Source organism: Mauremys mutica, chromosome 4, assembly GCF_020497125.1.
Source record: "Mauremys mutica isolate MM-2020 ecotype Southern chromosome 4, ASM2049712v1, whole genome shotgun sequence".
Lineage (NCBI taxonomy): Eukaryota > Metazoa > Chordata > Testudines > Geoemydidae > Mauremys > Mauremys mutica.
The window spans coordinates 116,525,173-116,596,303 of NC_059075.1; the positions used below are offsets into that span (position 1 = coordinate 116,525,173).

The 71,131-nt window shown below is 48.1% G+C and overlaps 2 protein-coding genes and 1 long non-coding RNA gene across 4 annotated transcripts; 2 read left to right on the forward strand and 1 right to left on the reverse strand.

Moving 5' to 3' along the window:
• Nucleotides 1-1,346: 1,346 nt before the first annotated feature.
• On the forward strand, nt 1,347-59,720 carry LOC123368725 (olfactory receptor-like protein COR4). Of its 2 annotated transcripts, none has more exons than XM_045013783.1 (4): nt 1,347-1,380; nt 54,572-54,676; nt 57,633-57,669; nt 58,230-59,720. In XM_045013783.1, exon 4 carries the CDS (start codon nt 58,251-58,253, stop codon nt 59,247-59,249), a length of 999 nt encoding a protein of 332 aa, XP_044869718.1. In that variant the 5' UTR covers nt 1,347-1,380; nt 54,572-54,676; nt 57,633-57,669; nt 58,230-58,250; the 3' UTR covers nt 59,250-59,720. The 2 variants fall into 2 exon arrangements, with proteins under 2 accessions (XP_044869718.1, XP_044869717.1); XM_045013782.1 differs by lacking the exon at nt 1,347-1,380 and adding an exon at nt 53,047-53,212.
• On the forward strand, nt 7,314-8,617 carry LOC123368726 (olfactory receptor-like protein COR4). The gene has a single exon (XM_045013784.1). The coding sequence runs from the start codon at nt 7,314-7,316 to the stop codon at nt 8,310-8,312; it is 999 nt and encodes a 332-aa protein (XP_044869719.1). The 3' UTR covers nt 8,313-8,617.
• On the reverse strand, nt 40,065-45,162 carry LOC123368735. Its single transcript, XR_006578869.1, has 3 exons — nt 45,014-45,162; nt 40,582-40,727; nt 40,065-40,339 (listed from the first exon to the last, which is right to left on the reverse strand). It is a non-coding gene; the product is annotated as an uncharacterized LOC123368735 (long non-coding RNA).
• Nucleotides 59,721-71,131: the final 11,411 nt, after the last annotated feature.

Sequence of the window (71,131 nt, forward strand, 5' to 3'; positions counted from 1 at the left end):
CTCCTCCCCACACAGCTCCAGCAGCTGCGCTGGGGCCGGGATTTAATGGGCTCAGCGCTCCCCGTGGCTGCATAGATCCCAGAGCCCTTTCATTCCCCTCCACGCAGCTCCAGCACCCAGGCTGGGGCAGGGAATTAAAGGGCTGAGAGCTCTTTGCAGCGGCAGGAGCTCCGGGCCCTTTAAATCCTGGCTCCAGCCGGGTAAGGCTCAGGCTCCCCACAGCCATGGGAGCCCCGGGCCCTTTAAATCCACGCTCGAACCCAGCTGCCAGAGCTGCGGGGGGAATTTAAAGGCCCTGGGGCTCCCAGCCCCAGCCGATGCTCCAGGATCTTTAAATCTTGAGAGGCCCCGCCCCTTCTGGTTGAGGCCACGCCCCCTCAGGACTCCGGCAGTACCGGGAAGTCTTGGAAGTTACTTTCACCCCTGACTTAATCATTCCTTTACCTGTGTTCACCTTGTGCGCCGGTGACTCCCCCGAGCCGCAATCGCATTCCACCTCTAAGGGGGTGAACAAAGAGAGGCCACCATGCTCATCGGGGTGTCTCACAAGCAGTTGGGTTTCGGGTTCGGGTTCCAGCGTATCCATCAACGGCTGGGCCAAAGGGCTCCCCTCGGTCACACCCTCCTCCTCCTCGGCACTGTCGCTGATGTAGCGTTTTCTCCGCGGATGGTCAAAGACCCTCGGGGCGAAGACAGAGTCTGAAGTTCTCATGGGGGTGGTGAAGGACTCCAGGTTTCCTCTCCGCAGCCTTCCCACAATTTCTAAACCATGGGTGCTTGGTGACAGATGGCCTCCTCCGTCCAGCGCTGGGATTTATGAGGTGATGGTGCTGCACTCTGATTGGCAGAGGGCCCTGGGAGGAGTTCTTAGTGGGTCATACGGCCCACTCCTGGACGGGTCACCCTGCCCCAGAACTCGCCCTGATTGGTCAGGATCCCCTCTTGGGGTGGTCCTGTCAGGACAAAACCGATCCTAATTGGTTGAGGGCAGTGAGAGAAGTTCTTAGAGGGGTCACAAGACACACGTCGGGATGGGTCACCCTCCCACCCCAGAGCTTGCCCTGATTGGTCAAATCTCCTCTTGGGGTGGTCCTTCCGGGAGGAAACCCATCCTGATTGGTAGAGGGTGGTGGGAGGAGTTCTTAGAGGGGTCACATGACACACCTGGCTTCCAGTCATGTGGCCGCCTTGACCACAAAGTAATACCCCCATGGGGCAGGACTTCTGGTGACAGGTGGGAGGGACTAAGGGGTCATGGGGCGGGGTTAGGGTTTGATTAATGGTGGGGTCTGTCTACTGCTGCCAGGTGTTGAGTATGTGCAGGCAGAACCGGAGCCAGTGTCCATGTCCAGGCCGGAGGTCGAAGCCGGGTGGTCAGAAGTACGAGGCAAAGTACATATCCACGCAAAGGTCGATATCGGAGGGCTTGGGGAAGATCAGGAGGAGGAGGAGGCAGGGCTGGAGCGGGTGGGTGGAGGGCCTGGAGCGAGGCTAGAGAAAGGCAAGGAGAATACTGAGCCGGGGTTCATAGCCCAAATCTGGAGCCAAGAAGGGTCACGCCAAAGTCATAGCCAGAGTCTGGAGTCAAGAGTCCAGCCAGAGTCAACAGCGAGAAACCGGAGGGCAGGGCAGGGCAGGGCAGGGGGTACATGCGGGCGGGAATGAGGATGACTTACTGGAGGCCTGGAGACCCCTCATCAGGGGACTCCCTTCCTAGCAATAACAGAAGGACAGCGGGATGACAAAGATGTCTCTGAGCCTGGGCTCCAAGCCAAGGGGAGCTCCCATCCAGGCTGTGTGCCAGGACCCCGTCACCCTCCCTGTTCATTTCACACTCACAGACCCCCTAGCCGGAGGGGAGAAAAAAGGGCAGAAGCGAAGGTGCCCCTGGGGGAAAGGCTCTAGGCCAAGACCCAGTCCACTTCCCACATCTACACCCAGGATTGTGTGACCAGGCCCACAGCCCTTCCTCTGCGTCTCAGTTCCCACCTGCCAGACGGGGAGGATCCTCCCTTGCCCCAGGGTGTTCGGGGGGAGTTTCCTTCCTGGCTGGGAAGGGTTCAGATACCAGGTGGTTGGATTGGGCCCCGGGTGGGGGATGGTCGGATATTCGCTGCATCAGGGATGACAGGGGTCATGGGAAGTTCTGAGCAGTGACGACAGGGGACGGGCCCCATGTCAGACCACCCCTCCCAGACTGCAATGGCTATTGAGCATAACCCCTGGCTCTGCGGATGCTCTTACTTCTGGGCCAGCCCCACAGCCTGATTCTTCCCAACCAGTATCTGGCCTGGCCCCAGCCCCAGGAGTCGGGGTGGGGCAGGGTGTCCAGAGCGAGGTGCTCAGCCTTGGTTTCTCTCAGTACTGCGGGGGGCTCTATGGCCGCTCCCCCCAGCCCTTCTCCCCAGGCACAGTGAGACAGAGCAGTACCTGCGGCAGGGGGTCTGAGTTGGTCATGCGAGTGGGGGCCTTCAATGCTGCCCCACAGAGCACAGCCCCTGCAGGGCGTCGGGCACCTGGCCCAAGACCTTGATATTAAATAGCTGGACCATTATGTAGGCTGTGATGTCCTCCTGTTGCAAGGGAACAAGGATCAATCAGAGACTCCAACACCCATGAGAACGAAGGGTATTAACGGCACCGGGAGCCAGCAAAATTTCCTCCCCATGTCTGAAGGACGGATTCCCCCGCCCAACCCCCGAGACGAAATCTTGTCTCTTCTCTAGTGACTTCCATCCCCTCTCCCACCATTGTGGAATGAACTCCTTCCCCCACTCCTCTCAGATTCCCCCCCGAGAGCTGTTCTACCTCCCAACCCATCTGGGGATTCAGCTCCGCTCCCCAGAGTCCCCTCAGCCACCCTCACCCCCTCCAGCTGAGGGGCCTGGAGGCTTTGGGCAGTAGTGCCGGGGGGTGAGAGGAAGTGGACACCTTTCCCCAAGGGATCCCCATGTCCTTAACGTGATGCCATGGGCAGTGGCTCTGGTGAATGGGGCACTTATGCAGCCTCTGCTGACTGACTCCTCCAGTTCTCCCAGAGCAGGTGGGGGCTGGGATAACACGATACCAGAGCTCTAGGAACCGGCCTGAGGCCCGGAGGGGGATGAAAGGCTCACAGAGGTGGCTAGGGGAGTTGGCAGCCCCTAGCATGAGCAATGGCAGCGTGTCGTGCTGTTGTGACGCCTGTTAGGAAATAGCCTTGCTGGGGAGCTGGGTCTGCCCTGCTTTGAGCTGCTCAGGGAGTGGGTGCCTGTTCATGGGGGTGTCTAATACTGAGAACCTCCCACACTCACTGAAGTCAGAATCTGGCCCTGGCTACCCGACTAGTGACACCCTACAAGCTTTGTGTCCGTTCCCTGTGGTGCCTGCTCCTGCCCCTGCCCTCAGGATGGGCTCTTTCCCTCCATGTGTCTCAACAGCTCCATTCCTGTCCACTCACGATCTGGCTGCCCCGTACGGGGGTGGGCTGATTTCCCTGGGCTGGGGGACAGAGCCGGGCTATGAGATAAAGCAGCCAATTTCCCTGGCACTTTCACACTCATCTCCCTAATTCAGAGAGAGGGGGAGAGAAAGAGTCACCATCTAAGCTGGAGTCGGTCTCAGAGGAGGGGGCTTCTTTCTGTAGGGTCCCATTGCCCAGCAGAGGGAGTCTCAAAGGAGGGGCCTTGTTTCTATTGGGGTTCCTCTTTCCCGCTACAGCGGGTCTAAGCAGAGAGGCCTTAGTTCTAGAGGCGTCCCAATGGCCAGCTGGAGCTAGTCTCCCAGAGGCTCGTTTCCTTGGGGTCCCATTGCCCAGCTGGGTTTCTTACCCCTCTTCTGGAGCAGGAGCTTGTGCAGCCAGTATATCCCACCCTTGGCATGCCGACTGATGTCACTGGCTGGGTGGGATATCCAGAGACCCAGCTGCAGCACGAATTCACCTGCCTTGGAGAAGGTGGAGGAGGTCTGGTGGAAGGAGGAGGAGAGGGGAATCCATCACCATTCTCCCTTCAGCTCCCCAGCACCCCTGGACCTGAGCTCTGCTCCCTCCCCTCTGTAGGAGGCGCTGGGGGAGAGGAGCGACAGCCCTCTTCCTCTCTGCCCCCAAGGGAGCTCGGAGCAAAGGGAGCAGGGCAAGGGCCCTCGCTGAGCACTCGCTGCCTCGCGGCTCCAGAATAACAAGGGCCCTGAGGCCAGGCACGACCCTGCCACCGAGCGGCCTATGGAACGCAGTCCCTTACGGACCCGGGGGGACCAATTAGCCAGGGGATGAGGAACTTGACTCTGCAGGACGCTGGGGTCAGAGGTCACTTATGTCAAATCCAGGCAGGGAGGTGGCAAACTGGAGCAGGGCCGCGCTGGTCTGGACGGCCCTGGCTCTCTCCTGGGTGTTATTTGAAAGGAGAGAGCGATGGATGTGCTGCGGGAGAAGGAGGCAGGGGAGGGTCAGCGGGCAGGCGTACATCCTCTACAAACCAGCCTCTCCCCCTCCCCAAGGGGATGAGACTTTGTGCTCAGGGTGGAGTAGCCGAGCCCTGGTCGCAGAGCTTGAAAAGGGGGTTCAATCTCTCAGGATCTGGATCTAGGATCTGAGATCTGTGAACAGGCAGGAGAGCTCTTTTAGCATTAAAAATGTGTTTATGGTCATCAATCCTGCACTTCCTTTAAAAGTGGGGGTAGGAAATAGCAGAAATTTGCTATAATGTAACTAGCTGAGCTCTGGTTCAGATTCTTTCTTTAGAAGGAATTTGATCTGCAGAAGTATTTGGATTCACCGGTCTTTTTATGAAACACTGAATAAACACACAGAAATTGCCAGATTCGATCAGACCTGAGCTCCATCTAGTGTCTTGTCTCTCATAGTGGCTAGTAGCAGATGGTGCAAAAGAAGGTTTAATAACCTTCAATAGGCAGGTGTGGAATAATCAGCCCTTCCCCCATCTCACCCTGATTTCTAATAGTTAGAGATTTGTTGAAGTCCCTCCAGTTTCTTCTTAACAGCACTCCTAGGATCTACAGACATTTCCCAACTTCTCAGCTCATCCAGAAGAAGAGCTCAGACCACTAAGGTACTGAGCACGTTAGCCCCAATCCAAAGAAACATATAAGCACATGCTTAACTTTAAGCAACCTGAAGAACGTAAGCAGCCCCATTGAAATCAACATGCTTAAAATTCTGGGTGCTCCACTTCAGGAAAGATGGAGCTAGATTGGAGACAGCCCAGAGGAGAGCAATAAAAATGATGAAAGGTTTAGAAGCGCTGGGGGATGGACTAGATGACCTCTTCAGGTCCTACATTTCTATGATTCTATGAAAAGTTATGCACCTGCTTAAATGTTCTGCTGGACTGAGGGAAGAATGCTCAGCTCCACGCAGGATCAAGCCCTGAATGACCTATTGTTCTTTGCTTGGATGCGTTTGATGAAATAAGTCAAGTCCTTCTTCCTTTCTATCTTCTGTAGAACTGCATGTTAAGCAAGCTGCCTTTGAAGTTGAATAATCATTTTATTTGTTTCAGATTAGCAGCTGTGTTAGTCTCTATCCGCAAAAAGAACAGGAGTACTAGTGGCATAAGGTTTTGTGGACTACAGCCCACTTATTTGTAATATTTGTCTGAATACCGACTGACTGACATGCTATTTGGCCAACACCAAAGAGTGGGTAAAGAAATAAATGACATGTGTGTGTACGTACGGCATGTGTATGAATATCTACACACACACACACACACACACACACACACACACACACACACACACACTTTTTCTTGATCTTTGGCCACAAAAAAACATACCGCACATAAATACCTGAGGATCAAGCCTTAAATGACCTATTTTTGTTTGCTTGGATGCATTTGATGAAAGAAGTCAGATCTTTCTTCCTTGGTACCTTGTGTAGAACTGCACATTAAGGAAGCTGCCTTTGAAATTGCCTAATCATTTTATTTGTAATATTTGTCTGAATGCCGACTGACTGACATGCTAAGTGGCCAAAATCAAAGAGTGGATAAAGAAATAAATGACACATCTCTGTATGTATGTCATGTGTATGAATATGTACACACAGACACACACACACATACATACTTTTTCTTGAGCTTTGGCCACAAAAAACATACTACACATACATACCTCATGATCGCACTGGACGTTCACTACCTTTCATATTGCCAGGGTGTTAGGAATGAGAACCAAGCCATCCCCATAATTTCACAAACTGGAATGTGCGACATGAGCTAAGTACAATTAACAATTGTATGATTTGGCAATCGCTATTGTGACATGGGGTGAGGAAAGAGGTCCATTGAGGATATTGACATACGATGAAACAGGTTTACAGGCAGTTTCTTATCCCTATAAAGACAGGTTAAAAGATCAATCTATACATAGAATATTTTTTCTTATTATGAATATGTTTCTAAAAATATGTTCACTGTTGTTAATTTTCTCAGAAATATTCACTCCTGGCTACACGCTTTTAGTCTGATCATTAGACGTGTACGTGTGGTAATTTTTCAGCAGCCGAAGAACAAGAAGCTACAGGATTTAGTCAGCATGGCTGCAGTGTCCAGAAGGGATAAATTTGGAAGCTCCATTTTTGAAATATTTTCTCAATGAAAGTATGTCAACCAATAACCAGAGAGTGCGATGCAAACTATGTGTTCCTCCTAACCATGTTATTGTTCCCAGGTGTAATGGAGATCCATGGATTCTACTATTGTCTAAGGTACCAGTCCCACACAATTAAATATATTCCTTAATGTTATTCATGCGAGGCATTCCACTGAGTCTGTGGGGCTACACTAATAAATGAAATTAAAATATCAGCAGAATCAGGGTCAAAATGTGTAAATCAGACTAAATGGCAGGGTAATGCACTTTCCTAGAGATAAAGGATTTTTTTCTCCCTTAGAAGAAGTGAAAGAGTTCTGGGTTTTCCCATCAGTTGTTCCAGGTTCCATTCAGGAGTGGCTCTAGGCATTCTGCCGCCCCAAGCACGGCAGGCAGGCTACCTTCGGTGGCTTGCCTGCGGAGGGTCCGCTGGTCCCGTGGCTTCAGTGGACCTCCCGCAGGCAGCGGACCCTCCACAGGCACGCCTGTGGGAGGTCCACCGAAGCCGTGGGACCAGCAGACCCTCTGCGGCGGCCGGCAGAGCGCCCCCTGTGGCTTGCCGCCCCAAGCACGCGCTTAGCGTGTTGGGGCCTGGAGCCACCCCTGGTTCCATTCCACAACTCAAAGGGTCTTTACGTATATGACCACAGTTCTTTATATTAACATACACCGTTTGCCTTCCTTTATGGTTGTTCCCGCAGCTAGCGCCCCAGGCTGAATGAATGGCTGGAGGAAATTGTACGGCAGTGACCGAGTTCATTCTCACAGGTGTGACAGATCTTCCAGAGCTGCAGGTCCCCCTCTTTGTGGTGTTCCTAGTGATCTATGTTATCACCCTGGTGTGGAATCTGGGGATGATGGTTTTAATCAGGATCGACCCCCGTCTTCACACCCCCATGTACTTCTTTCTCAAGAATTTGTCTCTCGTGGATGCCTGTTACTCCACAGTCATCACTCCCAAGATGCTGATGAGCTTCTTAGCAGAGAGGAAAGCTATTTCCTATACAGCGTGCATCATCCAATATTTTAGCTTCATATTGTTTGTCATCTCTCAGTGCCTTCTGCTGGCAGTAATGGCATATGACCATTATGTAGCCATCTGTAACCCACTGCTGTATATGGTCATCATGTCGCCAAAGCACTGCCTGCAGCTGGTGGCTGGTTCATATCTATGGGCCTTCCTGAACTCCGTGATACACACGAGCAGTTTGTTAAGATTATCCTATTGCGACTCCAATATCCTGAATCATTTTTTCTGTGATATCAACCCACTTCTAAAGCTCTCCTCTTCTGGCACCTCTATCAATCAGCTGCTTGTTTTCCTCTTTGGCAGTCTGATTGAGGTAAGCAGCACTGTGACCATTCTCATCTCATACATCTTAATTATTGTGACTGTGCTGCGGATCCGCTCCACCGAGGGCAGGCGCAAAGCCTTCTACACCTGCACCTCCCACCTGATGGCCGTATCCATGTTCCACGGGACAATTCTTTTCATGTATTTCCGACCCAGCACCAGCTACTCATTGGACACAGACAAAATGGCCTCCGTGTTCTACACTATGGTGATCCCCATGCTGAACCCCCTCATCTACAGCTTGAGGAACAAGGATGTGAAGGATGCCCTGAGGAGAGCAATAGAAACAAAATTGAGGGCCCATTTTTCCCCAAAGGGTGTCAGAATAGGACAACCAAATCCTTCAATGGCTTCTCTGCACACATAGGACTTGTCTCCACTATGGGGTGGATCAATGCTGCGGTGATAAATCCACCGGGGGACAATTTAGCAGGTCTAGTGAAGACCCATTGGATCAACAGACTATCACTCTGGCATTGACTCCACCAGAACGAGATAAGTAAGGGGAGTCTACAGGAGAGTTTCTTCTGTCGACCCAGTGCAATGTGAACCCCGTGGTAAGTATATCAAAGCTATATCAACTTGAGTTATGCAACTAACGTAACTCAAACTGTGTAGCTTAGATCGACCTGTCCCCGTAGCGTAGACCTGCCCATTGGCTCTGATTCAGAAAGTCCTTAAGCACATGTTTAAGTATCTCTCCCTTTGACTTCAGTGGGGCTTAAGCACATGTTAAACATGTATTTAAGTGCTGCTTTGAAGAGAGATGTGTTCCTGAATAGAGGCCTTATGTGCATAAAAAGGCCATGTCAGTTATTAAATGATGGCTTGCTCCCCTGTGCCTATAATAAAATACTTTAAAATTGTTTTTTTCAGTGTAAGATATAAGAGGTTGATTTAAATATTGTTTAGAATTACTGAATAAAAGGGAAAAGTTCACACTGCAACAATGGATTCATGAGCAATAACCAGGTCTGGTTTTAATGTCCAAAAACATTGACAGATATTTGTTCAATTAAATTTTGTGATTTTGCTTCAATCAGATCCACAGCCCAACTCATCTGTTTTTTGAGAGACATTTGTGTGTGTGATACTATATTCAAAGCTGTGTTTGTTGAAAGGGAGAATGTCATGAATGCTCAGTCAGATGTAATATTTCTTCAGTACTCACACCAAAAGTCCCCCACACAACTCTTTATGAGTTTAGGAGTCACACAATTAAAGAGCAGGTAGTTTAGGTGACCAAACATATACAGACACATTTTCAAAGATAGTCGTTGGTTGTGAATGCCACTGTTATTGGGATCTCAATGTAAAAGACCTTGGGCCTTATTTTCTCAAGTGCTGAGTACTTACAGCTCCCGTTGACTTCAGCTGGAGTGGTGGAGTTTCTGGAAATTAGGACCGAGGGGACCTAGGTTGGGCATGCATAAACAGAGGCTACCAAAATCACTGGCCATTGCTGAATCTTTTGGGTATGGCAAATTACAAGAGTGAATTTTCGAAGCACCAGTCACCTCACAGTACATCTACCATGCAATGTAAGCCCAGGGTTCGAACTCATGCTCAAGTTAATGCTTAGCCATTTATACAGGGGTGCATGAAACCATACCTGCCGGGATAATAAGAGTGAGCAGCATGGAAGAAGGAAATTTCATGGCATGAATTAAATCTGAATGACACCATTGGTCTTGAATGTAGGTAGTGAATATCTTACAGGAAACCAGCCGCTGTGATGTCTGGGAAGAGTTGGGATGGAGCTTTAGATTTACACTCACTTTTTAACAGGGCTGAGATTTTCAAGGCTGTCTAGGAGATTTAGACATCCAAGTCTCCATAAAATTGACTGGAATTAGGCATCCAGTTCCCCATAGGGAGTTTCCAGATTCATGTACATTATCACAAATTTTCTCCAATGAAATATACCTGGTATGTGTTTGGGTTTGAGCTGGGTACTTTATAGTGTCTGCTCGCTGAGGGTAAGTTAGAAAGCATTCATACTTTTTAGATCCTTCCAGATTAGGGTGACCAGACAGTAAATGGGAAAAATCAGGACGGGGGTGGGGGGTAATAGGAGCCTATATAAGAAAAAGACCCAGAAATCGGGACTGTCCCTATAAAATCGGGACATCTGCTCACCCTATTCCAGATAGTCCTTTTAGATGACCACAATGTCTGTTATGTCCCAGTCACTTGGTTACTGCTGCTTCATAACACATCCCCTGGCAGTGTTGCTAATCCCAAGCATTTGAAAACCATGAATCAGGCTTCCAAAAATCATGCAATTGGCTTAAAATCTTGAGATCGTTTAAAAAATAACACACCCAGCATTTAGAGAGGGGGCAGGGAAGTGTAATTCTGTTTTGTGCACGATTTTTATAGTTCAGAATTTGGTATCGTAAGAAGGCAAAACTATGGAACACCTCAAAAGTGAGGCTGTCTCCATTTGCTTCCTTCTTCTGGCTCCCCCTTCCCCATTTCATCAAACACAAACAGCATGTTCTCAATCCAAGGGCCTTTCCAGTCTATTAACACAGTGAGGCTCATCTGCTATTGCAATGTCATCTACCACCTCCGCCCTTCCAATGCTGCCCAGTGGTTACATTTTTCAAACAAACACGACCATGACAGCGGAAGCTGCAGTGCAAATAATTATTGTTATTTCCTCCTTATGGTTAGAGATCCGCCACACCAGAAGCCGCTGGCTCCAAGTGTCCGTCCTCCCCGCTCCCCCACTCACACGCATACACAGCACTGGGTAACGGTCAGACTGGCACTAGGAGCATTAGACTGAGATCGTCCTTCAATTCCTGGCTCTGCTACAGACCCCCTGTGTGATTTTGGACAATGCAAAGATTCCCTCTTTGCCTCGATTCTCTCTTTGTAACATGTGGATAATAATCCTTCCTTTCGCCCACCTCTTCTGTCTTGTTTATTAGACTGTAAGCTCTTGAGGGCGGGAACTCTTTGTTACTATGTTTTTCCAGAGAACCTAGTACAGTGGGGCATTGACCTCTAATTGACAACACAACAGCAATAAATACAAATTTTACAACCCTGAACTTATCTCTATAATTGGCTGGAACCAAAGCCCAGAATCTGAAAATCCTCAAAGGTTGAAGAAGTCGGATCTGAATCTGATTCCAGATCTGAAGTGTGTAACTCAGGTTCATCTCTATGTATAATACTGGAGTCTTACCTAATATCCATCTGGACCTTTCAGGGTCTTCCATGAACCATGTCCATTGCCACTGCAATTTATCCTGAGACAGAAGAATGAACAAACAAACAATGTCTGTCTTAAGTTGCAAAACTGTTGACTGCACTAACATCACATTTCCAAGTACATGGAGAAAATGGAAAGTTATGTCCAGGAATCAGAACCAAAGGAAAATAGCTATGCCACCTCCACTGAAAGAAAGAAGTATTGTATCACAGCTACTGGCGGAAGAGAGTGTCCAATCACTCCTTATCCCTAAGGGATCATGTTAGGGCACCAACAACCTTTATATATTAATTTCTGTGTCATTTAGAGATCACGTGCCTGAAGTCACACCTCCAATTGTAGTCTCAAGGCAGGCACAGAGGGGCTCATTACAATGCCCTCCTTGGTGCCCTAACATGCTTAGTAGATTTGGTTATTTGCCTTTGCTTAGTTTTATGGAAAGCTCTTGATGTTTTGCTGACCCACAGGGAGAAGTCTCAAGAGCAGTGTAACTGAAAACGAATGGTTCAGTCTTTCCTTCCGTAGGGAGGACTCAGTGAATTTGGTGTCAAAGTTAGGCTTAAAAGAAATCCAGACATGTTTAACTATGGAAAAAGCACAGTTACAGCAAACAAACAACTTTAACTTTGTTCTGCGTAGATGCCAAGCAATCACCCTACCCTTACAATTAGTGCCTAATAATGCCTTACAATTTACCACCCCTGATTGGGTAAAACTGATTTTTCATACAGTTTTAAGGCCAGAAGAGGTTAATATGATCATCTAATCTGACCTCCTGCATAGCAAAACCTTGCCCTGTAATTTCTGTATCAAGCCCGTAATTATTATTTTTCTAGCTCTCACACATCTTTTAGCTAGATACCCAGTTGGAAAGACTTCAAGTGACAGACAATCCACCATTAGCAGGAGTGTTGGAAGCAAGACAGGCCAAGTAATTCTTCCACTCTACACAGCTCTAATAAGGCATCAACTGCAGTATCGTGTCCAGTTCTGAGCGCCACATTTCAGGAAACATGTGGACAAATTGGAGAGAGTCCTGAGAAGAGCAACAAAAATGATGAAAGGTCTAGAAAACATGACCTATGAGGGAAGATTGAAAGAATTGGGTTTGTTTAGTCTGGAAAAGAAAAGTCTGAGGGGGACATAACAGTTTTCAAATACCTAAAAGGTTGTTACAAGGAGTAGGGAGAAAAATTATTCTCCTTAACTTCTGATGAAAGGACAAGAAGCAATGGGCTTAAATTGCAGCAAGGGAGGTTTAGGTTGGACATTAGGAAAAAATTCCTAATCATCAGGGTAGTAGGAACTGGAATAAATTGCCTAGGGAGGTTGTGGAATCTCCATAAGGGGAGACTTTTCAGAGCAGGTTAGACAAACTCCTGTCAGGGATGTTCTTGATGGTGCTTGGTCCTGCCATGAGTGCAGGGGCCTGTCCTTGATGACATCTCGACGTCCCTTCCAGTCCTATGACTCTTTCATGGGTTGGGTGATGTTTTCTGTTAAGATGGCTGGTGCTGGTAGCTGGGTGTGGTCCTGTTTTTTGCCCCCTTCCTCTGCCTGCACAGTTCTCAGCTCTAGGATACTGTTACCTCTGTAGGCCACGCAGCCGGCTCCCCAGCCTTTAGAATTGCTTTTCCCTGGCCCTGGGGCTGAGCTGTGTTGGGGGCAGGGGAGTGAGATGAAAACTCCTCTGTGTTTGGGTGAGGGCGGAAAGGGGGTGGCAGCAGTAGGAGGCAGAAGGGAGCAAATTGGGCGTCATGGGTCTGAAAGGCAGCGGGCCTAGGGGTTAGGCTGTGATTCCTCCGAACTTTTCAATCTCTCCATTCCTGAAGGGGGGAGCCCTGTTGGGTCAGACATATAAAATCAAAGGATCCTAGAAGGAGCCTGGCATGTGGTTGAAACTTGCCCGTAGTTCAATGTTGTTAGTTTTACAGTAGTGACTGGACGTGCAAACTGAGACCAGAGCCCCAGGGTCCTTGATTTCAACGGGGCTTCTTACAGTCTAAAGCATGTTAAGCTTGTGCTTATGTTTCTTTGGATTGGGGCTAGCGTGCTCAGTACCTTGCTGGTCTGAGCTTTTGTTCTGGGTGAGTTGAGAAGTTGGGAAATGTCTGTAGATCCTAGGAAAGCTGTTAGAGCAGCACTGCAAAGAAACTGGAGGGATTTGACAGCTTTATATGGCATAGTGTATGGATCATGTGGATGCTTAAGGGATACTAAACATCGTGCTTCAGGGCTTAAACAAATCTCTAATTATTACAGATCATGGCAGGATGTGGGGAAGGGCTGATTGTTCCACATCTGCCTGTTGAAGGTTATTACACCTTCTTTTGAAACCTCTGATACTAGCCAGTATCAGAGACAACATACTGCACTAGATGGAGCTCAGGTCTGATCCAATCTGGCAATTTCTATGTGTTTATTCAGTGTTTCATAAAAAGACTGGTGAATCCAAATGCTTCTGCAGATCAAATTCCTTCTAAAGAGAGAATCTGAACCAGTGGGTTCTGCCCCATTCCAAACTGAGTGACTGTAGGCACTTATCCGCCAGAGAGGGGGTGCTTGTGACAGGCGGGTTTCGAGGCCGTTACACTGAAAATTGAAATCGGAAGTCAGATTTGATTCAGGTCTCTCTTAAACAGCTATAAACAGATGCAAATCAAGAGGAACTACACTGAAATCCTCTGGCGTTCCAGCTGTGTAAACCAGCTCATAATAAATAATAATAATTAATAACCTCAACCACAACAATATACTCCACTGTACAGAGATTTCTCCATGGGGTACTCCTGGGGGAATTCTGCACCAAAACAATATTTTAAAATTCTGCATGTTTAATTTGTCAAACTAGCACTATATAATCACACTGGTTTCAATTATTTGGGTAATTTTTCAAAATACCTGCCAGCCACAGGGCCCCCCTGGCACAGACACCTGGACCCCTACTGTCCCCCCGAGCCCAGCTGCAGCCTTCCAAGCCCAGACACTCGCACTCCTCCCTTTCCAAAGCCCAGGGATCCAGAGGGAGAAACAACCCGACGCTGGGCCCTGTGCTTGTATGGCGTTTCCTGCATGTCACCTCCTCCTTTCAGGGTGTGCCGGGAACCCTTCATCTCCATCTCTCTATCCTGGCAGCATCTTCTATGGGCAAGCTGGGAGCTGGGCTCTTCTGGGTCCAGCGGCCCCTAGTGGCAGCCAGCAGCTCTGCATTACCAAATCTGGGGGAGGTGAAGGAAATTCTGCACAGAATATTAATGCGACGTGAATTGCGCATTGTGCAATGGTGCAGAATTCCCCCAGGACTAATGGGGAGAAGAAGTGAGAACAAATAATCATGTCACTTAATACACAGCAGGAAGATGCTCAGATATTATGGTGATGTAAGTCTATATAGAATAGAATCAGAAATTGGAGCTTTATTTTGGACCTTCTTCCACCCAAATGTGGAAGATCCATTATCCCTGTGCAAGAAAACAGGAATAGAAATAGTGGGCATGAGTAAAAATCTCTTCTCGCACCCCCACTCCCAACAGAACAATATATCTGAGGGCAGTTATTCTGTACCCAAAATGGCTGTCTGCAACATGAGTCTTAGTTACTTAATTGTGCGATTCTCTCATCAAGAGATCTGAAAACTCCAGGGAATCTGTATTGGCTTTATAAACTAGCAATAAACACTTCAACTTAAAAATCCATCCTTTTACTAATGTAAACCCTTTGAAGCCTTTCAGTAAATGCTAGCTTTCATCAGCGGGTAGGGTTATATTTGAACCAAGCTGAGATAAATAATGGAGTAAACCACTTTATTTTCCTGAGATAGAAACATTTTCTTTTTAATGTAACCCTATTTTATCTTATTTGACTAACCAATAAAGTGAAATGTAGCTAGCAGGACGGAAAGCTAAAATAATAGGAAGCAAACAATGCAGAAATTATTCATGATGGACAAGATTCTGAGACAGTCTCTCTTGTTGGGAAGTAACTTAATCCTCAGATTGCACCATTCATATACATTGATGAGTCATGGAGCAGCATTAGAGCTGGTTAGAAATTTTAAATTATAATTAATTTAATTTTAATAATTAAATTTTAATTTTGTGGGAAACATCATGGAGGTTCCCCCCCAGGAACATCACAGTTTTCAGAAAAACAAAACAACAGCATCTCTCCTCTCTACGTAAATATTTTGGGTTTGGAAAAAATGTTATTAAAATCTGTAGGGTTTTAGTTCCAAATTTCACCACACACTGAAAATGTCCCGCCCAAATATTTGGGGTTTGGTTTCCTTTGGTTTCCCCATGAAACATCAGAGGAAGTTGGACTCGACCTGGGTAGCAATATACCACATTCTGGTCCTAAACAAAGAAGGGGCTACATAGATGACAAACAGTTTTACCAGTGTTACACAAGAGTTAGGAAACAGCAAAGTTAAACGTACAGGTGAAATCTTAACTCTTTCCCCTTCTGCATATGCATTATTAGAGTTCAGGTAGTTTGAAGTCAATTGAAGTTTTGCCACTTGTCTTTAGTAAGATCAGGATTTAGTGCAAAATATAGACATATATGCAACTGAGATGAAAATTATCAATATATTTCTAACCAGTAAAGCAGAACTAAATGACAAACTAACTTTTCTGCAACACTGAAACAAATTTCCATGTGGCTCAAAGTGCAATGTATGTACTGGATAGCATGGAGGTAGTGCCACAGATAAGGCTGAGTTTGCTTCCACTTAAGCAGAGATTCACTGTGGTGTGCTGAGGTCACTGCCTTTCATGCTGACCATATTAATTCCTTGTTTCCTTGTACTCCCCTATTAATCTGTCTGTGTCCAGTTGTTGACTCTGGAGATATTTAAGCCACGTCCTCCTCGTATTTACAGCACTACACCCTAACTAAAGAATGAATTTTCTGAGAATTTGCTAGTGAATCTGTTAATTAATTTCTGAGTTCAAATTAATTTTAAAAATATGTCCTTTAAAAATTTAACAGTGTCAAACCATTTATTTCTCCCTAAATAACCCAACCCAGGTCCTCCCTATCTCAATGGAAATGACCAAAGAACTAAGTCTTGGGTGGATCTGGGGCAGTGGGTAGTTTTTTTAAAGAACTTTTTAGGTCTTTTTCCCTGCTATTTTACTGAACTGAAAATGTCCCCTTCAGAGCAAGATGTATTAACAAAACACTATTGATAGTGTCATAGTCTTTGAAACAATTCACATAGTAATTTATTTCTAAATCACTGTACCTGCAAGCTTGTTTTCGTTAGTACTCTGTCTAAAGGGTCACCACTTTTCCCAAGGGCAGGACATGCAGCCTCAGTTGCTCTGGGACTGGGTGGTGGAGCTCCAGCACCCCCTGTGCCCCCTTGTGAGCTCCTATAGCAACTCCACCTTAGTTCAGACTCCGTGGAGATTTTACCTTCCTACGGAGTGATGCAACCCAGGAAGTGTTTACAGTGACCCGGGGCAGCCTTTTCAAAGTGAGGTAGCATTTCATAGGCACCTGGAGTATTGCATGAGCAAGTCCTGAGGCTAGCGGAGGAAAATCAAGCTTAAGAGAAAGTCCAAGTGTAAAAATAGAATCAGGCAGTCCATAAAAGCATTTGAAGAGCAATTAGCAAAAAAGACACATAAACAGAAAGTTGTTTTTAAGTACCTCAGCAGTAGGAAGCCTGTTAAACAACCAGTGGGGCCACTGGACAATTGAGGTGCTAAAGGAGCACTCAAGGAAGATAAGGCCATTGGGAAGAATCTCAATGGATTTCTTTGCATCAGTCTTTACTGCAGGACCAGATGTTATTCAAGCACGAGTTCTGAAGGAACTCAAATATGAAATTTGCGCAGCTACTAACTGTGGTATGTAACCTATCACCGAAATGAGCCTCTGTATCAGATGACTGCAGGAAAAATAATATAACCCTGATTTCAAAAAACGACATAGAGATGATCCTGGCAATTACAACAGTAAGCTTAATTTCATTACCAGGCAAATTGGTTGAAACTATAGTAAAGAACAGAATTATCAGATACACAGATGACCATGATTTGTTAGGGAAGAGTCAACATGGTTTTTAAACAGGCAATAATGCCTCATCAGTCTATTAGGATTCTTGGAGGGGGTCAACAAACATGTAGGCTAGGGTGATCCAATGGATATAGTGTACCTGGACTTTCTGAAAACCTTTGACCAAGCCCATCACCTAAGGCTCTTAAGCGAATTAAGCAGTCATGGGGTAAGAGAGAAGGTTCTGTCATGGAGCACTAACTGGTTAAAAGACAGGAAACAAAGGGTAGGAATAAATGGTCAGCTTTCACAATGGAAAGAGGTAAACAACGGGGTTCCATAAAGAACTGCATTAAACTATTCATAAACTATCTGGGAAAAGGGGTAAACAGTGAGGGTTCAAAGCTTGCGGATGATACAAAACTACTCAAGATAGTTAAGTCCAAACCTGACTGCAAAGAGTTACAGAGGGATCTCACGAAAGTGGGCGATCAGCCAAGGGAATGACAGATGAAATTCAGTGTTGATAATGCAAAGTAACGCACATTAGAAAACATAATCCTAACTATACATACTAAATGATGGATCTAGCTGTTACCACTCAAGAAAGAGATCTTGGGAGTCATTGTGGATGGTTCTCTGAAAACTATGTGAAGTGGTGGTTCAAAAAGCTAACTTCATGTTAGGAACCATTAGGGAAGGGATAGACAATAAGAGAAAATATCATATTGCCTATATATAAATATATTGTATCCTCAGTCCCTGAATACTTTGTGCAGTTCTGGTTGCCCTATATATTAAAAAAAAAAGATAGATTAGAATTGAAACATTCCAGAGAAGAGAAATAAAAATGTCCAGAGTTCAAGCTTTATTTTTTTTTGAGAAAAAGCTGAAATTTTCTGCTAAAACGGTTGATGCATAAGAATTTATGTGTATGTGTGTAAAAAGTCCATAGGCAAGGGGCACATTTTCTGAAAGTTTTAATGGTGAATTGTTCTTCTTCAGAGAATTGCAACCTTTCAAAATGGCCGCCAGCTCTCATCATTGTTGACAGGAATGAGGCTAAAGCTGCCTTTAAGCAAAGAGGTCCTCTTTCAATAGGAACACCACCATCTGCCATTATTTCCAAAGCAGTAAAGTCAAGCTGCCCTCACAGAAGCTGGTGGTCCATGTCAGCCCAGAGAGCCATCCTTGAGAATAGAGACACAAGCTGTTTTGAAAGAGGGCAGTTCCTCTTGGTATCTTCTGAACTGAATGTGGCTTTAGGTTAAAAATCCATCTTTTCCCTATAATGTTTTGTGCGCACGCGAGAGCTGATTTTCACACTGACTGGAACAAGGGGGCTCTCAAGTAGCTAGATATCTGGCTTCCTTTAATTGCAAACACAAAAATCACAGAGACAAACAGGGAGGACGAGTTTTTAACTATTTGGACCATTGCATCCCTCATATTCCACTTTTGCAGGCTAAGCTGCTGCGAGAACACTCTGAGCACTGATCCCGTGGATGGGCCGGCCCACAACATTTTGGCACCTGAGGCAGGGAGCTCAAAGGACACCCCCATACCCCTTGCTCGGGCCAAAACTTTGAAAGGTCTCAATTCTGCCTTCTTCCTGTTCTACTCCTCTCATGGTACTGCTCTGCTTCCTCCCCCAAGAAAGGAGAAACTAATAACTTAAAATGCCTTGTTCCAAAATTTTAAGTAACACAACTTTCAAATGCCTGAACAGCAAACGTAACTTTTCTTGTCTGCATGGTAAACACTGGCATTTTTATCTGTTTGAATAATCAAAGCGGTGTTTTCCGGGCCTTCTTGGTTGCAAAGATTTGAACAGCTTCTGCTTCCTGCATGTCCACCGTCTGGGCCAGCTCACGCTCTATTGAGATGGATGCAAGGCTGACCTGTGTCATTGTGGAGTGTAGACGTGTTTTTATTAACTTCAGCTTGGAGAAGCTGCGTTCTCCAGTGGCAACTGTTACAGGAAGTGATAGAAGTATGTGCAGAGCAACAAAAGCATTTGGAAAGAGGCTGGTCATCTTATTTGTGCACATATATTCCAGAACAGCCTTTGGAGTAGATCCCGCTGAAATGTAACTTGAAAGGGCTTTCAGTTTGGGGTCTCTTATGGGATTATCCCCTGCCTCGTAATCAAAATGTCTTCTTCTTCGGTGACTCTTGTATTCTTGAATGGGTGGGAAAATAGCTTCAGTGTGAAGTTCCTCTGCCAACTTCTGTGCACTCTTCAGAACGGTTTGAAATCCCTCATCTGACCGGTCAGACTGTAGGTCTGACTTTGCTTTGTCCAGTTGTTCCATTGCGCCAGATATATCAAGGTCAACACCTTGGAGTCTCTTGCTTACAACATTTATTTCAAACAGTATGTCATGCCACAACAGCTGACCGCCATATTTAACACTAAGCCACACAGAAATTTGAAGTTATGTATGTTTCTGGTGATTCCATTTCCCTCTGCTACTGTTCTCCCAAGAACAGTTCCTGTCATAGCATTATCCTCCATAATGACAACTATGGCATCAAACTCAGCCATCAGCCCCACAATTTTAAGGAAGTTTCCATTGTTTGGCATATGTAGCTGATCTGAAGTGCCACACAGTGCTGGGTTTTGGGTAGCAGCATTCTCACAATGGCAATGAGCCTTTTCAGAACATTTTGCCAGTAAAGAGACTCTGATGCAATCTTCTCTTGATGCTGATCATCTATGGTGGACTTTACCCTTAGGCTCATCTCAAGCTCTTTCCACCTATGAGATGCTCTCTGGTGATTTGCTGCCTTCTCATGGCATGCCACATTTCTAGCCAGATTTTTCCAGTCCTTTGTTCCTGTAGAACGCAATGTGGCTGGAACGTTAGACTGGAGGAGTTTGCAACAAAAACAGTATGCAGTATTCTGGGTTTTTGAATACCTAAGCCATGACCTCTCCACTTTGTCACCATTGGGGATTTCACACCAGGAATGTGTTGGATGGAAGCTTCTATTTTCATTGTCTTTGGGGAACATGAAGTTTTTCACTTGCTGTGGCCCATGCAGTACAAGGAAGTCCCTCAGGCTACTGCTCAGGTGGGTCCACAGTTCTGGATCATCTAGACTTAAGGAACTAAACTCATCAGCAGCTGTTTCTTGTGCCTCCACCACACTCTTCTCTGATCTACACTTTTCTTCAGGCATGTGCATGGTTTACATCCATTTGGGATGGAGATATGGATGCTGCAGTAGCTGCCAGGTCGCCTGCACTCTGACTAACTGGAAGATCAGGCATCTCTTCACCACTCACATCCTCATTGGGGATGGAAGGCTCACCGTGAACATTTGTGTCTCTGTATCTCAGGAGAGCTCCTTCCTGCTTAGACAGAAAAGCTTCTTTTGCTTGCTTTCTTTTTCTGAATGCTGCCCCAGAGGGGCTTTTCCTTCTTTCACTCATGACGGCTGTTCTGTGCCAGCTAGAGTGGCTCTCAACACTCCGTTGAAGGGGACAAAGAAGCAGGCTGGTAGCAGGGCATGAGTGAGGGAAGATATCAGCCTCTTAAGAGCCTAACCGGCTCCTACTACTTCAGGAAATAGGAAGCTCCCTGAGAAGCTGGTGTTAATCAGTCCAGGCTCCTGGGGGTGCTCAAGAGGTACATAAGAGGCTCCTCTTCCTGAAGCTCCTGTTGCTTTCTGTTATTCCCTCTCCCCTTTTCTCCTGCCTGCCTGTTATGTCTCTTGGGCCCCCTTCCTCCAGCACAGCACTCCACCATCTCTGTGCATCTCGAGCAGCGAGAAAACATATGCACCAGCACCAGACAATTTTTCTACACTCTGGATCCTAGTGGCGCCCGCCCACAGTCTGGCACCTGTGGCAGCCGCCTCAGTTCGCCTCATGGTAAGGCCAGCCCTGTCCTATGGGCACGGAGAACCTAGCTCCCACTGAGGTCAGCCAGGGAGGCTGGATGTGCACATTGCAGGAAATAGATGGTCAGGGCAGCATAATCCACTGAAAAAAATGCGTCTTGCTAATTGCAAATCAGGCTCTCCCAGTGTGGCTCTTCGTCCTGCCTCTGATGGCTGGAGCATGAGCAGAGCTTTATGAGACAGCTGCTGTGGCTGTGGCCAGCCATTGAAGCGAGTTTCCCATCGTCTCTCTTCTGGCTGTGGATGTTCGACTGCAGCAGCCCTGCAAAGGCACCGGCCTCGCTCTCTAATGTCCATTCTCCCCTTGCTTGCATGGCGCTTCATGGACCATGGAGTAGCCTCATGAAAACATCCCAGTTGTGGACACAGGCACCAGCACCAATTCCACAAGCTAAAGTCCCCTTTGCAATCCAGGGAACCAGCCTGGGTTGTCTGGAGCGCAGGGTGTGGCCCATGGTGACTGCAGACACTGCCCCTGCTGCACAGCGACTCCTGGGACCCTCTAGCCCATCAGCACTCGGCTCTCCCGCATTCTGCTGAGCGGCTGAGATCTGGGGGAACAGAAACCCTTTGTTAGAGATGGAAAATCTCCTCCCAGGAACACTCTGTCAATGGCTGCCAGAGGCCATCCCTGTGAAACCCCAAATGTGCAGCCCCTCGGATTCCCACAGGGGAGATCTCAGCTCATTCACTTGTCACCCGTGGCCGCAGTCTCTGACAGGGGGAATGTAGAGGAGGTTTTTGCCAATGGTCCCTTCTACAGGGCACAGAATGGGAGGAGGTTTGGCCTTGTGATGTGAGGCCTGGGTCTGAGAATCAGGGCTCCTGGGATCTGGGGCTCTGGAATGGGGTGTGGTCTAGTGAGTGGAGCTGGATTTGTTGACAGTGAGTGAGAGGGGCTTGTGCTGAAGGACCCTGGGTCAATCCCCACCAATTCCTGTGATGTCTACATGTGGCCACGATTTTACTTACCTCTCAATGTAGGTTATTTAGCCCATTCCTGGACACATGTGTTACATCTGCTGCTGGCCATCCCTGAGATGTAGGTCCTGCATCCACACAAGGACATGGCACATCAAGGTCAATCCAGCAGCTCTCATCTGGTCTTCACCTCCGCAATGGACGGTGAGCCCTAGCCTGATCAGAGAAAGACAGGGTGGTGTCCTTCAGGGGAATCTGCTGGTGCTCCTGTATTCCCTGCTCCACCTCACACCTCGACACGCTAAGGGTTTTCCAAAGATACCACTAATCTCAGATAAACAGAGCATCTGAGATGAGGTCAGTGTGGGTGGATTTACTGAGCAGACTGGTTCTAACGGAAGAACAGATTTCTGCCCTGCTCTGGGGAGATTCCCATAGGAAAAGTCTCTGATGGTGGGGGTGGGGGCAATGCAAACCCTCAGCCCCTTGAATGGCAGGAAATCAGGACTCGGGGAGTTAAGGGGTGTCTCTGTCCTGCTGAAGGGAGCAGACCTGGAGAGCAGGAAGAGCACTAGTGGCATTGTAGGAAAGCCAGTGACTTCTACCTGTGAAGGTGGCTGAAGCTTCTGGCAGACATTAGAGTTCCGGATCCTTACATCTCCTTTGGGGATCTTTTTCATAGGAATAAAATAAGGACACCACACAGAGAATGACATTTGAATCCCAGGGAAAAGGGATGATCTCAGCCAGGCTACGTACCAGGAACCCAATTTTTGTCCCAAGAGCCACAATTACCCAGATGAGGTTTTCTTCCCCATTTGCTTTCAGGTTATTTACTCACAGTATTCATTTGTTTGCTTTGCCGGGTCTCCACTCTCTGCAGTTGTTCATTGGTTTTAGTAACAATCTTTCAGTTTTTGATTCTCTTTCCTCTTCTTACAGTGGAGCATCTGCTTAGCACTTTTTTTAAAAATAAAAATAAATTGAAACCAAAATCCTGATCTTACATTGAAGAGGAAGGTTTCTGAGAATTTGGCTGCAGAACTTTAGTGTCTGCATATTTCAGTCAGTATTAATTATTCAGGTGCAGGTCTGATGCAATCTGCACACTCAAGAATGCCCATATGATGCACGGGGGGGGGGCCTTAGAATACCTGTTAAAAGAGAAGAAGAGAGTAGATTAAAAGGTGGGGAAATCAACCAATGCATCAGCACGTCTCTGCATCATTGAAGCACCAGGCATAGGAGCAAAACAGGCTAAAAATCCCCATGGTTCTTTCCCACTAGACAGACATCCAAAAAGAAAAAGGCTTTCAGACAATTATTTCCTTACACTCTGACGGGGTGAAATTCAGCCCTGTGCAGCCAGCCAGGGCAAGGTCTGTGCATCACAGCGGGGTTAAGTGGCACTTCACTGCCCAGGTGCTGGGAGACTTCGGTGGCACAGTTTTCCTCCTGGATTGGAACAGCCGGCTGGAATCCTGTGAGGTACAGAGCAGAGAGAGGTTAGGGCCACAACGTTCACCTCAGAGGCTGAGCTTCTACAGACTTTTGGGATGTTCCCATCTGAGGAGGAGGATTTTGGCCAGCCCCAGCTCAGAGCTTTCAGTCACTTCAACCAGTGATTCTCTGGCACAGTTGATCTAAAGCAGCTGAACTTTTCAGGCCTTGCCCCCATCTCCGACCCCCCTCCCACCTCGCATTGCCCTCTAACAGCCCTCTCCCTTCTCTCGATCCCTGCCAAGCCCAAATACAGAGCCTAGCCCACGCTCCTCCTCTCTTAGACCCTCTCCTCACACGACCCTCCCCTACCTTTGAGAGGCTGATCCCGGTGCCCTTTACCCAGCTCCTGGAGAAATCATGGCTCCTCAGGACAACCTGGGAGTGGGTGGTTCCAACCTCTGTGTGGGGTGCGTGGTTTTCCGTCTAAGCTTCACTGAGAGCCAGCATGTCTCGATTTCACAGGATGAGTGAAGTCTAGGAAACGCTGCACTTCTTGAGGACTTCCAACTTTGCCCCATTTATCAATGGCTTCCACCTTATTTGCATCAATCATAACATCTTCTGGGGAGAGGATGTACCCCCAAAACTCTGTGGAGAGTTGGCTGGAGGTTCCGCTTTTCCAATTCTGCGTTGAGACCATGCAGCCGAAACCTCTCCAGGTTCGGATGTGCTGCGCGTGCTGCTCTGGGTTCTCCAAAAAGAGACGTATGTCACCCCAATAGATGACACTGTCCCCAAATACATCACTGATTAAGTGTTTCAAGGTCAGGGGACCGTTAGTTAGCTCAAATAGCATATCAGACCGTTAAAATGTCCATCGTGTGTTTTGAAATCTGTCTTCCATTTGTCCCTTGCCCAAACGAGCCTTAGATTGGAAATCCTTGCAGAGGAAGTTTGATGAAACCCTTTGCAGATTTCCTGTGAGCCAACAATTGTGGGATTCGCAGCAGAGGGTCTTCTTCCTCTTATTCACTCCTGGTGGAGCATAAGGCGTCAACCATTCTCCTCCATTCGTTTCGTTCTTGAGCGAGGCAGCAAATTTCATCCCACTTCATTCCCATGCCTTTCATTTCCTCTTCAATGCTCCTTCGCCACGTCCCCAATGGTCTACCTCTCCTCCTTCTTCCTTGTGGTGTCCATCGTAGGGCAATATGAGGGTGTCTATCAGCACCCATTCTCAACACATGCCCCAACCATCTCCATCTTCGTTGTTTGGCTTCATCCACTATGTTGTTAATGCCCGTTAATCGGCTCACTTCAACATTGGTGATACGCTGCGGCCAGTGTATGTTAAGAATTCGCCTAAGACACCTTCCTTCAAAACCCCAAAGCCGACTTTCTATCTTCTTTTTGGTCCTCCATGTTTCCACCGCATAAAGCAACATAGAGCGGACGTTCGACCTGTAGATCTCTACCTTGGTTTTCACTTGCAAGATGGCCGACCTCCAAATGTTCTGAAGTCTATAGAATGCAGTTGCTGCAAGACCAATTCTGGTAGATATCTCCTTCTGAATATTACCATCAGCTGATATGTAACTACCAAGATATTTAAAATCGTTCACCTCCTCCAATTCTACGTCACATACTACTGTCTTCGTCGAGCTGGCTGTTTTTACTTTCATTGTTTTGCTCTTACCGGTGTGGATATTAAGTCCCACGCACCTTGCTGCTCTACCTACTCTATCAGTCTTCTCTTGAAGGTCCATCTGAGAACTTGAAATCAGGGCGATGTCATCCGCAAAGTCACAATCTTCAATATGACCAGAGGGTCCCCATGCGATCCCTCTTGGCCTATCTTCGGTGGCTTTCCGCATCACCCAGTCTATAACCACAAGAAATAGGATGGGTGAAATAACACATCCTTGTCTAACTCCCGTTCTCACATGGAACCACTCGCTCCGCTGTCCTTCATGGCGAACACAACACTTATTATCGGCATACATATCTTTGAGGATGTTAATAACTTTCGGAGGGAATCCATATGTTTTTAGGATATTCCAGAGAGATGGATGGTGGACGCTATCAAATGCCTTCTCGAAATCAAGGTAGTTAATGAACAGTGGCGAGTTCCATTCAAGGGATTGTTCCATTATCATACGTAATACAAATATCTGATCAACGTATCCTCTCCCACTCCTAAATCCTGTTTGTTCTTCCCTCAGGATCTCTTCTACTGCTTGTCTTATTCTCTGTAACAGGACTCTGCAGAAAACCTTCCCGAGCACTGATAACAGGTTTATACCTCTCCAATTATCACACAAAGACAAATCACCCTTCTTTGGTAATTTCACAATGATACCTTTCTTCCATGCTTCAGGTACTTTCTCTTCTTCCCATGCCTTGTTGAATAGCTCCTCTAGAATCCCGGCACTCATATTCAGGTCGGCTTTTAGCATTTCTGCGGTTATTCTATCTTCGCCTGGTGCCCTATTTTCTTTTGTCTGTCTAATGGCCTCTTCTATCTCTCGCTCTGTGATAGGCCCTTGTTCTACCTCCATCTGAAAACTCGTTTCCTCTATTTCAACTACCTCTTCAGGATTTGGTCTATTTAGAGTCTCTCTAAAATGCTCTGCCCATCGATTAATTTGTTCTTTCTCTTCTATCAATATTCTCCCATTCTTTCCTCTAACTGCTGTTGACCTATTGCTGAACCCTCCTGTCAAAGTCCTCGTGATTCTATACACAGTTCTTGTGTCGCCCCGCACGGCTGCTGATTGTGCCTCTCTTGACAGACTGGTAATATAATCCCTTTTATCTTTTCGAACACTTCTCTTCACAGCCTTGTTTTTCTCCCTGTATTCTTCATTCGCAGCTTTCTGTTGTTCACCACTTCCAGTCAGCATACGTAATTTTGCTATCTTCCTCTCCTCAATGAGTATGTATGTATGATCTGAAATCCATACTTTCCGCTCTCTTTTCTTATAGCCAAGCACTGTCTTGCTGGCCTCCGCATATACCTTCTCAACGTTATCACAAATAGTATGTATATTACCAGTTCGCAAATCATTTAGAAGTTGAAACTTTTTCGAGAGCTCCAGTATGAACTGTGCCTTTACCGACGGTTCTTTCAACTTCCTTGAGTTGAAAATTTGTTGCCCATAAACTTTCTTCGTCTTTCTCAGTTTTATCTGAAGCTTACTCAATACAAGGTGATGATCGCCACCTACATCTGCACTTCTTGATACTCTGGTGTCCAACAACGACCCTCTCCACTTTCGATTGATCGCAATGTGATCAATTTGGTTCCTGGTTTTCCCATCCGGTGATATCCACGTCAACTTGTGTATTGTCTTGTGTTGGAAAATTGTTCCACCTATCACCAGTCCATTCTCAAGACATAAATCTACAAATCGTTGACCATTATCATTTCTCTCTCCAACTCCTTCCCGCCCCATACATGCTTCATACCCGTCGTTATTGGAACCGACTTTAGCGTTGAAGTCGCCCATCAAAATCAGGATGTCGTGGCATGGGGTCTTAAGTATCTCTTCCTGAAGTCTGATATAGAACAAGTCTTTTTCCTCTTCCTCGGCTTGTTCAGTAGGTGCATAACATTGGATGATGGTGGTCTTCGCATATCTGGAGAAGAATCTCGCTCTTATTATTCTGGAGGTAACAGGACTCCATCCTAACAAACTCTTTCTCGTCTGTTTGTCGACAAGGATGCCCACCCCTTCATGGTGATATCCATCTGTGCATCCTGAATAAAAAATTGTCTCACCAGAGTCCAGTGTTAACATACCAGTGTCCGTCCACCTCATCTCACTGATCCCAAGGATGTTAATACCATATTTTCTCATTTCCTTTGTTACTAATGCTGTTCTCCCTGTTTCATACATTGTTCGAACATTCCATACCGCTATCTTTATTTGTTTTTTGGGTTTAACCAGAGACTCCATCGAAACAGGGACTTCCTTTTGGCTTTGATCCCTGTTTGTCATATTTGGCATCTCTGGCTGGCTACCTACGATTTTGTGAATTTCTGGAGATTTGATTGACGTTTCTGTGGCACTTTTTTTTTGTGGCAGCAGAGGGTAATGGTTTCAAATGATCACTTTGTTCAGGAGCTGATTGTCTAAAGAGAGGCGTAGCAGAGTCCCAAATTTCTTCTTCCCCAAAAGGGCCTGCTCTTAGGACCGGTTTTCATGACTGTATGCAGGGAGATCCACTAATTCTGGTCCCAACAATGCATAAATACAGAGTAAAAGCAGCTTTCAACCAAGGTGGTAGGTCAATAGGGCAGTCATAGTCCCGGTCCAGAGGTAACGAGTCCACATTTCTTTCGAAGGTATCCATGTAATCTTGGTATTTATCAGGAACGCCACCATCAATCAAACCCTAACCCCTCCCCTTGACCCTCCCAAGCCCTACCCGTTGACCCCTTAGTCTCTCCCACCTGTCACCGGAAGTCCCGCCCCATGGGGGGGTTTAACTCCGGGGTCAAGGTGGCCACATGACTGGAAGCAAGGTGTATCATGTGACCCCTCTAAGAACTCCTCCCACCACTCTCTACCAATCAGGATGGGTTTCATCCCAGAAGGACCATCCTGAGAGGAGATTTGACCAGTCAGGGTGAGTTCCGAGGTGGGGTGACCCATCCAGAAGTGGGTCGTGTGACCCCTCTAAGAACTCCTCCGACCGCCATCTACCAATTAGGATGGGTTTGACCCGATAGGACTGCCCTAAGAGGAGATTTTGACCAATCAGGGAGAATTCCGGGGCAGGGTGAGCCGTCCGGAAGTGGGCCGTATGACCCCACTAAGAACTCCTCCCAAGGCCCTCTGCCAATCAGAGTGCAGCACCATTACCCCTTAAGTCCCAGCGCCGGACAGATGAAGCCATCTCTTACCAAGGACACATGGTTTAGAAATCGTGGGAAGGCTGCTGAGAGGAAACCTGGACTCCTTCACCATCCCCGTGAGAACTTCAGACTGTCTTCATCCCAAGGGTCTTTGACTATCCGCGGAGAAAGCGCTACATCAGCGACAGTGCCGAGGAGGAGGAGGAGTGACTGAGGGGAGCCCTTCGGCCCAGCCATTGATGGATAAACCGGAACCAGAACCCCAAACCCAACTGCTTGTGAGACACCCCAATGAGCATGGTGACCTCTCTTTGTCCACCCACTTAGAGGTGGAATGCGATTGAGGCTGGGGGGAGTCACCGGTGGACAAGGTGAATGGTAAAGACGTCACACAGGTAAATGAATGATTAAGAAGCAATCGCTTCTTAACGGGTAAGGAACCAGGAGTTGTGTAAATCTAAAAACAAACACTGTGGTGCTTACACTGTTTCTGTTCTGAAAATCTCTCAACAGCTCGACAATGCCTTTCTAGACGGCCTGGAAGCCCTGGACAGCGTTGCATCAAGCAGGGAAGATGAACTGGGCCCACCTCGGTTTTGCTCAATGCCGATACAAATTGTTGAAGAGGACTCTGCGGATGATGGTCATGAGGGGTTTCGGAGGAGGCTTGGCATAGAACTAACTCAGCCAGTGCCACGTCGTGAGCGTAAAAAAGTCACGCAGACTATTGTACGCGTTGCTGTTTATGCTGCCCTTAAGCACTGCCTGAGGGAAAAGCTTTGTGAAGATTGCGAGGGCCGTGTCATAGATGCGCCAGGCCAACAGCCCCACGACTGAGTGTCTTGCACTTCAGTGGATATAAACCACAAGCTCTGGGGCCTATGTGCTGAGCTGGGTTTGGAAAGCTGATTAAACACCGTGATTGCCAGAGGTTCTGCTGTGCAATGTCTGTGCCTAAGCCAAGAACATTTAGTGCAAGGGGGGACCTTGTTCAATGCTGTGCAGTTGAGTGGAGCCCCTGACTGTGTTTTAAAGAAAATAACCTGCTTACAGCTGGAGTGAAAAAATTGCAGGCACCTTCTGGTTCATTTTCTTTAAAACACAGTCAGGGTCTCCACTCACTCACTTGCACAGCATTTCTCCAGTTATGGCAATCATGTGAACAAGGACCCACAAATTGTGGGGTTTTTGCTATAAAACCTGTTGAAAAATCTCTATTCAGGGGTAAGCCAGTTCGCTGGTCCCCGCCCCCGGCATGCTCGTAATAAAGGGGCCTCGTGTGATTCTGATCCAAACACAACGCGGGGTCATTTATCCACGACACGGCGTGATATTGGCCGTCTAGTCTGCACAAAAAGTTACAGATTCCTGCTTAAGGAAAAGACTATTTGTAAGGAATCTAAAAGGATTCAGCTAGAGAATGGTGAGGGGACAAACACGCAATAGAAAACTTGGTAGCTGTAAATTTTAAAATAAACCCTATTGAAACGGGCTTTGTGACTATCTGTGTTTCTGTTCAAAGGCCTTTGGCCCTTAAATGAGCTAAAAGTGTTAATGAAGCATCTTGGCTTGGTTTCAAGGAGCTGTATGTCTTTTAAATAAAAAATCAATTGTTTGTGAGAAGCTAGCGCTTGTGGGTTTTGAGTGTAAAAGTGACCCATTTACAGCAAAAAGCTGAAATGTATGTTGTGGGTGGGGGGAAAATCCTAAGAAATGTGCTTACAGTAAAACAAGCAGGCTGTTCAGACCTGTGTTTGAGTACAATACAGTTGACTTATCCTGTTGAACTGAGTGGGTTTAACCCCCCCCCCTCACTGAATAGCCAGGGTGACTGCGATTACTTACCCTTGTTGCCATAGGGTTAAATTTGATGGGGGTGGGTGGGGGTGGATGGTGAGTTCTGATTAATATGAAATGAAATAAAACCTCAGGAATTCGCAGATGCTATTGGACAGTTTCAATATAACTGCTGGAGTTGGCAGAACTCAATTAGACAGTTTCAATATGACCCCAGGAGTTGGTGGAACACTATTGGACAGATTAAATATGGCCCTGGAGTTGGTCGAATGCTCTGGGTCATTCTTTCTAGAAAACACCCCCACCCCAAACTTTAAGCATGAAAGAAACGTGTTTAAAAAAAAAAAACCCAAGCCCCAAGACATTCATTGTTATCTGCAAAGGGCCCCCCGCTTGGAAATGGGGACTGTTCAATACTCTAAGAAGGCCCCACAGAAACATTTCTTTTAACTTACAGAAAAAAGGAAAAAAGAAAAAAAAAGCCCTGTTGTGCAGACAGCTTGGTTCCCCCACCCCAGATCACCACAGGGGGTGCTGCGGGAGGGGTGCCTAAAGTCCTTAAGGATCTATTAGTTCAGAGCCGTGGGGATTAAATTAACCTGCTAGCTACTATGCTGAAGTCTGTTTGTGCAATGGGCTAAGATGGTCTAAAAACCTCAGGTCTGTTGGAGACTGTCCTTTTCAACAGAAACTTTCTTGGAAGGCTGCTGGACGGCAGACAGAGGTAGGGCTGGCTGGCTTGAACTCTGAAACTATACATTGTATAATGCCACTCTTTGCCCAGGCTGTCTTAGGAAAATCATGGTGCCTATCTTCATTGCAGCGTGATCTGCTTAGCATGGACCCAGAACGTTAAGCTGCAGTTCACCACCAGGCCAAGGTAAAAACCATTTTAACTATAGTTGTGCTTAATACTGTTTTAAAAATCTTTAAGTATTGCACAGTTTGTATAGGGATTTGGTGGTAATAGTAACTAACATTTTTGCTTGTTCTTTAACCTGAAGGCCCAAACACACATGGGGGAACGGGACAAGCATGTGCCTGCAACACTTGATCCCTTAGTGAAAGGGAACTTTTTTGCAACTGACTTTTAAATGCATGGGGGGGTGGGAGTTATTGAAAAGTATATGGAGGCAAACTTGGTTTAGTGTGTTTCTAAAGCTGCTAATTTGTGTGTGAGAGGGGTCTGGGCAAGGCATAGGTGTAGGGTTTTAAAAGTACTTGGTTTGTTTCAAACCAACAAGGTTTTTTCCTGTGCAAAATGTGGTTTAAAATGGATTTTAAAAGCAGTTTGGTTTTTATTCTGCAAAATGAGATGTATTTTAAAAAAATGTTTTTGAGGTTTTTGTTGTTGTTTGTTTGTTTGTTGTTTTTTGGTTTATGTTTTAAGTGGTAGAAATGAACTCAAAACCGGTGTTTCTCGTACAGCCTGAACTGGATGATTTGTTTTAAAGCTGTGACTTTTTAAACAGAAAAACACCCTAATGAATATTTAGTTTTTAAGTTTACAAGACGGTTTCATGTGTTTTATAATAATGCTGTTTGCTCCACAGTACGGTGAAAACATGAGAGATCCTTAGAGCAGAGGGAAAACAAGCTCAGAAGAAAAGGGAACGAGACAGCTGAAAGGGAAAATTCACCAGCATCAGTGACTGATGGATGGAAGAAGCCCAGTAAATATATTTTGCTTATTGGTTGGGTTGTTCTGTGAGGTTTTGTATTTGAAGTGAATACATAGGTGTGGGTGAGAAAGATGGTAAAGTTCAGTTTTGTAAAATGGTTCCCCCCACCCCCCATAGGCATGGGCAACTTTTCTGACAACGCTTAGTCCGCGCTACAAGGACACCTCCTCCAGAACCGCCAAAGAACCAGGAATCTGCTTTGAGACTTTTAACAACGCAAAACAGCACAAGAGTGCAGATGAAGCATCCGGGCAGTCCAAACCTCATATCCGGCAAACCCAAGGGCAAAACAAGACTCTGGTAAACAACAACCACAACTCCAGTTCCTCAGCAGCCACTGCCACAGCAAACCCTGAGAAAACACCCACATTCACAAACCCGGAGCATGCGTTCGAGGGACTCTGAACATGCGCAGAACCACACACATTCACAAACCCGGAGCATGCACTCTAGGGGTTGTGAATAAAATACCAAGGACTGACAAACCATTCTTCCAAAACCATAAGCTCGTCACCGCTCCCCTATATTCTAGTATTTGGGAACAGTTTGATGGTTCATTCAGAAAACTGATGGACGCTGTGTCCCCAGAGGGCGGGGGGGCTAAAAAACGGCATTCTAAGGATAGTTGGGAAAAATCTGAAGCTTCGCTCAGAACACTGGTGACCTCTGTATCCTCAGGGGGCCTAATGACCGACCACAACTCACTTACTGGATGCTGAAACGAGTCTGTTCTTCAAAGAACCGACTGAGCCGAATACTAAAAGGCTAAACCTTACAGAGCCGAGCTTCAAAGGTGCCTAATGTACATGAAGCTGAGCGACGCGGAGAAAGTGAAAATCAGTCTGTTTCTACCAGAACAGGGACAGAATGTAACTGCAACCCCCCAGAAACACCAAAGAGCTCAGAGTCTGTTGCTCAGCAGGTGCTGGATAACGTGAAGAAGCGTTCTAAGAAAAATGCATTCGTACTGCTAAAGAAGCTGGGCCAGGCTACAAATCTCTCTTCATGGAACGATAAAGGGGCTTTTGTGTACAAAGGCTCTGTGGTTAATGGTTCTAACATGCTCGACTTAGTCCGGGCCGTGACCCAGACGCGCTCAGTTCCTAGCAGACATGGACCTTAAAGATGGGATGTGTTTATGAATGTCATGGCGGAACGGAACGTACCACCTTCCGTCATGGGCACTGCGGCCAGGAGAGCTCTATGGAATGTCTCACGACCTCGACCGTCACTTAATCCAGAGGTGAAAGTAAGCTGGTACGGGCCAGTACGGAGTACCAGCCAGAGCCAGTACGCCGTGCCGGACCGCACCGGCTTCCTCAGCGGGGATATAAAGGGCTCAGAGCTCTGGCAGCTGTAGGGAGTCCAGAGCCCTTGCGGCTCCAGCAGCTGGGTTGGGTCTGGGATTTAAAGGGCTCACAGCAGGGGGGAAAGTAACTTCCAGGACTTACCGGTACTGCCAGTATCCTGAGGGGGCGTGGCCTCTCAAGATTTAAAGATCCTGGGGCATCGGCTGTGGCTGGGAGCCCCAGGGTCTTTAAATTAACCCTGGGCTCAGGGGCAAATTAAAGGGCCCAGGGCTCAGGCCGCCGCGGAGCCCCGAGCCCTTTAGATTCCCCCCGCAGTTCCGGCAGCCGGATTCAGGTGTGGATTTAAAGGGCCCAGAGCTCCCACGGCTGCGGGGAGCACCGAGCCCTTTAAATCTGGCCCCAGCCTGGCTGACAGAGCTGTGGGGGAAAATTAAAGGGCTCTGGGCTCCCTGCAGCCGCCAAAGCTCTGAGCCGTTCAAATCCTGCTCAGGAAGCCGGTGCGGTCTGGCACGGCATATTGGCTCTTCCTGGTACGCCGTACTGGTCCGTAATGGCTTATCTTCATCTCTGCTTCAGAGAACCCACGGCTGCGGGGAGCCCAGAGCCCTTTAATTACCCCCTGCAGATCTGGCAGTCAGGCTGGAGCCAGGATTTAAAGGGCTCGGAGATCCCGCGCCTGCGGGAATCCCAGAGACCTTTAAATACCCCCTGCAGCTCTGGAAGCCAGGCTGGGGCTGCGAATTAAAGGGCTCAGAGCTCCCGTGGCTACAGGGAGCCCAGAGCCTTTTAAATTCCCCCGCAGCTCTGGCAGCCGGGTTCGGGTGTGAATTTAAAGGGCCCGGAGCTGCCACGGCTGCGGGGAGCCAGAGCATTGCCGCGCTGGGGCCGGGATTTGAAGGGCCCAGAGCTCCTGCTGCTGCAGGGAGCACCGAGCTTTTTAATTCCCAGCCCCAGACCGGCTGCCGGAGCTGCGGTGGGAGGGGAGGAGGGATTTAAAGGGCTCTGGGCTCCCCACAGCCGCCGGAGCTCTGAGCCTGTTAAATCCCCGCGGAGGAAGCCGGTGCGGTCCGGCTCAGTGTACTGGCTCTTGCCGCTACGCTGTACTGGCCCGTACCGGCTTACTTTCATCTCTGGCTCAGAACTCCTATGGCTGCGGGGAACACAGAGCCCTTTAAATTCCCCCCGCAGCTCCAGGAGCTGGGCTGGGGCCGGGAATTAAAGGGCTCAGAGCTCCGGCAGTTTCTGGGAACCCAGAGCCCATTAAATCCCCCCTGCCCCCACAGCTCCAGCAGCTGGGCTGTGGCCGTGATTTAATGGGCTCAGTGCTCCCCATGGCTGAATAGATCCCAGAGCCCTTTAATTCCCCTCCATGCAGCTCCAGCAGCTGGCTTGGGGCTGGGATTTAAAGGGCTCACAGCAGGGGGGAAAATGACTTCCAGGACTTACCGGTACTGCTGGAATCCTGAGGGGGCGTGGCCTCAACCGGAAGAGATGGGGCCTCTCAAGATTTAAAGGTCCTGAGGCATCGGCTATGGCTGGGAGCCGCAGGGTCTTTAAATTAACCCTGGGCTCAGGGGCAAATTAAAGGGCCCAGGGCTCAGGCCGCCGCGGAGCCCCGAGCCCTTTAGATTCCCCCCGCAGCTCCGGCAGCCGGATTCGGGTGTGGATTTGAAGGGCCCGGAGCTCCCATGGCTGCGGGGAGCACCGAGCCCTTTAAATCTGGCCCCAGCCCGGCTGACAGAGCTGTGGGGGAAAATTAAAGGGCTCTGGGTTCCCTGCAGCCGCCAAAACTCTGAGACATTCAAATCCCTGCTCAGGAAGCCGGTGCAGTCCGGCACGGCATATTGGCTCTTCCTGGTACGCCGTACTGGACCGTAATGGCTTATTTTCATCTCTGCTTCAGAGATCCCACGGCTGCGGGGAGCCCAGAGCCCTTTAATTATCCCCGGAACCCCAGCAGTCGGGCTGGGGCCAGGATTTAAAGGGCTCGGAGATCCCACAGCTGCCAGAATCCCAGAGACCTTTAAATACCCCCCGCAGCTCCGGAAGCCAGGCTGGGGCTGCGAATTAAAGGGCTCAGAGCTCCCGTGGCTACAGGGAGCCCAGAGCCCTTTAAATTCCCCCGCAGCTCTGGCAGCCGGGTTCGGGTGTGGATTTAAAGGGCCCGGAGCTGCCATGGCTGCGGGGAGCCATAGCATTGCCGGGCTGGGGCCAGGATTTGAAGGGCCCAGAGCTCCTGCCGCTGCAGGGAGCACCGAGCTTTTTAATTCCCAGCCCCAGCCCGGCTGCCGGAGCTGCGGTGGGAGGGGAGGAGGGATTTAAAGGGCTCTGGGCTCCCCACAGCCGCCGGAGCTCTGAGCCCTTTAAATCCCCGCTGAGGAAGCCGGTGCGGTCCGGCACAGCGTACTGGCTCTTGCCGCTACGCTGTACTGGCCCGTACCGGCTTACTTTCATCTCTGGCTCAGAACTCCTACGGCTGCGGGGAGCCCAGAGCCCTTTAAATTCCCCCCGCAGCTCCAGGAGCTGGGCTGGGGCCGGGAATTAAAGGGCTCAGAGCTCCAGCGCTTGCTGGGAACCCAGAGCTCATTAAATCTCTCCCCGCCCCCACACAGTTCCAGCAGCTGGCTGGGGCCGGGATTTAATGGGCTCAGCGCTCCCCGTGGCTGCATAGATCCCAGAGCCCTTTAATTCCCCTCCACGCAGCTCCAGCACCCAGGCTGGGGCAGGGAATTAAAGGGCTGAGAGCTCTTCGCAGCGGCAGGAGCTCCGGGCCCTTTAAATCCTGGCTCCAGCCGGGGAAGGCTCAGGATCCCCACAGCCATGGGAGCTCCGCGACCTTTAAATCCACGCTCGAACCCAGCTGCCAGAGCTGTGGGGGGGATTTAAAGGCCCTGGGGCTCCCAGCCACAGCCGATGCTACAGGACCTTTCAATCTTGAGAGGCCCCGCCCCTTCCGGTTGAGGCCACGCCCCCTCAGTACTCCGGCAGTACCGGGAAGTCCTGGAAGTTACTTTCACCCTTGACTTAATCATTCCTTTACCTGTGTTCACCTTGTGCGCCGGTGACTCCCCCGAGCCGCAGTCGCATTCCACCTCGAAGGGGGTGAACAAAGAGAGGCCACCATGCTCATCGGGGTGTCTCACAAGCAGTTGGGTTTTGGGTTCGGGTTCCGGCGTGTCCATCAACGGCTGGGCCGAAGGGCTCCCCTCGGTCGCTCCCTCCTCCTCCTCGGCACTGTCGCTGATGTAGCGCTTTCTCCTCGGATGGTCAAAGACCCTCGGGGCCAAGACAGAGTCCGAAGTTCTCACAGGGGTGGTGAAGGAGTCCAGGTTTTCTCTCCGCAGCCTTCCCACGAGTTCTAAACCATGTGTCCTTGGTGAGAGATGGCCTCGTCCGTCCAGCACTGGGACTTAGGAGGTGATGGTGCTGCACCCTGATTGGCAGAGGGCCCTGCGAGGAGTTCTTAGTGGGGTCAAACAGCCCACTCCCGGAGGGGTCACCCTGCCCCAGAACTCGCCCTGATTGGTCAGAATCCCCTCTTGGGGTGGTCCTGTCAGGACAAAACCGATCCTAATTGGTCGAGGGCAGTGAGAGGAGTTCTTAGAGGGGTCACAAGACACACGTCGGGATAGGTCACCCTCCCACCCCAGAGCTCGCCCTGATTGGTCAAATCTCCTCTTGGGGTGGTCCTTCCAGGAGGAAACCCATCCTGATTGGTAGAGGGTGGTGGGAGGAGTTCTTAGAGGGGTCACATGACACACCTGGCTTCCAGTCATGTGGCCGCCTTGACCACGAAGTAATACCCCCATGGGGCAGGACTTCCGGTGACAGGTGGGAGGGACTAAGGGGTCATGGGGCAGGGTTGGGGTTTGATTTACGGTGGGGCCTGTCTACTGCAGCCAGGTGTTGACTATGTGCAGGCCCATCCGGAGCCAGAGTCCATATCTGCGCCGGAGGTCGAAGCCGGGTGGTCGAAATTGCCGTTGTCGGGGAAGATCACGAGGAGGAGTAGGCAGGGCTGGAGCGGGTGGCTGGAGGGCCTGGAGCGAGGCTAGAGAAAGGCAAGGAGAATACTGAGCCGGGGTTCAGAACCCAAATCTGGAGCCAAGAAGGGTCACGCCAAAGTCATAGCCAGAGACCGGAGTCAAGAGTCCAGCCAGAGTCAACAGCGAGAAACCGGAGGGCAGGGCAGGGCAGGGGGTACATGCGGGAGGGAATGTGGATGACTTACTGGAGCCTGGAGACCCCTCATCGGAGGAATCCCTTCCTAGCAATAACAGAAGGACAGCGGGATGACAAAGATGTCTCTGAGCCTGGGCTCCAAGCCAAGGGGAGCTCCCATCCAGGTTGTGTGCCAGGACCCCGTCACCCTCCCTGTTCATTTCACACTCTCAGACCCCCTAGCAGGAGGGGAGAATAAAGGGGCAGAAGCGAAGGTACCCCTGGGGGAAAGGCTCTAGGCCGGGACCCAATCCACTTCCCAGATCTACACCCAGGATTGTGGGACCAGGCCCACAGCCCTTCCTCTGCATTTCAGTTCCCACCTGCCAGACGGGGAGGCTGCTCCCCTGCCCCAGGGTGTTTGGGGGGAGTTTCCTTCCTGGCTGGGAAGGGCTCAGATACCGGGTGGGTGGATTGGGCCCCGGCTGGGGGATGGTCGGATGGGCACAGGGTGTTACTAGTCCCCAACGCCCCAGTCCTCCTCCCTTTCCCCTGGGTCTCCCCTCACCTCCAAAGAGGGAGCCTTGAAACACAGGGCTCCCAGACCCCACGGAGGAGCTGCTGGACCCGCAGGAGAATACGGAGCTGGTGCTGTCACTGAACTCCTGCTCTGGGCTGGGAGGAGGCGCCACAAGTACCAGGCTGGGGCTGGCGGGAGGCTTCTGAGGCGTGATGGGGGACGAATCCTCCTCCTCCTCCTCCTCTTCTTCCTCCTCCTCCTCACCCCACCACACCTGGGCGCTGGGGGTGTCTGCACCAGGGAGGGAAGGAGAAAGTTTAATCCCTTCTGCTGCTGGGGGGATGCAGTGGACAGAGAAGGCTCCATGTTTCCCCTTTCTCTGTAAGGAGCCCCATGGCAGCCAGGGCCCCACCCTGCCCCTCCCAGAGACGCCCTCAGCCCCATCAGCCTCAGGGCCCCGTGGCAGTCAGCCCCCCCACAACATGATCAGGGGAGGCCAGAGCTCCCCGACTCCACCCAGCATCCCCTGCCTTGGGGTGTGGCTGTGCTACCCCCACTGGTGTCAGTGGGGCTCATGTGGCTCAGTCCCGGTGCCTTGGCGAGCCCATGGGCACAGGGTGTTACTAGTCCCCCACCGCCCCAGTCCTCCTCCCTTTCTCCTGGGTCTCCCCTCACCTCCAAAGAGGGAGCCTCGAAACACAGGGCTCCCAGACCCCATGGAGGAGCTGCTGGACCCGCAGGAGAATACGGAGCTGGTGCTGTCACTGAACTCCTGCTCTGGCCTGGGAGGAGGCGCCACAAGTGCCAGGCTGGGGCCGGCGGGAGGCTTCTGAGTCGCCAGGCTGGGGCCGGCGGGAGGCTTCTGAGTCGCCAGGCTGGGACCGGCGGGAGGCTTCTGAGTTGCCAGGCTGGGACCGGCGGGAGGCTTCTGAGTCGCCAGGCTGGGGCCGGCGGGAGGCTCCTCCGAGGCCAGGCTGGGGCCGGCGGGAGGCTTCTGAGTCGCCAGGCTGGGGCTGGCGGGAGGCTTCTGAGTCGCCAGGCTGGGGCTGGCGGGAGGCTTCTGAGTCGCCAGGCTGGGACTGGCGGGAGGCTTCTGAGTCGCCAGGCTGGGGCTGGCGGGAGGCTTCTGAGTCGCCAGGCTGGGGCTGGCGGGAGGCTTCTGAGTCGCCAGGCTGGGACTGGCGGGAGGCTTCTGAGTCGCCAGGCTGGGGCCGGCGGGAGGCTCCTCCGAGGCCAGGCTGGGGCCGGCGGGAGGCTTCTGAGTCGCCAGGCTGGGGCTGGCGGGAGGCTTCTGAGTCGCCAGGCTGGGGCCGGCGGGAGGCTCCTCCGAGGCCAGGCTGGGGCTGGCGGGAGGCTTCTGAGTCGCCAGGCTGGGACTGGCGGGAGGCTTCTGAGTCGCCAGGCTGGGGCTGGCGGGAGGCTTCTGAGTCGCCAGGCTGGGGCCGGCGGGAGGCTTCTGAGTCGCCAAGGTGGGACCGGCGGGAGGCTTCTGAGTCGCCAGGCTGGGGCCGGCGGGAGGCTCCTCCGGGGCCAGGCTGGGGCCGGTGGGAGTTTCCTCCGGGGCCAGGCTGGGGCTGGCGGAAGGCTTCTGAGACGCCAGGCTGGGGCTGGCGGGAGGCTTCTGAGTCACCAGGCTGGGACTGGCGGGAGGCTTCTGAGTCGCCAGGCTGGGGCCGGCGGGAGGCTTCTGAGTCGCCAGGCTGGGACCGGCGGGAGGCTTCTGAGTCGCCAGGCTGGGGCCGGCGGGAGGCTTCTGAGTCGCCAGGCTGGGGCTGGCGGGAGGCTTCTGAGTCGCCAGGCTGGGGCTGGCGGGAGGCTTCTGAGTCGCCAGGCTGGTGCTGGCGGGAGGCTTCTGAGTCGCCAGGCTGGGGCTGGCGGGAGGCTTCTGAGTCGCCAGGCTGGGGCCCGCGGGAGGCTTCTGAGTCGCCAAGGTGGGACCGGTGGGAGGCTTCTGAGTCGCCAGGCTGGGGCCGGCGGGAAGCTCCTCCGGGGCCAGGCTGGGCCTGGCGGGAGTTTCCTCCGGGGCCAGGCTGGTGCTGGCGGGAGGCTTCTGAGTCACCAGGCTGGGGCTGGTGGGAGGCTTCTGAGTCGCCAGGCTGGGGCCGGCGGGAGGCTTCTGAGTCGCCAGGCTGGGGCCGGCGGGAGTTTCCTCCGGGGCCAGGCTGGGGCCGGCGGGAGGCCCCTCAGCTGCCACGGTGGTTGGTGGCTCCTGCTGGTCCCTGGGGCGCAGCTCCTGGCACTTTGGCTTCCTGCAGTGGCAGCCCCAGAGCTGCCGTCCCCGGCTCCTGCCCTCCCCTGGCTCTCTGCTCCACAGCTGAACCCGGGGCCACTTCCGTTTCGGCCCAGAAGGTGCCTCCGGGTCAGCTAGAGGAGCTGCTGTCTTCCGCCTCCTCCAGCAGGCGAAGCAGCTCCTCCCTTTCCGCTGGCCACGAGCCTCTTCCCCGCCCGCGGGGACAGAGGGGCCGCTCTCCTCCTGGGCAGGCTGCCTCATGTTTGCTGCCGGCTCTGGAGCCCCGTGCCCGGCCTTCCTCCTCAGCATCCGCCTTATTCGCTCCATCCTGGAATGGAGTGGGGAGCAGCCATGAGTCTGGCTTCAAAGCAGCCTCTCATTAACGAGCCTGCCTGCTCCCCTGCCCACCTCCCCTCTGCTGAGGCAATTTTTCCTCCCGACACATCCCACCCCAAGGCACAGGAGCCCTCCACCTGGGGAACAAACCCTGACAAGGGACGGGCTGGGAGCCCCAGTGGTGGGATATTCCCACCACACAGGGGATGGCTCTGGAGAACTCCACTTACTTACTCTAGATCAGATGGAGCTGAATGACAGATGCTTGGGGTTGCTCCTCCCTTCACCCTCCTCGCTCTCCGCACCCAGGTGGCCGGAAACGGGTGCCGCTCAATGCCCTGCCAGCAGGGCAAGGGGTAGCAACCAGCGATCGAAACTGGCTGTGAAAACAATACAATGCCACTAGCGGAACGCTCCTGGGACACTCCATAGCTGTACCCGGGGCCACCTCCATTTGGGACCAGAAGGTGCCTCAGGGTCAGCTAGGGGAGCTGGGGGCTTCCTCCTCCTCCAGAAAGCCAGAGCTGGCAGTGCCAGCAGGACTTGATTCCCAGTCTCCCTGGCTCCGAGTGGGACCTGTTGTTCTGACTGACGGATTTGCTCCTTGTCCCCCATCCAAAGCCAATAACACATCTCTGGGTTGGCAGTCATGAGTTAGACCTTCTCAGCACCCCTCTGTCTCCCGCAGCCCTCAGCTGTTCCTTGGACTGAGGTGGCTTGGACGGTAACAGGAGTGGATATTGTTACTGGCTCACTGGGTGGTTCTAGCCAATGAGGGTCTCAGTCTAGCCTCAGAGGCCCACACCCCCAGACACTACAGGTCAGGGTGGACTGATTTAATTCCAAATGTTTTGTAGTTGTATTTTTGAGTTATTTTCCTAATGAGGGATTGATTCTCATGAAATTCTTAGTGGTGGCCGATGACAGAACACGGAGCAATGGTCTCAAGTTGCACTGTGGAAGGCTTAGCTTGGCTATTAGGAAACACTAGTTCACTAGGAGGGGGGTGAAGCCCTGGAATGGGTTCCCTAGGGAGGTAGTGGAATCTCCATCCTTACAAGTTTTTAAAGGTCAGCTTGACAAAGCCCTGGCTGGGATGATGAAGTTGGGGTTGGTCCTGCCTGCAGCAAGGGGTTGGACTAGATACCTCCTGAGTTCTGTTCCAACCCTAGTCTTCTATGAGGCTAGGAATTGGGATCCATTCAAACATGTTGACTTGCTGGTTTTGCAGGATACAGAAAAACAAAAAGGTTGACTGAACCATTTGTTTTCATTTCAAACAAACTGAGGTAAAGAAGTATCTCTAGTTTGTGCACTGAACTGATTGTTCCTGCTCATAACATCCTTCCAGATTTTAGAAGTAGTAGCTCACACCTCCTCCTCTCTAGCCTTTATTCATATATTACAAGAGGAAAAGAAGCCTTCATCCTTTTCGAACTCCCAATCAGTTTCTTACATTTGAATGAAGTAGCTGCATCAACTGGAATGAAGAAAATATTCTTTCTGCACCCGCAGAAGAGGCTAGTGCTGCCAAAATCTGGCTGAGTGTTTCAATAACTTCTGGACCCCCAGGTTCTTAGGCAATGACTTCCAACAGTTCAGTGCTTTGACTTCCTCTGACACTTGGCAGCAAACATGGACTTCTTCATATATGTAGTTATTTAAATTACTTTAATAGGCTGGAGCAACTAGAGGCCTTAACATCACTTGTCATCATTTCAAATTTTATATTGGATAAGTTTAAAAAAAAAGCTTTTTCAATATAAATTTAAAAAACCCAGTTTGAATAAAAAAAATCTCAGGGCGGGGGGGGGTTGTGAAAAAGCCACTGATTGGTCTTGCCCTTGATTTTAGAAGAACTACTTCATCTGAGAGAATCAGAAACTGCTTGTATTCTAGTCAAGGAGAGGAGGCAGCAAAATTCACCCTAGCAGTAATCTGTTGGGCCTTATTTGCTCAGTCTCAAACAAACAAGTGTGCAAAACTCTAGCTAGTCTCTTTTATGTAGGCCCAGCTAAGAGGTGTTGGAGGGGCAGGAATGCTGTCTCCGTCCCGGATCCAGTAGCAATTGCACAGGATATTGCCACAAAACCTACATTTTACTGCCAAACTCTCTAAGCCAGTCCTCTCCTGCGCTTCCTGGTTTCTAAGTTTCAAATCCACAAAACCTTCCCCTTGACAGTCACTGCCCAGGTGGTGCAGCAGGCAGAGGAACCTGAGCAGTAACATTGTGACACCAGAGGTAACTTGGCCACCTGTCGCTCCCTGACTCCACGAACCCTGAGCATAAACCCGAAGCCTGAGCCCTGCCTTGGGCATCGCTCCCACGGAAACCTGCAGGTTCCTTTACTGACTTATGCAAATCACCTGTGGAGAGTTAGCACTGACTGGCTGAATTCACTCTCAAGTCACAATGCCCTTCAGCTTACAGCACGAATGGAAGGGGCACAGGGTGGAAATCAGGCTTTTCTGGTGGCCCGTTTTCCAACTGAGAAGAAGGGACAAGAGGGAAGGAGGAAGAGGGAAGCAAAATGGCCACATTCCAAACGCCCCCAGCGAGTCACAGGTTAATTCCAAGCCCAGAGGAAACCACTGTCGTCTGACTTTCTCTTTCACTTCGGCCATAGAATGTGCCTCAAAATAATTCCCATAGGAATTAGAGCAGATTTTTTAGTAAAACACCCAAGCTTGATTTTAAAAGAGGCCAGTTGTGGAAAATCCAGCACAACCCTCAGTGAATTGCTCCAAACTCTGAGGGTAAAAATGCTCCTCGCCTTCTTTCCAGTGTGTATTGGTCTAGCTTCAACTTCCAGCCATTGTCTGCTCATAACCTTTCTCTGGTAAAGCGAAGATGGAGGCTTGCTGCAGCAAGGCTCCAGGGCTCTGCGAGGTTCCCCTTGCCCTGCATCCCTGTCCTGCCTGGCTGTTGGCAACGGAGCTCTGTGAGGTCACAGACGCCTCACTCATAGAATCATAGACTATCAGGGTTGGAAGGGACCTCAGGAGGTATGTAGTCCAACCCCCTGCTCAAAGCAGGACCAATTCCCAACTAATTGTCTTTGCTCAATGGGCTGAGTTCCTGCCAAAAGCTTTTGTGAAGTCACTGCCACACCCACCTTTCCCTGGCAGGCCTGACCTCTGCCCCTGGTCAGCCCAGCTGGATGTTTGAGCTGCACCCCGGATCACCCCACTTGCTCATTATTGATTCTGGGGAGCAAGCAGGCTACCCAGTAAAACAGCAGAGTCTGTTCCGCACCCCACACTGAGTTTTTCATAGAGGCTGTGAAACAATTGTTGTGAAACAATTCAGTCTCCTAATGTGGCCTCTATTTCACGGGCTATGAAATTTCACACTCTTAGCACCCAATTAAGCCCAATTGCTTGTAATTCACTAAAAGGCACCTTCCCAACCAGTTATGATGGTAGGACACCAGGAAACAGAGACTCCACCTCTCCCCTGGGTAATTTCTTCCAGTGGCTAGTCTCCCTCACAGTCATCATTACATTGGAAATTGACAACCTCTGATAAGGGCCCAATTTATGACAATCTTTTAAATAATTTAAATAGAAGAGAAAAAATAACATTCAGTAGAACATGTTCACTGCCAAGCTTTTCAGCCAGTCGCACCACTGATGTGATAGCTAAGGCCCCGGAAGCAAAGCTAGCTGAAATACTAACCCAGCTTTGGGCAGCAGTAAAGGTGCAGAAAATATTGTCTTCCTTTCAGTTTATTCAAATCGTTCAGTTCAATCGACTAGTTTGTGGAAATTCAAGAAAGCCATTGGGAATTCACAAAACAGGCAAACTTGTTTTCCTCCCTCAATCTAGGGATAAAAACTAGGGCATAGATCTACTGGTTCATCAATCTAGAAACTCGTGGAGACAAGAATGTATCATTTCACTTCACTAACCACACTTCAGATTGCCTTTGTTTAAGAAATCTGTCAGTTTGAAATGCAAAACATTTTGATACAACTTCTTTCTTATGCTTCTCGTTCTAGCTCTGGCATGGCCTTGCTGTGTGACCAAAGAGAGGTCACTTCTTTTCTCTTTCCCTCGGTATCCTGGGGGATGGAGAAAGTTCTCTCAGCCCTAGCAGGGGAGAGATTGAGCAAGTCAGGCGCGTTAGGGCCCTCGTGCTCTAAAGGACAATGGGTGATTGTTGTTTGGGGCAAGAATCCTGACGGATTTGTTACTTGTCCCCCAACCAAAGCCAATAACACATCTCTGTATTTTCAGTCATGAGTTAGACCTTCTCAGCACCCCTCTGTCTCCCGCAGCCCTCAGCTGTTCCTTGGATTAGGGAGGCCTGGATGCTAAGAGAACTGGAATTATTTTACTGGCTTCCTGGGTGTTACTAGCCCATGAGGGTCTCAGTCTGGCCCCCGAGGCCCACACCCCAGACACTAAAGATCAGGATGGGTTGATTTCACTCAAAGTTTTTTGTATTTGCATTTTTGAATTATTTTCCTAATGAAAGATTGATTGTCATGAAATCTTAGAGCTGGCAGATGACAGAACAAGGAGCAATGCTCTCAAGTTGCAATGTGGAAGGCTTGGATATTAGCAAAACCTTTTTCCCTAGGAGGGTGGTGATGCCTTTGAATCTGCTAGGATAGAGTCCCCTATCTTGTATCTATATCTAGAGCCTATATTTTTTCTTACCTTCTACACAGATGACAATGTCTTTGAATCAAATCCACACAGATAAGACAAACGCACGAAGAGAATCTCCTCTACAGCAACTGGCTCTTGGTCCTGAATGAGAGACCGCGAGCTGGAGGCTTGCTGCAGCAAGGCTACAGGGCTCTCCGAGGTTCCCCCTGCCCCGCATCCCTGTCCTGCCCGGCCGTTGGCAAGGGAGCTCTGTGAGGTCACAGACGCCTCATCATCTCTGCCCAATAGGCTGAGTTCCTGCCAAAGGCCTTTGTGAAGTCACTGCCACACCCACCTTTCCCTGGCAGGCCTGATGTCTGCCCCTGGCCAGCCCAGCTGGGTGTTTGAGCTGCACCCCGGATCACCCCACTTGCTCATTACTGATTCTGGGGAGCAAGCAGGCCACCCAGTAAAACAGCAGAGTCTGTTCCGCACCCCACACTGAGCTTTTCATAGAAGTTGTGACACAATTCGATCTCCTAATCTAGCCTCTATTTCACAGGCTATGAAATTTCACACACTTTGCACCATATGAAGCCCAATTGCTTGTAAGTCACTAAAAGGCACCTTCCAGAATGACAGGCAGTTGTGACGTGAGGACACCATGAAACAGAGACTCCACCTCTCCCATGGGTAATTTGTTCCAGTGGCTAGTTTCCCTCACTGTCAAAAATGTGTGCCTACGTCTCATTTGAATTTCTCTGGCTTCAGCTGGCAGCTGTTGGTTCTTGTTGTCTTTGCTCAATGGGCTGAGTTCCTGCCAAAAGCTTTTGTGAAGCTTTTTTGGCTAGATTGAATTAGCCCTGCCCCATGAAATGCAGTCTTCCCGTCCTACTGGACCCCTCAGCCAGGAGAACCCAGTAGGGGCCTCCTAGCTGTTTGTCTGCCCGTCTGGGGACAGGACTTCCTCTCCGTGGGGATATCAGATGCACCTGCAGCGGCAATGCAGAAGTGAGTGCGCTGCATCAGCCCAAGATTGAGCTCAGGGCTTTGGCCTTGGCAGCTTCTGCTCCAGTCACGTCTCTGGGTGCCCGGACTCAGAGCTTCTGGCCCCCTGTGGCTGCAGCCAGTGCTGGGCACTGGGCTCAGGACTTTCATGCCCCTCCCAACTCCTGCCGGCGCTCTGGGTGCCTGGGCTCGGGGCTTCTGCCTAGCATCTGCAGCGGGGGCTCTGGGCTTCCCTTGCAGTTCCTTCTGGGGCTCAGGGGTCCATTTCTCTGGATGCCCCGAAAATGGTAGGAGCCGAGGTGCTCCCAAGTAGTAGGTAGGAACTGAGATGCTGCCAACAGCAGGGACCCACCTGCACATCTGGGAACCTCCTCTAGCTTCAGAAAGGTTGCTGGCTGCTGCCCTTGGAGCCCAGCTCTGAAGGCAGCACACAAGTGAGGGTGACAATGCTGTGACCCCCCCACAACAACCTCTGAACTCCCCCATTCTCCCAGGTTGGTCGGGACCCCCATGGTTACAATACCAGGAAATGTCAGGTGGAAACATCTGAAATGGTGACGTCAGTCAATTTCAAGGCAAGAGGGTTTGTAAATTAGTCAAAGTGAGCCCTGAATTTGGTAGGGACGTGGCTATTATGGAGGACCGAGCAGGTTTGCACTCCCAGTTCTCCTGAAAGGCCGTGGAGAATTCCTGCTGCCTGAGAAACTTCCCAGAACAAGCTACCAGGACTGGGGGGAAACGAAGGAAACCAACCAAAGCCTGAGCTAGGATGGAGAGCATTGATCCAAGCCGTGTTTGAACCCCTCCACCCCCATCTGCCTGCCTGCGGTGAAACGGACAGAGGGGCACTGATTTCTAGTTGTGAACTTGCTACAGACCGTGGGCTTCAGCACAAGCCGTACAGCCCATACTCTGAACTCTTGGATAAACAGCAAAGCTGCTTTTCCCAAACCTTTTCCCCCAGTGCCCTGCATCCACTTGGGATTGTGCCCAGCAGAGGCTGGTGGAGGGGAGAGGAAGGTAGAGGAGGCCATGCAAATGTTGTGGCGTCTGCACTACCCCACAGACACACACACACAGCAATGCAGGGCGTAATATCCAGGACAGTAAATTATTTGGCCATAACCTACAAAATCCTCAGTGTTGAAGGTCCAATTTCTCTAGAAAACAATGGGAGGGAGGGGTTAGAGAGTTGCAGTAACCACCTGGACTTCTGGTCTCTGGCCAGGCACATCCCCCTCTCCAGAGTTTTCACTGCTATCGTCTCCAAACTGGCCCTCCTGATCTAATGTGAGGTCACATCCTGGCCTTTAGGGACATTGGCAGGATCTTCCCTGTTCCCAGCTGCAGCATCACCCTCGTTATCCTGCCTGATAAAGATCCCGCCAGCGCAGAGCCGGCCTTAGGAAGTGCGGGGCCCAATTCGAACATTTTCGGTGGGGCCCCGGCTGGGATGACTAAAAAAAAAAGTAAAAAAAAGCCTTTCATTTCTTAGCGATTGGTTCCCTATAAAAAGTTCTGATTTAAGGGATGTGCCACAGTATGGATTTTTGTACCAATATGGTTACCATACGTTCGTATTTTCCCGGGAGGAATTTTTAAATTAAAAAAATTCCTCCTGGACGGCAATTTAAGAACCAAAAAGCCTGACATGTCCGGGAAAATACGGCTGTATGTTAACCCTACCTAAAGTACTTTTTTTAAAAAATGGGCCTGAACTAGAAATGAGCTCTGTTTCACATGTGTGGGTCCCCGCCACTCCCTGGGGGTGTGCTAGGGTGACCAAATGTCCTGATTTTATAGGAACAGTCCCGATTTTGGGGTCTTTTTCTTATATAGGATCCTATTACCCTCCACTCCTGTCCCGATTTTTCACAGTTGCTGTCTGGTCACCCTAGGGTGTGCACATGTGTGGGTCCCAGCTGCTCCCTCCCCGCCTCATTGAAGCAGGTGTGCAGGGTCACTGTCCTGGGAACTGCAGGGCACCAGTGGACATGGGGCTGGCTGGAGGCAGGGCAGAGGCTGACTGGAGGTAGGGTCTGGCTGCAGGCAGGGCAAGGGGTGCGGGGCTGGCAGGAGACAGGGGTGTGTGGGGTGGGCTGGCTGGCTTCAGGCAGGGTCGCAGGGGGGGGCGGCAGGGGTTGGCAGGGCTGGAGACAGAGGAGTGCGGGACTGGCTGGCTTCAGGAAGGGGTGTGTGAAGGGTTTGGCTGGAGATAGGGCAGGGGGTGCGGGGCTGGCTGTGGGCAGGGCAGGGCCGGGCCGCAGGGGGGTGCAGCAGGGGTTGGCTGGAGACAGGGCAAGGGGTGCGGCAGGGGCTGGCTGTGGGCAGGGGGTGCGGGGCTGGCTGTGGGCAGTGGCAGGGCAGGGGGGTGCGGGGTTGGTGCGGGCAGGGCAGGGGGTGCAGGGCTGGTGCAGGCAGGGTGTGCGGCGGGGCTGGCTGCGGGCAGGAGGTGCGGGGCTGGCTGCAGGAAGGGCAGGGGGTGCGGGGCTGGCTGGAGACAGGCTGGCTGCAGGCAGGGCAGGGGGTACGGGGCTGGTGTGGGCAGAGGGTGCGAGTACAGCCCACCCTGTACGGTAAGTGCACCCTCCTCCTCCTTCCCCCACTGGGGTAGCAGCAGCCCAGGGCTCCAGCAGCTATTTAAAGGGCCAGGGTGGTAGAAGCAATGGGCGCCCCGGACTTTTTAAATAGCCCCCAGAGCCCCACAGCCCTACCCCAGGGCTCCAGCAGTGGGGCTCTGGTGGCAATTTAAAGGGCCTGAGGCTCCAGCCCCTGCTGGAGCCCCAGGCCCTTTAAATTGCCCCCTGGGGAAGCTGGGCCACCCGGGTACAGCGCACTGGCTCTTGCCTGTACACCGAACCGGGGCTTGGGCGCGGGGCCCTCTTAGGGGCGGGGCCCGATTCAGGGGAATTGGTTGAATTGGCCTAAAGCCGGCCCTGCCGCCAGGGCTCAGCTAAATGGCATGTGGCATGACAGGCTCTTTGCTGGGGGCCCTTGACAGCGCCCAGTCGAGATCTGAATCGGACGGGCACGTGCAGGTGCATTGCATGACTTTTTACTGGACTCCTGGACCCTCTCATGCCGCTGCTGCAAACGTTCTTTCTCGCTCAGTGCTGAGCAGCAGAATGCTCCTTGCCCTTTGGCTGTGCGACATCCAGATGTCTAGTCCTGCTGCTCTGAAAGAAACCATCTTCACAGCTCTAATCCTGGCAGATATTGATTAAAATCTTGCCATGCTCCTCTAAGTGTATTTGTGGGCTGGAAGGGACCTCAGAAGGTCATCTAGTCCAACCCCCTGCTCAAAGCAGGACCAGTCCCCAGACAGAATTTTACCCCAGGCCTTAGATAGCCTTGTCAAGGATTGAATTCACAACCCTGTGTTTAGCAGGCCAATGCTCAAACCACTGAGCTATTCCTCCTCGGACTGCTGAAGTGCCCGTCAGGCACAGGTTAATATACAGTGAACCATTGTGAACATAATCTTACTGATTTCAACAGGAATGCTGGTTATTGAACTTAATCAGAATTTATTCCTAGGTTGTGATTTTAATTGACTTCTTATTCATAGCATAGCTCCTGGTTTAATTATGAAAAAGTGATAGACAGGAAGACACTAGACAGATGGATGCTTTTCTATGGGGCCAGATAGACAGAGACACGGTTATGTCTGGGGTTAGATAGACAGAAACACGTCATTAGACACACACAGGAGAAAGGAAGGATGGTCCAGAGGTTATTGTACTTGCCTAAGACTTGAGGGGTCTGAGTTTAAATTCTGCCTCCACTGCAGAATTCCTTTGCGACCTTGAGCAAATCACTTAGGGGCAGATTTTTTAAGGGGATTTCAGTTCCTAATTCCCATTGAAATCAATGGGATTTATGTGGCTTAAATACCTTTAAAAACCTGGGTTTAGTATCCCTCTGCCTCTGTTTGCCACTTGTAATATGGAGGTAAGAGAAGGAGTATTGTAAGCAAGAGACAAGAAGTGATTCTTCTGCCCTACTCCGCGCTGATTAGGCCTCAACTGGAGTATTGTGTCCAGTTCTGGGCACCACGTTTCAGGAAAGATGTGGACCAATTGCAGAGAGTCCAGATAAGAGCGACAAAAACATGAGTACCATGTCTCCGTGTGGCTCCCAGAGCAGCAGCACATCCCCTATCTGGCTTCTATGCATAGGGAAAGCCAGGAGGCTCCACACACTGCCCGTGCCCCAAGCACCGCCCCTGCTGCTCCCATTGGCTGGGAACTACAGCCAATGGGAGCTTCCAGGGCAGCGCCTGCAGACAGGGCAGTTTGCCCACCCCTGGGCTAAGGGCACACAGTGTCCGCAGTTACATGGCCCATGATGCTAACCCCCATCACTCCCTGGTTAAATCTTCAAACAAGCCCCTTCGTGCTTCCTCCCATTCTGCCCCCACACTCGGAGGAGCTCCCTGTAAACGTCAGCAAAACGACCTCCTCATCCCAGGGACTGTTTGACTCTTTAATTATTCCCTGTCCCCCAGGCTTGCCATCGCCTTATATACTTGCTGCCGCAATGGACCAGTTCTGTGGGATGCTTTGCTGGGTGCAGGTTGTGATCCCACAGTGTTCATCTTAGGCAACTTTTGTGAGTCAGGCCTGGCCTGCTTGATAAGACCTGCCAGTGACTTTGCAGCACAGCCATGACCACTGTCTTTTCAGTTACGGTAACCTCTTCACACCTAAAGCTCTCGAGTGGGATATCCCTATGGCATTCAGGCCTCAGATCAGGAACAGGGGCTGTCTTACAATCCTCTGCACAGAATAGCATCTTGACAACGGCTTCACTGTTGTGATGCACTTTTAACCTGTTTATATGCACGGTCCGAGGTGCGTCCCTGCTGTGGGGCTTGTGTACATTGCAGGTAACAGCGTGACCCCTCCCGACCACCTCAGAAGGCCCCTCCCATCAATTTTGCAATTTGTACTTTTCCACAAGGAATAACACCAGCAGCAGATCACCTGAATCAAATGATCACCCACAAGGAGAGTGGAACCCCCTTTATCCCATCAAATTGGCACCAGGGCCAGATTGGTTAACCAAAACGTTGGATAATCGGATGAATGGGAACGTGCCCGGCTGCAGCGCCATCTAGGGACCATAGGAGAGATTGCCCACTTCTGGACCTGTGTGTGCTGGTTGTTGGGTTAATACGGAGAAGCGGATAATAGAGGGTCAGATGAACAGGGTTCTACTGTATTGTGATCATCCCATTCTTTCCGAGCTGCCTGGCTTCTAGTGAGGCTTTGCGTCGCTATTCCAATCATGGATTTAGGGAAACCTAATTTAGGCTCCTTCCTGTGAATGGGAAAGGAAACGTGAAGTGCTTCAGTAAGATCAACGTTACCAGAATGAAATGGTTCCATTTTTTTGTTTCAAAAGTACATTTGGCTTGAGAAGTGTATTTTATTTTGGATGAGATTGTGCCTTTCCTGTTTTGTGGCACACAAGCAGACAAGTTAGAGAAAACAAAATACTCTTGCTGGACATTCGCAAAGTCTCGCTAATTTGTTTCTTAGGAGCCAGAACAACAACACGTAAGAACCCAAAAATCAGAGGGAGAGAACGCAGGCTACTGCCTATAACAGATAGGCACAACTCACTGGGTACCTGCTGACTGGCTGCTGCTACGCCCCGATTGTGTGCTGCCCTACTGAGCTCCCTAGCATGCAAGCATGCCCAGGAACGCTGCCCAACATTTAAAGTCACAGTATTCAATTTTAACACAACCACAAATGCACCAGAGCATCAACATTTTCTGTTTTACAAGGTCTCTCCTTTTTTGAAACCCTTGTTTCTAAACATGCCATGCGGGATTTGAATCAAATTTCAGCGACTACTTATCATGTGGGTGGAATCACCATTAATGTGTATTCTGTGTAGTTATGTTGTTGGCTTCTTTAGGAAATGTGTGAAAACAGGAACACTGGGAAAGCCTCCCCCCCTCCCCCCGAAATCACACATACACACCACACATTAGCTGCCCACTGGTGCTGCCTGAGCAGTAGCCTTGTGACATCAGAGATAACCCACCACTCAGCACTTCCTCCCTCTGCTTCATTTTCATACTTGGGGAGAATGACTAGCACCCTGGCTGCCATGGCAACAGCTACCTTTGACAGCTGGTTGCCCCCTTGTTACCAGAACATCATCACCGAAAGGAAGTTTGTAATGAAACAGGGCCAGAGCTGGATAACCGGGACAGCCCCTGCTGTGCTCAGTGGGGTTTGTGCTGCGGTACGGCGCTGTGTTCCTTCGCAAAGGGCAGGTGTTTGCTACTGTCCTCAGTAAGGCCTAGGTGAAAACAAGATGCAAAATTCCAGCTCTTTTTCCTGGATAGTGTTTATCTGCTTCTTGCACATTCAGGGTTATAGCTGAGAACTTTCACCCTAAAGTTGCATAAAATGAGTTTTGTTTTAATACAGTTTAATTTCATGACTTTCAATACTCTGATCAGCACAGCATTGAGCGGTAAAAGTGGGATTTTCACAAAGATAACAATGGCAATAAAATATAGACTGAACCAACGCATGAGTAAGAGCCGCATTGTTTAAATAGCACATATATAAAATATTTTCTTTCTATTAAAAACTAAGGAAATTAACAAACAAAAACCCCTTTGTTTAATGTTACTTAAGTTTGCTTTCATCAATAAACTAAACCATAAAATAATTAGGAAATACAAAGTCAAGGTTTTTAAAAGGATTAAACATTTACAAAGTTAAGCATTCTCAGGTTAGCAAATGTCCAAATAAATGTTGCTCTGACATCATTAATTCAGACCTCTTGTGCATTTGTGTGATGATGCAGACTTTAATGACATGATCCCATATTATTATTTTTCCCACAGGACCCCTTCCTTATTCAGAACACAGGGTTTTCTTCTCTGGGGCTGTATATTGAAGGAGTCTGTTGTCTATAGGATCCCTGCCTCATTTATTGCAGAATTAATGTCGCATAGGAAATTCTCATTCTAGTATTTCCTAACTTGAGAGTGCTTCACTTTGCAGCCTTTTAGTCCTCTGTGCATTTCCTAATGTTTATAGCTTGCTTTACTGAGGACAACAGTCTTTATGACAAAGGGTTTGGTTATTTAATTTTTTTGTGATGTCTCCATTATTTATCTGCTCAGTGTCAATAGTGTGCGCTTTACAAGACAGAAAAAGCAAGGACACTCCCTCATACAAAGCCCCTATGATCTAAGGAAGACTGACACATACAAAGAAAGCAGGAGATGTAAGAACTAGGACTTTCTTTCTTTTGAGGAATAGTCATTTATTATGAATTATTATTATTAAAGAAAGGGTGGTGGATCGGGGAACTTGTGTGGTGAGGATGTTCTATGCAGAAGGAGCAATATGTAAACACACAAAGAATGGAATGGGAGAACGAAACACATGTGGCATTGGTGCTAGCTGTACTGGTAAAACAGAGAGGGAGGGAGGTGATGTTTAGAAAAGGACCAGATTTTTGATTATGGCCCTGTCCCTGTAAATAGCCCTGTCATGGGGTGGCTTGGCATTATGAGGACTGGAGGCCTGAGCTCAGCCAATCCTCGCGGCTAAGGAGGCCCACCTGAACAGGGATCAGCTGATTCGTGTACTGATCAGCAGGGTGCAGAAGAGGAAGTGGCTGAGAGAGTTGCAGGAACTGCAGAGAAAGGAAGGAGCAGCAAGGACAGCTAGAGAGAGAGAGTTTGGCAATAACCTTGGAGGAAAGACCCAGAGAGCAGAGACTAAGGCCAGCAACAAAATTGCCTTATGCTGTTCTTCTCCTTTTGGTTTGTCTCTTGGAAAATAAATAAAACCCCGCTGGAAGAGTCAGCAAGACTGATCCGTTGTGAGTGCAGCTCTGGAGCCCGGAGGAGGGAGAGATGGATGGCAGGGTGCTGCAGGACCACTCAGACCACGAGGGGGTGCTTGGGAGGAGGTCCTGAGCAGGGGAGGAATGGGGTTTGGGAGGAGACAGCTCTACAACCAGGGCCAAACAGGAACCCTGAATGTGTGAACCCAACAGCTTTCCTGCTATTTCAAGTTCTAGGCTCCAATCTGGTCGGAAGGTGGCGGTTCAGAACCATCCCTAAATCACATTTAATTCAGCTGTGAAGTTTCACAGACACAAGGTCATGCTCTCAGAATTCAAATAAATTGGAAAACCAGCATCATACATTGCAAGTAGTACCCTGTTCCGGTAAACAGGATGGAACATGACAGGTACCATTGCTGGAGCGGATGCTGCATGCCAGGGACCAAGTCATGCTCTCCACCACACTATTACAGCCCGTTGGGAATCAATGATGAGAATGATGTTAAATCTATTCAGGGTAACTACACCAGCCTAGTAGAACCACAAAATAGTGCAGTCTGGCCACACCCTGTCCTTCCCCTGGATTGCTCCAACATGCCTCCTATAGCAGGTGCTGGGTCGGGGAGGCAAGGGATGGGTTCTACATCAGCCACAGAGCCCATATCCCCCCAGTGGCAAAAACCTTTGCAAAACTTTTAAAGATAATGCATCTGCATGTGATTATCCCCTGTCCCCTAGAGAAATATGCTGTATTTTAACGAGTCTGCCTGTGCTTGTCTTGATGATCAGAGCTCAAAGGTGCTACAGGGATCCTCTCCCAAATGATGCTATGCCAAACATGAACACACTTCCATCCTAGACTTTGAAATCAAGAAAGACGACATCTCTCAGAAGGTAGGAGTGAACACTATTTGCACTACAATAGAACTGACCTCCTTTTGTTAGTTACAGCAGGTAATAGCACTTTTCAGGTCATCTTGCCCAAGGCAGAAATTTGTAGAAGTCAACTTGTTGATTATTTGAATCTATAATGCAGCCATGTGGGAACCGAAAAGAGATTGTTCTGAATCTTTCACATGAATTGTCTCTAATAGTCCATACCTTTTGGAGTGGACCTCTACCATGAGAAACTCAGCCCAAGCACAGCTACTGCCAAATGCAGCAGTCCACTAAATTGCAGCAGATATTTCACCTAAGAGGAAATCCTGGGCCATTGAAACTAATGGTAATTTTGCCATAGACTTCAATGGGGCCAAGATTAAATATGTGAGGATTGATGGTCGAGCATTCTCACAGAGGAGTCTTCTAAACCTGAAGGTCATTTCCCTGGGTACACACGTCCAAACTCTGAGTTTTCAAGGCACAGTGTAAGGCTCAGCTCTTTCTCTGAGTGCCATGTGGAGGTTTGGTTGTGTGGAGCGCGGCAGGTTGGAATGCATATTCATTAACACTTTGTAGAACATCACTCCTTTGCCGAGCAGAGATAATGTCTACAAAGGCTCAGTCCAATGAAAATAAATCATTTCTGTGAATCGGATGGGCTTTCATTGATATGGTCAGCTCAGATGCTCTACTGCGCATTATGTAGAATGTGTTTACATTAGTCTTTTCTCTGATATTTTAACTCCATCTTTCCTTGAATTATATAGAGGGGAATTCTACAGCCTCTTTTGAGAGCACTTTTCGCTTGCAGATAGATAGATAGATAGATAGATAGATGAGAAGGGTGTGCAGGGATAGATAGATAGATTTTTTTAGGATCTGAGATCTGTGAACAGGCAGGAGAGCTCTTTTAGCATTAAAAATGTGTTTATGGTCATCAATCCTGCACTTCCTTCAAAAGTGGGGGTAGGAAATAGCAGAAATTTGCTATACTGTAACTAGCTGAGCTCTGGTTCAGATTCTTTCTTTAGAAGGAATTTGGTCTGCAGAAGCATTTGGATTCACCGGTCTTTTTATGAAACACTGAATAAACACACAGAAATTGCCAGATTCGATCAGACCTGAGCTCCATCTAGTGTCTTGTCTCTCATAGTGGCTAGTAGCAGATGGTGCAAAAGAAGGTTTAATAACCTTCAATAGGCAGGTGTGGAATAATCAGCCCTTCCCCCATCTCACCCTGATTTCTAATAGTTAGAGATTTGTTGAAGTCCCTCCAGTTTCTTCTTAACAGCACTCCTAGGATCTACAGACATTTCCCAACTTCTCAGCTCATCCAGAAGAAGAGCTCAGACCACCAAGGTACTGAGCACGTTAGCCCCAATCCAAAGAAACATATAAGCACATGCTTAACTTTAAGCAACTTGAAGAATGTAAGCAGCCCCATTGAAATCAACATGCTTAAAATTCTGGGTGCTCCACTTCAGGAAAGATGGAGCTAGATTGGAGACAGCCCAGAGGAGAGCAATAAAAATGATGAAAGGTTTAGAAGCGCTGGGGGATGGACTAGATGACCTCTTCAGGTCCTACATTTCTATGATTCTATGAAAAGTTATGCACCTGCTTAAATGTTCTGCTGGACTGAGGGAAGAATGCTCAGCTCCACGCAGGATCAAGCCCTGAATGACCTATTGTTCTTTGCTTGGATGCGTTTGATGAAATAAGTCAAGTCCTTCTTCCTTTCTATCTTCTGTAGAACTGCATGTTAAGCAAGCTGCCTTTGAAGTTGAATAATCATTTTATTTGTTTCAGATTAGCAGCTGTGTTAGTCTCTATCCGCAAAAAGAACAGGAGTACTAGTGGCATAAGGTTTTGTGGACTACAGCCCACTTATTTGTAATATTTGTCTGAATACCGACTGACTGACATGCTATTTGGCCAACACCAAAGAGTGGGTAAAGAAATAAATGACATGTGTGTGTACGTACGGCATGTGTATGAATATCTACACACACACACACACACACACACACACACACACTCTTTTTCTTGATCTTTGGCCACAAAAAAACATACCGCACATAAATACCTGAGGATCAAGCCCTAAATGACCTATTTTTGTTTGCTTGGATGCATTTGATGAAAGAAGTCAGATCTTTCTTCCTTGGTACCTTGTGTAGAACTGCACATTAAGCAAGCTGCCTTTGAAGTTGCCTAATCATTTTATTCGTAATATTTGTCTGAATGCCGACTGACTCACATGCTAAGTGGCCAAAATCAAAGAGTGGGTAAAGAAATAAATGACACATCTCTGTATGTATGTCATGTGTATGAATATGTACACACAGACACACACACACATACATACTTTTTCTTGATCTTTGGCCACAAAAAACATACTACACATACATACCTCATGATCGCACTGGACGTTCACTACCTTTCATCTTGCCAGGGTGTTAGGAATGAGAACCAAGCCATCCCCATAATTTCACAAAGTGGAATGTGTGACATGAGCTAAGTACAATTAACAATTGTATGATTTGGCAATCGCTATTGTGACATGGGGTGAGGAAAGAGGTGCATTGAGGATATTGACATACGATGAAACAGGTTTACAGGCAGTTTCTTATCCCTATAAAGACAGGTTAAAAGATCAATCTATACATAGAATATTTTTTCTTATTATGAATATGTTTCTAAAAATATGTTCACTGTTGTTAATTTTCTCAGAAATATTCACCCCTGGCTACACGCTTTTAGTCTGATCATTAGACGTGTACGTGTGGTAATTTTTCAGCAGCCGAAGAACAAGAAGCTACAGGATTTAGTCAGCATGGCTGCAGTGTCCAGAAGGGATAAATTTGGAAGCTCCATTTTTGAAATATTTTCTCAATGAAAGTATGTCAACCAACAACCAGAGAGTGCGATGCAAACTATGCGTTCCTCCTAACCATGTTATTGTTCCCAGGTGTAATGGAGATCCACGGATTCTACTATTGTCTAAGGTACCAGTCCCACAAAATTGAATATATTCCTTAATGTTATTCATGCGAGGCATTCCACTGAGTCTGTGGGGCTACACTAATAAATGAAATTAAAATATCAGCAGAATCAGGGTCAAAATGTGTAAATCAGACTAAATGGCAGGGTAATGCACTTTCCTAGAGATAAAGGATTTTTTTCTCCCTTAGAAGAAGTGAAAGAGTTCTGGGTTTTCCCATCAGTTGTTCCAGGTTCCATTCAGGAGCGGCTCTAGGCATTCTGCCACCCCAAGCACGGCAGGCAGGCTACCTTCGGTGGCTTGCCTGCGGAGGGTCCGCTGGTCCCGTGGCTTCAGCGGACATCCCGCAGGCAGCGGACCCTCCGCAGGCACTCCTGCGGGATGTCCACTGTGGCCCCCTGTGGCTTGCCGCCCCAAGCACGCGCTTGGCGTGTTGGGGCCTGGAGCCACCTCTGGTTCCATTCCACAACTCAAAGGGTCTTTACGCATATGACCACAGTTCTTTATATTAGCATACACCATTTGCATAAGAACTAAGGCCTTCCTTTATGGTTGTTCCCACAGCTAGCGCCCCAGGCTGAATGAATGGCTGGAGGAAATTGTACGGCAGTGACCGAGTTCATTCTCACAGGTGTGACAGATCATCCGGAGCTGCAGGTCCCCCTCTTTGTGGTGTTCCTAGTGATCTATGTTATCACCCTGGTGTGGAATCTGGGGATGATGGTTTTAATCAGGATCGACCCCCGTCTTCACACCCCCATGTACTTCTTTCTCAAGAATTTGTCTCTCGTGGATGCCTGTTACTCCACAGTCATCACTCCCAAGATGCTGATGAGCTTCTTAGCAGAGAGGAAAGCTATTTCCTATACAGCGTGCATCATCCAATATTTTAGCTTCATATTGTTGGTCATCTCTGAGTGCCTTCTGCTGGCAGTAATGGCATATGACCGTTATGTAGCCATCTGTAACCCACTGCTGTATATGGTCATCATGTCACCAAAGCACTGCCTGCAGCTAGTGGCTGGTTCATATCTATGGGCCTTCCTGAACTCCGTGATACACACGAGCGGTTTGTTAAGATTATCCTATTGTGACTCCAATATCCTGAATCATTTTTTCTGTGATATCAACCCACTTCTAAAGCTCTCCTCTTCTGGCACCTCTATCAATCAGCTGCTTGTTTTCCTCTTTGGCAGTCTGATTGAGGTGATCAGCATTGTGACCATTCTCATCTCATACATCTTAATTATTGTGACTGTGCTGCGGATCCGCTCCACCGAGGGCAGGCGCAAAGCCTTCTACACCTGCACCTCCCACCTGACAGCCGTCTCCATGTTCCACGGGACAATTCTCTTCATGTATTTCCGACCCAGCACCAGCTACTCATTGGACACAGACAAAATGGCCTCCGTGTTCTACACTGTGGTGATCCCCGTGCTGAACCCCCTCATCTACAGCTTGAGGAACAAGGATGTGAAGGATGCCCTGAGGAGAGCAATAGAGACAAAATTGAGGGCCCATTTTTCCCCAAAGGGTGTCAGAATAGGACAACCAAATCCTCCAATGGCTTCTCTGCACACATAGGACTTGTCTCCACTATGGGGTGGATCAATGCTGCGGTGATAAATCCACCGGGGGACAATTTAGCAGGTCTAGTGAAGACCCACTGGATCAACAGACTATCACTCTGGCATTGACTCCACCAGAACGAGATAAGTAAGGGGAGTCTACGGGAGAGTTTCTTCTGTCGACCCAGTGCAATGTGAACCCCGTGGTAAGTATATCAAAGCTATATCAACTTGAGTTATGCAACTAACGTAACTCAAACTGTGTAGCTTAGATCGACCTGTCCCCGTAGCGTAGACCTGCCCATTGGCTCTGATTCAGAAAGTCCTTAAGCACATGTTTAAGGATCTCTCCCTTTGACTTCAGTGGGGCTTAAGCACATGTTTAAAGTTAAACATGTATTTAAGTGCTGCTTTGAAGAGAGATGTGTTCCTGAATAGAGGCCTTATGTGCATAAAAAGGCCATGTCAGTTATTAAATGATGGCTTGCTCCCCTGTGCCTATAATAAAATACTTTAAAATTGGTTTTTTCAGTGTAAGATATTCAGTAATTCTAAACAATATTTAAATCAACCTCTTATAAAAGGGAAACGTTCACACTGCAACAATGGATTCATGAGCAATAACCAGGTCTGGTTTTAATGTCCAAAAACATTGACAGATATTTGTTCAATTAAATTTTGTGATTTTGCTTCAATCAGATCCACAGCCCAACTCATCTGTTTTTTGAGAGACATTTGTGTGTGTGATACTATATTCAAGTGTTTGTTGAAAGGGAGAATGTCATGAATGCTCAGTCAGATGTAATATTTCTTCAGTACTCACACCAAAAGTCCCCCACACAACTCTTTATGAGTTTAGGAGTCACACAATTAAAGAGCAGGTAGTTTAGGTGACCAAACATATACAGACACATTTTCAAAGATAGTCGTTGGTTGTGAATGCCACTGTTATTGGGATCTCAATGTAAAAGACCTTGGGCCTTATTTTCTCAAGTGCTGAGTACTTACAGCTCCCGTTGACTTCAGCTGGAGTGGTGGAGTTTCTGGAAATCAGGACCGAGGGGACTGAAATTGGACTCGCATAAACAGAGTCTACCAAAATCACTGGCCATTGCTGAATCTTTTGGGTATGGCAAATTACAACAGTGAATTTTCGAAGCACCAGTCACCTCACAGTACATCTACCATGCAATGTAAGCCCAGGGTTCGAACTCATGCTCAAGTTAATGCTTAGCCATTTACACAGGGGTGCATGAAACCATACCTGCCGGGATAATAAGAGTGAGCAGCATGGAAGAAGGAAATTTCATGGCATGAATTAAATCTGAATGACACCATTGGTCTTGAATGTAGGTAGTGAATATCTTACAGGAAACCAGCCGCTGTGATGTCTGGGAAGAGTTGGGATGGAGCTTTAGATTTACACTCACTTTTTAACAGGGCTGAGATTTTCAAGGCTGTCTAGGAGATTTAGACATCCAAGTCTCCATAAAATTGACTGGAATTAGGCATCCAGCTCCCCATAGGGAGTTTCCAGATTCATGTACATTATCACAAATTTTCTCCAATGAAATATACCTGGTATGTGTTTGGGTTTGAGCTGGGTACTTTATAGTGTCTGCTCGTTGAGGGTAAGTTAGAAAGCATTCATACTTTTTAGATCCTTCCAGATTAGGGTGACCAGACAGTAAATGGGAAAAATCAGGACGGGGGTGGGGGGTAATAGGAGCCTATATAAGAAAAAGACCCAGAAATCGGGACTGTCCCTATAAAATCGGGACATCTGCTCACCCTATTTCAGATAATCCTTTTAGATGACCACAATGTCTGTTATGTCCCAGTCACTTGGTTACTGCTGCTTCATAACACATCCCCTGGCAGTGTTGCTAATCCCAAGCATTTGAAAACCATGAATCAGGCTTCCAAAAATCATGCAATTGGCTTAAAATCTTGAGATCGTTTAAAAAATAACACACCCAGCGTTTAGAGAGGGGGCAGGGAAGTGTAATTCTGTTTTGTGCATAATTTTTATAGTTCAGAATTTGGTTTCGTAAGAAGGCAAAACTATGGAACACCTCAAAAGTGAGGCTGTCTCCATTTGCTTCCTTCTTCTGGCTCCCCCTTCCCCATTTCATCAAACACAAACAGCATGTTCTCAATCCAAGGGCCTTTCCAGTCTATTAACACAGTGAGGCTCATCTGCTATTGCAATGTCATCTACCACCTCCGCCCTTCCAATGCTGCCCAGTGGTTACATTTTTCAAACAAACACGACCATGACTGCGGCTGCTGCAGTGCAAATAATTATTGTTATTTCCTCCTTATGGTTAGAGATCGGCCACACCAGAACCCGCTGGCTCCAAGTGTCCGTCCTCCCCCCTCCCCCACTCACACGCATACACAACACTGGGGAATGGTGAGCTCTTGAGGGCGGGAACTCTCTGTTACTATGTTTTTCCAGAGAACCTAGTACAGTGGGGCATTGACCTCTAATTGACAACACAACAGCAATAAATACAAATTTTACAACCCTGACTTATCTCTATAATTGGCTGGAACCAAAGCCCAGAATCTGAAAATCCTCAAAGGTTGAAGAAGTCGGATCTGAATCTGATTCCTGATCTGAAGTGTGTAACTCAGGTTCATCTCTATGTATAATACTGGAGTCTTACCTAATATCCATCTGGACCTTTCAGGGTCTTCCATGAACCATGTCCATTGCCACTGCAATTTATCCTGAGACAGAAGAATGAACAAACAAACAATGTCTGTCTTAAGTTGCAAAACTGTTGACTGCACTAACATCACATTTCCAAGTACATGGAGAAAATGGAAAGTTATGTCCAGGAATCAGAACCGAAGGAAAATAGCTATGCCACCTCCACTGAAAGAAAGAAGTATTGTATCACAGCTACTGGCGGAAGAGAGTGTCCAATCACTCCTTATCCCTAAGGGATCATGTTAGGGCACCAACAACCTTTATATATTAATTTCTGTGTCATTTAGAGATCATGTGCCTGAAGTCACACCTCCAATTGTAGTCTCAAGGCAGGCACAGAGGGGCTCATTACAATGCCTTTCTTGGTGCCCTAACATGCTTAGTAGATTTGGTTATTTGCCTTTGCTTAGTTTTATGGAAAGCTCTTGATGTTTTGCTGAGCAACAGGGAGAAGTCTCAAGAGCAGTGTCACTGAAAACGAATGGTTCAGTCTTTCCTTCCGTAGGGAGGACTCAGTGAATTTGGTGTCAAAGTTAGGCTTAAAAGAAATCCAGACATGTTTAACTATGGAAAAAGCACAGTTACAGGAAACAAACAACTTTCACTTTGTTCTGCGTAGATGCCAAGCAATCACCCTACCCTTACAATTAGTGCCTAATAATGCCTTACAATTTACCACCCCTGATTGGGTAAAACTGATTTTTCATACAGTTTTAAGGCCAGAAGAGGTCAATATGATCATCTAATCTGACCTCCTGCATAGCAAAACCTTGCCCAGTAATTTCTGTATCAAGCCCGTAATTATTATTTTTTTTAGCTCTCACACATCTTTTAGCTAGATACCCAGTTGGAAAGACTTCTAGTGACAGACAATCCACCATTAGCAGGAGTGTTGGAAGCAAGACAGGCCAAGTAATTCTTCCACTCTACACAGCTCTAATAAGGCATCAACTGCAGTAGCGTGTCCAGTTCTGAGCACCACATTTCAGGAAACATGTGGACAAATTGGAGAGAGTCCTGAGAAGAGCAACAAAAATGATGAAAGGTCTAGAAAACATGACCTATGAGGGAAGATTGAAAGAATTGGGTTTGTTTAGTCTGGAAAAGGAAAGGCTGAGAGGGGACATAACGGTTTTCAAATACCTAAAAGGTTGTTACAAGGAGTAGGGAGAAAAATTATTCTCCTTACCTTCTGATGAAAGGACAAGAAGCAATGGGCTTAAATTGCAGCGAGGGAGGTTTAGGTTGGACATTAGGAAAAAATTCCTAATCATCAGGGTAGTAGGAACTGGAATAAATTGCCTAGGGAGGTTGTGGAATCTCCATAAGGGGAGACTTTTCAGAGTAGGTTAGACAAACTCCTGTCAGGGATGTTCTTGATGGTGCTTGGTCCTGCCATGAGTGCAGGGGCCTGTCCTTGATGACATCTCGACGTCCCTTCCAGTCCTATGACTCTTTCATGGGTTGGGTGATGTTTTCTGTTAAGATGGCTGGGGCTGGTAGCTGGGTGTGGTCCTGTTTTTTGCCCCCTTCCTCGTCCTGCACAGTTCTCAGCTCTAGGAGACTGTTACCTCTGTAGGCCACGCAGCCGGCTCCCCAGCCTTTAGCATTGCTTTTCCCTGGCCCTGGGGCTGAGCTGTGTTGGGGGCAGGGGAGTGAGAGGAAAACTCCTCTGTGTTTGGGTGAGGGCGGAAAGGGGGTGGCAGCAGTAGGAGGCAGACGGGAGCAAATTGGGTGTCATGGGTCTGAAAGGCAGCGGGCCTAGGGGTTAGGCTGTGATTCCTCAGAACTTTTCAATCTCTCCATTCCTGAAGGGGGGAGCCCTATTGGGTCAGACATATAAAATCAAAGGATCCTAGAAGGAGCCTGGCATGTGGTTGAAACTTGCCCGTAGTTCAATGTTGTTAGTTTTACAGTAGTGACTGGACGTGCAAACTGAGACCAGAGCCCCAGGGTCCTTGATTTCAACGGGGCTTCTTACAGTCTAAAGCATGTTAAGCTTGTGCTTATGTTTCTTTGGATTGGGGCTAGCGTGCCCAGTACCTTGCTGGTCTGAGCTTTTGTTCTGGGTGAGTTGAGAAGTTGGGAAATGTCTGTAGATCCTAGGAAAGCTGTTAGAGCAGCACTGCAAAGAAACTGGAGGGATTTGACAGCTTTATATGGCATAGTGTATGGATCATGTGGATGCTTAAGGGATACTAAACATCGTGCTTCAGGGCTTAAACCAATCTCTAGTTATTACAGATCATGGCAGGATGTGGGGAAGGGCTGATTGTTCCACATCTGCCTGTTGAAGGTTATTACACCTTCTTTTGAAACCTCTGATACTAGCCAGTATCAGAGACAACATACTGCACTAGATGGAGCTCAGGTCTGATCCAATCTGGCAATTTCTATGTGTTTATTCAGTGTTTCATAAAAAGACTGGTGAATCCAAATGCTTCTGCAGATCAAATTCCTTCTAAAGAGAGAATCTGAACCAGTGGGTTCTGCCCCATTCCAAACTGAGTGACTGTAGGCACTTATCCGCCAGAGAGGGGGTGCTTGTGACAGGCGGGTTTCGAGGCCGTTACACTGAAAATTGAAATCGGAAGTCAGATTTGATTCAGGTCTCTCTTAAACAGCTATAAACAGATGCAAATCAAGAGGAACTACACTGAAATCCTCTGGCGTTCCAGCTGTGTAAACCAGCTCATAATAAATAATAATAATTAATAACCTCAACCACAACAATATACTCCACTGTACAGAGATTTCTCCATGGGGTACTCCTGGGGGAATTCTGCACCAAAACAATATTTTAAAATTCTGCATGTTTAATTTGTCAAACTAGCACTATATAATCACACTGGTTTCAATTATTTGGGTAATTTTTCAAAATACCTGCCAGCCACAGGGCCCCCCTGGCACAGACACCTGGACCCCTACTGTCCCCCCGAGCCCAGCTGCAGCCTTCCAAGCCCAGACACTCGCACTCCTCCCTTTCCAAAGCCCAGGGATCCAGAGGGAGAAACAACCCGACGCTGGGCCCTGTGCTTGTATGGCGTTTCCTGCATGTCACCTCCTCCTTTCAGGGTGTGCCGGGAACCCTTCATCTCCATCTCTCTATCCTGGCAGCATCTTCTATGGGCAAGCTGGGAGCTGGGCTCTTCTGGGTCCAGCGGCCCCTAGTGGCAGCCAGCAGCTCTGCATTACCAAATCTGGGGGAGGTGAAGGAAATTCTGCACAGAATATTAATGCGACGTGAATTGCGCATTGTGCAATGGTGCAGAATTCCCCCAGGACTAATGGGGAGAAGAAGTGAGAACAAATAATCATGTCACTTAATACACAGCAGGAAGATGCTCAGATATTATGGTGATGTAAGTCTATATAGAATAGAATCAGAAATTGGAGCTTTATTTTGGACCTTCTTCCACCCAAATGTGGAAGATCCATTATCCCTGTGCAAGAAAACAGGAATAGAAATAGTGGGCATGAGTAAAAATCTCTTCTCGCACCCCCACTCCCAACAGAACAATATATCTGAGGGCAGTTATTCTGTACCCAAAATGGCTGTCTGCAACATGAGTCTTAGTTACTTAATTGTGCGATTCTCTCATCAAGAGATCTGAAAACTCCAGGGAATCTGTATTGGCTTTATAAACTAGCAATAAACACTTCAACTTAAAAATCCATCCTTTTACTAATGTAAACCCTTTGAAGCCTTTCGGTAAATGCCAGCTTTCATCAGCGGGTAGGGTTATATTTGAACCAAGCTGAGATAAATAATGGAGTAATCCACTTTATTTTCCTGAGATAGAAACATTTTCTTTTTAATGTAACCCTATTTTATCTTATTTGACTAACCAATAAAGTGAAATGTAGCTAGCAGGATGGAAAGCTAAAATAATAGGAAGCAAACAATGCAGAAATTATTCATGATGGACAAGATTCTGAGACAGTCTCTCTTGTTGGGAAGTAACTTAATCCTCAGATTGCACCATTCATATACATTGATGAGTCATGGAGCAGCATTAGAGCTGGTTAGAAATTTTAAATTATAATTAATTTAATTTTAATAATTAAATTTTAATTTTGTGGGAAACATCATGGAGGTTCCCCCCCAGGAACATCACAGTTTTCAGAAAAACAAAACAACAGCATCTCTCCTCTCTACGTAAATATTTTGGGTTTGGAAAAAATGTTATTAAAATCTGTAGGGTTTTAGTTCCAAATTTCACCACACACTGAAAATGTCCCGCCCAAATATTTGGGGTTTGGTTTCCTTTGGTTTCCCCATGAAACATCAGAGGAAGTTGGACTCGACCTGGGTAGCAATATACCACATTCTGGTCCTAAACAAAGAAGGGGCTACATAGATGACAAACAGTTTTACCAGTGTTACACAAGAGTTAGGAAACAGCAAAGTTAAACGTACAGGTGAAATCTTAACTCTTTCCCCTTCTGCATATGCATTATTAGAGTTCAGGTAGTTTGAAGTCAATTGAAGTTTTGCCACTTGTCTTTAATAAGATCAGGATTTAGTGCAAAATATAGACATATATGCAACTGAGATGAAAATTATCGATATATTTCTAACCAGTAAAGCAGAACTAAATGACAAACTAACTTTTCTGCAACACTGAAACAAATTTCCATGTGGCTCAAAGTGCAATGTATGTACTGGATAGCATGGAGGTAGTGCCACAGATAAGGCTGAGTTTGCTTCCACTTAAGCAGAGATTCACGGTGGTGTGCTGAGGTCACTGCCTTTCATGCTGACCATATTAATTCCTTGTTTCCTTGTACTCCCCTATTAATCTGTCTGTGTCCAGTTGTTGACTCTGGAGATATTTAAGCCACGTCCTCCTCGTATTTACACCCTACACTAAAGCACTACACCCTACACTAAAGCACTACACCCTAACTAAAGAATGAATTTTCTGAGAATTTGCTAGTGAATCTGTTAATTAATTTCTGAGTTCAAATTAATTTTAAAAATATGTCCTTTAAAAATTTAACAGTGTCAAACCATTTATTTCTCCCTAAATAACCCAACCCAGGTCCTCCCTATCTCAATGGAAATGACCAAAGAACTAAGTCTTGGGTGGATCTGGGACAGTGGGTAGTTTTTTTAAAGAACTTTTTAGGTCTTTTTCCCTGCTATTTTACTGAACTGAAAATGTCCCCTTCAGAGCAAGATGTATTAACAAAACACTATTGATAGTGTCATAGTCTTTGAAACAATTCACATAGTAATTTATTTCTAAATCACTGTACCTGCAAGCTTGTTTTCGTTAGTACTCTGTCTAAAGGGTCACCACTTTTCCCAAGGGCAGGACATGCAGCCTCAGTTGCTCTGGGACTGAGTGGTGGAGCTCCAGCACCCCCTGTGCCCCCTTGTGAGCTCCTATAGCAACTCCACCTTAGTTCAGACTCCGTGGAGATTTTACCTTCCTACGGAGTGATGCAACCCAGGAAGTGTTTACAGTGACCCGGGGCAGCCTTTTCAAAGTGAGGTAGCATTTCATAGGCACCTGGAATCTTGCATGAGCAAGTCCTGAGGCTAGCAGAGGAAAACCAAGCTTAAGAGAAAGTCCAAGTGTAAAAATAGAATCAGGCAGGCCATAAAAGCATTTGAAGAGCAATTAGCAAAAAAGACACATAAACAGAAAGTTGTTTTTAAGTACCTCAGCAGCAGGAAGCCTGTTAAACAACCAGTGGGGCCACTGGACAATTGAGGTGCTAAAGGAGCACTCAAGGAAGATAAGGCCATTGGGAAGAATCTCAATGGATTTTTTTGCATCAGTCTTTACTGCAGAACCAGATGTTATTCAAGCACGAGTTCTGAAGGAACTCAAATATGAAATTTGCGCAACTACTAACTGTGGTATGTAACCTATCACCGAAATGAGCCTCTGTATCAGATGACTGCAGGAAAATTAATATAACCTTGATTTCAAAAAACGACATAGAGATGATCCTGGCAATTACAACAGTAAGCTTAATTTCATTACCAGGCAAATTGGTTGAAACTATAGTAAAGAACAGAATTATCAGATACACAGATGACCATGATTTGTTAGGGAAGAGTCAACATGGTTTTTGAACGGGCAATAATGCCTCATCAGTCTATTAGGATTCTTGGAGGGGGTCAACAAACATGTAGGCTAGGGTGATCCAATGGATATAGTGTACCCGGACTTTCTGAAAACCTTTGACCAAGCCCATCACCTAAGGCTCTTAAGCGAATTAAGCAGTCATGGGGTAAGAGAGAAGGTTCTGTCATGGAGCACTAACTGGTTAAAAGACAGGAAACAAAGGGTAGGAATAAATGGTCAGCTTTCACAATGGAAAGAGGTAAACAACGGGGTTCCATAAAGAACTGCATTAAACTATTCATAAACTATCTGGGAAAAGGGGTAAACAGTGAGGGTTCAAAGCTTGCGGATGATACAAAACTACTCAAGATAGTTAAGTCCAAACCTGACTGCAAAGAGTTCCAGAGGGATCTCACGAAACTGGGCAATCAGCCAAGGGAATGACAGATGAAATTTAGTGTTGATAATGCAAAGTAACGCACATTAGAAAACATAATCCTAACTATACATACAAAATGATGGATCTAAATTAGCTGTTACCACTCAAGAAAGAGATCTTGGGAGTCATTGTGGATGGTTCTCTGAAAACTATGTGAAGTGGTGGTTCAAAAAGCTAACTTCATGTTAGGAACCATTAGGGAAGGGATAAATAATAAGAAAGAAAATATCATATTGCCTATATATAAATATATTGTATCCTCAGTCCCTGAATACATTGTGCAGTTCTGGTTGCCCTATCTTAAAAAAAAAATTGAAAAAGTCCAGAGAAGAGAAATAAAAATGTCCAGAGTTCAAGCTTTATTTTTTTTTGAGAAAAAGCTGAAATTTTCTGCTAAAACGGTTGATGCATAAGAATTTATGTGTATGTGTGTATAAAGTCCATAGGCAAGGGGCACATTTTCCGAAAGTTTTAATGGTGAATTGTTCTTCTTCAGAGAATTGCAACCTTTCAAAATGGCCACCAGCTCTCATCATTGTTGACAGGAATGAGGCTAAAGCTGCCTTTAAGCAAAGAGGTCCTCTTTCAATAGGAACACCACCATCTGCCATTATTTCCAAAGCAGTAAAGTCAAGCTGCCCTCACAGAAGCTGGTGGTCCATGTCAGCCCAGAGAGCCATCCTTGAGAATAGAAGACACAAGCTGTTTTGAAAGAGGGCAGTTCCTCTTGGTATCTTCTGAACTGAGTGTGGCTTTAGGTTAAAAATCCATCTTTTCCCTATAATGTTTTGTGCGCACGCGAGCGCTGATTTTCACTCTGACTGGAACAAGGGGGCTCTCAAGTAGCTAGATATCTGGCTTCCTTTAATTGCAAACACAAAAACCACAGAGACAAACAGGGAGGACGAGTTTTTAACTATTTGGACCATTGCATCCCTCATATTCCACTTTTGCAGGCTAAGCTGCTGCGAGAACACTCTGAGCACTGATCCCGTGGCTGGGCCGGCCCACAACATTTTGGCACCTGAGGCAGGGAGCTCAAACGACACCCCCATACCCCTTGCTCGGGCCAAAACTTTGAAAGGTCTCAATTCTGCCTTCTTCCTGTTCTACTCCTCTCATGGTACTGCTCTGCTTCCTCCCCCAAGAAAGGAGAAACTAATAACTTAAAATGCCTTGTTCCAAAATTTTAAGTAACACAACTTTCAAATGCCTGAACAGCAAACGTAACTTTTCTTGTCTGCATGGTAAACACTGGCATTTTTATCTGTTTGAATAATCAAAGCGGTGTTTTCCAGGCCTTCTTGGTTGCAAAGATTTGAACTGCTTCTGCTTCCTGCATGTCCACCATCTGGGCCAGCTCACGCTCTATTGAGATGGATGCAAGGCTGACCTGTGTCATTGTGGAGTGTAGACGTGTTTTTATTAACTTCAGCTTGGAGAAGCTGCGTTCTCCAGTGGCAACTGTTACAGGAAGTGATAGAAGTATGTGCAGAGCAACAAAAGCATTTGGAAAGAGGCTGGTCATCTTATTTGTGCACATATATTCCAGAACAGCCTTTGGAGTAGATCCCGCTGAAATGTAACTTGAAAGGGCTTTCAGTTTGGGGTCTCTTATGGGATTATCCCCTGCCTCGTAGTCAAAATGTCTCTTCTTCGGTGACTCTTGTATTCTTGAATGGGTGGGAAAATAGCTTCAGTGTGAAGTTCCTCTGCCAACTTCTGTGCACTCTTCAGAACGGTTTGAAATCCCTCATCTGACCGGTCAGACTGTAGGTCTGACTTTGCTTTGTCCAGTTGTTCCATTGCGCCAGATATATCAAGGTCAACACCTTGGAGTCTCTTGCTTACAACATGTATTTCAAACAGTATGTCATGCCACAACACTAAGCCACACAGAAATTTGAAGTTATGTATGTTTCTGGTGATTCCATTTCCCTCTGCTACTGTTCTCCCAAGAACAGTTCCTGTCATAGCATTATCCTCCATAATGACAACTATGGCATCAAACTCAGTCATCAGCCCCACAATTTTAAGGAAGTTTCCATTGTTTGGCATATGTAGCTGATCTGAAGTGCCACACAGTGCTGGGTTTTGGGTAGCAGCATTCTCACAATGGCAATGAGCCTTTTCAGAACATTTTGCCAGTAAAGAGACTCTGATGCAATCTTCTCTTGATGCTGATCATCTATGGTGGACTTTACCCTTAGGCTCATCTCAAGCTCTTTCCGCCTATGAGATGCTCTCTGGTGATTTGCTGCCTTCTCATGGCATGCCACATTTCTAGCCAGATTTTTCCAGTCCTTTGTTCCTGTAGAACACAATGTGGCTGGAACGTTACACTGGAGGAGTTTGCAACAAAAACAGTATGCAGTATTCTGGGTTTTTGAGTACCTAAGCCATGACCTCTCCACTTTGTCACCATTGGGGATTTCACACCAGGAATGTGTTGGATGGAAGCTTCTATTTTCATTGTCTTTGGGGAACATGAAGTTTTTCACTTGCTGTGGCCCATGCAGTACAAGGAAGTCCCTCAGGCTACTGCTCAGGTGGGTCCACAGTCCTGGATCATCTAGACTTAAGGAACTAAACTCATCAGCAGCTGTTTCTTGTGCCTCCACCACACTCTTCTCTGATCTACACTTTTCTTCAGGCAT

Excerpts from the sequence above, each read along its gene's own strand:
- LOC123368726 (XM_045013784.1), top strand. The coding sequence starts at position 7,314 with ATGGCTGGAGGAAATTGTACGGCAGTGACCGAGTTCATTCTCACAGGT.
- LOC123368725 (XM_045013783.1), top strand. The coding sequence starts at position 58,251 with ATGGCTGGAGGAAATTGTACGGCAGTGACCGAGTTCATTCTCACAGGT.